This window comes from Ahaetulla prasina, chromosome 1 (assembly GCF_028640845.1).
Source record: "Ahaetulla prasina isolate Xishuangbanna chromosome 1, ASM2864084v1, whole genome shotgun sequence".
NCBI lineage: Eukaryota > Metazoa > Chordata > Lepidosauria > Squamata > Colubridae > Ahaetulla > Ahaetulla prasina.
The window spans coordinates 243,502,010-243,574,098 of record NC_080539.1 but is presented as its reverse complement, the minus strand read 5'-3'; the positions used below and the strand labels follow the sequence as shown (position 1 = coordinate 243,574,098).

Here is a 72,089-nt window from a genome sequence, read left to right as displayed (position 1 = left end):
TTAGTAAAACACTAAAAATAATAATCCTCCCTTTCCCCCAAAAAATAATGTTTAAGTGGTCTGTAGGACAAACAAATGTTTCAGCATCCTCAAAACTCTCACTAATGAGAAGGTCTGTTTGATCTCCAGCAGCCATTTATTCCATAAGTCCCCCCCCCCAAAAATTGTCAGCCCCAAACCATAATAATTTTATGCATAGAGTCCAGTGGGGTTGTAAATGGTCAGAATGTCAGCTCACTTCCATTCGCTTCCATCAGCTGGCAAAGCACTGGCTAAGAGATTGACAACCCAACCTTAGGGAAATTTCCTCAGAAGAACTTTCTGTCCATGAAGTCAGAACTTCCAGGGCTTCTGAAGTCCTATGCATTTTGGAGGGGAGGAAATAAAGCTCTCTGGTAAAAATCAGTCTTGTTTATGAGTGAAATATGAATGATTAAGCATGTGTAGCTTAAAACCCTGTGCTGCATAGGATTTTTAAGCTACACATCAGAAAATACATGTTTTGTCTTTTTTCAGGAATTCAAATAAATCTGGCTGCGGCACGGTTTTTGATCTGGTTGTGCCATGGACCCCTTCATATCCCTTCTAAGAAAAATGTATCAGGATGCATAAAGTTAATCACTATAGATTGTGTTATACAGAAAACAAATTAATGTAGTTATCAAAATATTTAGAAAGAACAAATGTGTAATATTATAATATATGTGCTTCTTTATTAATCCCTTAAATCAATTGCAAGGATTACCACCAAAATATATGCCTGAAAAAAACCCTCTACAAATGTTATTACTTGCTTATCTGTAAATGTTCTTATATTTATAGATCATGTAAGCCCAAACGTCTGAAAATATTTCCTTTTTATTGTCAAAATGTTTAAATAAAGCACATGCTTAAACTTCTCTTTGAGCAAAAGACATCAGGGAAAAGTTTCCAGGGAAAACCTAAGTCTTAATCAACGTAAGGGAATATAAACTGAAGGAAAATCACATATGTACTAATTCTAGAAACAAAGTCTCCAAAGCTTAAGAAAAGCCACACTGAGAAGAAGACTATAGTTCTGTTCTCACAAGAAAGTTCATCCAATCAGATCTCCTGACAAGAATTGCATCAACACAAAGGGACAGTTGTATAAGAAAATTTTTGAACACTTCAGCAGCTGTTTTGCAAGTGTGGCTTGGGTGCTAAATTTAAGAAGGGTGTTCTAGGCTACCAGGTGATTTTTAAAATTGAGTACTTTGCTTTTTTTATCTGTTATCTGAAAATTAGAGTTTTCATTTTCTTAGAGGATTGAGTAGTGTTGGAAGGAAAATCCATCTGATTCAGTTCCAAGCCAAGAGAAAGGCAGTGGAAACAACATGGAGGCTGGTTGGAAAGATGGTTTATTGAACAGAACCACAAAGACAGTTCTGGGTCAGCTGAACAAATGGTTAAATGAGAGGATGGATCTTTATAGGTTTCTGTGACTTTGAAGTTTGAGCTGTTCTGGCAGTGGTGCAATGAAGGGACTTGTGTTCTGAAAGGGTGCTGAGCTATTCCTATAATGGCTAATGGCTTTTGTCCTGTGTTGGATCTTCAGCGAGGGGCTGCTTTCTAATCCTACCATTTTGTCAAGGAGTTTCATAATATCCTGTCTTGAATGGATTTCTGCCTGCAGTATTTGCTTTGCTTATGAGAGAGCTATCTAGAGTAGAGCTATCTACTCTTCCTTTTTCTATAAGCTCTTTATCTCTTAAGTGCTGGCATTTTCTCTGGGCTATTAAGAAAGACTTGGGGGCTGCTTGCTGCCTCTAAAAACATGTTTCTCCATTTCTCCTTTAGGGAAGTATAATATTCTGCCTTTTTAATATTTCCCAAAATATTTCATTCTTCTAGGAGGGGAGGAGGCTTCCCACAGTAGAATTTGGACACCGCCATAATTGCTTAGTATTGGCATTGATGACAAGAGGCTTTTGTAGTTAAAAGTCTATCTACCCAACCTGGAGCCAGTAGAAAAGTAAAAGAAAATTCATGGATGTATAAAAAGAATGCCTATGCAACCACCCCCGAACAACAGCCACATGGGTGCCGTGCGGTGCAGCAGAATAATATGCTCATTAAATAGTGTTCTTCTCATATATTGCAGGCCTAGATAGGGAGAAAGATTGGTGGATCCCCCTACCTCATTTCCTTTGCTATCAAGATTCATCTCCAGCGAGAAAAGCTGCCAATTTCTCTCTTAATTTGGAACGGAGCAAGGTAGGTTCAGAGTGATGCTTAGAACAGGGTGTTCAGCTTGCTATCGTGTTGTATTGATAACTCTAAGAGGAGTGGAGGTGAAGTAGAACGGAACAACTCCTCTTTGCATCTATGATCTGTCAGTCTGTTTCTCATTTTTATTTATTTATTTATTTATTCGAATTTTTATACCGCCCTATCTCCCGAAGGACTCAGGGCGGTTCACAGCCAGATAAAAACATGCAAATAATACAGGTAAAAACAACAATTAAAAAACTTATTAATTAGGCCGAATTAAAATATCACTAAAATAAAATAATATAAAACCCCATTAAAAACTAGATTTAAAAACTAAAACCCTAGGCTAGCCCTGCGCAAATAAATAGATGTGTCTTAAGCTCGCAGCGGAAGGTTCGGAGGTCAGGAAGTCGACGAAGCCCTGGGGGAAGCTCGTTCCAGAGGGTGGGAGTCCCCACAGAGAAAGCCCTTCCTCTGGGTGTTGCCAGTCGGCACTGCCTGGCGGACGGCACCCTAAGGAGTCCCTCTCTGTGAGAGCATACGGGTCGGTGGGAGACGATCGGTGGCAGTAGGTGGTCCCGTAAATAACCCGGCCCTATGCCATGGAGCGCTTTAAAGATGGTAACCAAGACCTTGAAGCACACCCGAAAGGCCACAGGTAGCCAGTGCAGTCTGCGCAGGAGTGGTGTAACATGGGAGCCACGAGGGGCTCCCTCTATCACCCGCGCAGCTGCATTCTGAACCAACTGAAGCCTCCGGATGCCCTTCAAGGGGAGCCCCATGTAGAGAGCGTTGCAGTAATCCAAGCGAGATGTCACGAGAGCATGAGTGACCGTGCATAAGGCATCCTGGTCTAGAAAGGGGCGCAACTGGTGGACCAGGCGAACCTGGTAAAAAGCTCTCCTGGAGACGGCTGTCAAATGATCTTCAAAAGACAGCCGTCCATCCAGGAGAATGCCCAAGTTGCGCACCCTTTCTATCGGGGCCAATAACTCGCCCCCAACAGTCAGCCGCGGATGCGACTGACTGTACCGGGGTGCCGGCATCCACAGCCACTCCGTCTTGGAGGGATTGAGCTTCAGCCTGTTTCTCCCCATCCAGACCCGTACAGCTTCCAGACACCGGGACAGCACTTCGACGGCTGTGGGTCTCATGTGGGTGCAGAGGTGTTTAGATGTTGAGACTCTAGAAAGAGTGCAGAGGAGAGCAACCAGGATGATTAGGGGACTGGAGACTAAAACATATGAAGAACGGTTACAGGAACTGGGCATGGCTAGTCTAGTGAAGAGAAGGACCAGGGGAGACATGATAGCAGTGTTCCAATATTTGAGGGATTGCCACAGAGAGGAGGGGGTCAAGCTATTTTCCAAGGCACCCGAGAGCCAGATAAGCAATAATGGTTGGAAACCGATCAGAGAGAGATTCAACTTAGAAATGAGGAGACAGTGAGAACTTTCTGACAGTGAGAACTTTCAAGAAGAGATTGGACTGCCATTTGTCAGAAATGGTGTAGGTGTAGGGTCTCCTGCTTGGGCGGGGGGTTAGACTAGATCACCTGCAATGTCCCTTCCAACTGTTAATCTGTAAACAAATAGAGCACTAAGCACACACTGAAGTATAGCCCAGATGATATGTGATAGGGGCAAAGGGATTCCGGGATTGACCAGGAAATGATTCATGTGTCAGCTTCTTTCTCATTCAATGCTACAAGAGAATGATACCGCTGGCAGTGAGTGGCTGCTCATAACTCATGGCTGCCAGCCCTTGGATAGCCATGGAGAATATGCAGTGGTGATTGCCTGGCTTTTAATAATAGCAATCATCAACCTTGGGACCAAATCCGGAACCACTGCTCTGTCCACTGAAGGGTTTTGCACCAATACCCACAAGAACTGCAATTGCACAAGAGTTACTACTCAGGGCTATAGTTACAGTGCCTTATTTAGTTTATTAAAAAAAATTATGCTGCCCATCTCCCTTATAAAGTGACTCACTTGTGCATAAGTCTTGACAAATAAAGTTTAAGTTGATAATAAAGGTTAAAATAGTCAAAATGCAGTAATGTGAAAATCCTTCTTAAAACCAAGCTCAGACCAAAATGACCATTGAAGGGAAGGACACCATACATAGCCCATAGGGGTTGAGCGGTACCTGGTCCCTAATCATGTCCACAACCATACTGTCAATGAAGCAGTCCAAACTGTACCCACCGCAGACCAATGTCTTGAGAGAAGAGGATGAACTACAGTACTTAAAAACACAAACAAGTGAAGATGACTTCAGGTTGACTCAATTATGGGCTGAGGATGAAACTAAGACAATGTCACAAGGACATGGCGGAAAACAAAACCCAGTTATCATTGTTAGGAATGAGGCCTATCCCTAATAAAGGTAGTTTAATCTAAAACAAATCAGATGCTGGTTCTGGTAAAACTTAGAACTCTTCTGTTCTGCCCCACTGCTAGCGAAGCTTACACTTCATGCTTATCCTACTTTCTACTCAGCTATGCATGTGTTGTGCATGCAAGTTGTTTACTTGCAGTTCCTTTGTGAATACAAAGCGACTTCCTCAAAAGCTGATGTGCCTGAAAAGAGAGGAGACCCTGAAATTTTAATAATTATTTTCTGACAGGACATACTCCTCTCAGGTTCCAATACCGTCTGCCCTGAATAGCGACAGGATTTGTTTTAAAGCTTTTGGCGACTGAAGCATTCTGTACATGAGTAGTTGCCGAGAGCTGGAATCTGAGCAAGGAATAGTGGCTTGATTGATTGTGATTGATTATGTTGATGACTCTTAAGAGACCACATAGATTTTCTCCATGATTAACTGTCCCTAACCTGGTTCTTTGCCACTTGCAATGGGGCACCAATTGCCACTGTTAACTGAGTCCATCTACTTTGCTGCCAGTGATTTATTTACAGAAAATACATTACGAGATATGCAAAAATTATCCCCTAGTTAACTCACTGCTCACTCCAGGAGTTCAATTCTGAGTGGCTCAAGGTTGACTCAGCCTTCCATCCTTCCGAGGTCTGTAAAATGAGGACCCAGATTGTTGTGGGCAATATGCTGACTCTTAAATTGCTTAGAGAGGTCTGTACAGCACTGTGAAGCTGTATATAAGTCTAAGTGCTATTGCTATTGCTCCTAGTAGGAGGAAGGTAGGTACTCCATGTGTGCATATGTAAGAAGAAAGGCAGAAGAAAATGACCTCAAATTTATTTATTTATTTATTTATTTATTTTGTCACAACATCATATAAAAAGATTATATAGTATATACACATATAAACATATATAGGAAGAAGAAAAGAAAAACAATAGGACAGGAACGGTAGGCACGTTTGTGTGCTTATGCACGCCCCTTATGGTCCTCTTAGGAATGGGGTGAGGTCAATAGTAGAAAGTTTTTGGTTAAAGCTTTTAGGATTATGGGAAGAGACCACAGAGTCAGGTAAAGTATTCCAAGCACTGATGATTCTGTTGCAGAAGTCATATTTTCTGCAATCTAGATTAAAGCGGTTTACATTAAATTTAAATCTATTGGTTGCCCTTGTATTATTGCAATTAAATTAGCAAACTATTAAAGATCAGACAGAAAGGTGGGGGGGAAAAAGAGGAGACAGAATAAATTCTTAATCAGCACTTTACTGACCATCAGTCAGGACGCAAAAGTCAATGATGCTAGATTCAGACCTCCAACAAAAAGGATATACCACTCTTGAACTTATTGAAATAAATTATATGCATGTATTGGCAAGTTTAAGAAGAGTCACTGATGCAGCTTTGAATTTCCCAAACTGCTTTAGCACAGTCCATCAGTGGAACACAGACAGTGCAAAAGGTGGACTCGAGAAACACTGCCAGGAAGTCACCAATTGCCTGAAATCTTAACTGGAAGTCAAACTTCATGGAGATGTGCATATAATGCAAGGCCTTGTTCAGGGACATTTTCCTGTTTAGTGCCATCTAGTGGCAGAGAAGGAGTATAATTTATACTATAGGCAATTGAAGAGGTTGCCTGTTTCTGAAATCAGCACCGCTTGATTTAAGAGCAGGAATATAATGAATTCATACTTCGGAATATTGACACATGCTTTGCCAAAAATTGGTTAATGTTTACAGATATTTTTTTGTTTGGTCTCCACTGTACAGGAAGCCCTTGGAGAAAAGAGATGGAATGGATTCTGTAGGGGGTGGGGGCATTGAGGGATGAAGAGGCACTATTATATAGGTAATCCCCGACATAAGACCACAATTGAGCCCAAAATTTATACTGCTAAGTGAGACATTTGCTAAGTGACCCATTATACGACCTTTCTTGCCACAGTTATTAAGAGAATCATTGCAGTTTTTTTTTATTTGCATTTATACCCCGCCCTTCTCCGAAGACTCAGGGCGGCTTACACTATGTTAAGCAATAGTCTTCATCCTATTTGTATATTATATACAAAGTCAGCTTATTGCCCCCCCCAACAATCTGGGTCCTCATTTTACCTACCTTATAAAGGATGGAAGGCTGAGTCAACCTTGGGCTTGGTGGGACTTGAACCTGCAGTAATTGCAAGCAGCTGTGTTAATAACAGACTGTTTAGCAGTCTGCGCCACTCAAGGACCCCTTGAGTTGTTGAGTTAGGAGCATGGTTGATAAGTGAATCTGGCTTCCCCATTGACTTTGTTTGTCAGAAGGTCGCAAAAGCTGATCCCACTATCCCCGGGACATGGCAACGGTCATAAATATGAACCTGTTGCCAAGCATCCAAATTTTGATTATGTGACCATGGGGATGCTGCAATGGTCATAAGTGTGAAAAAGGGTCATATAAGTCACTTTTTTCAGTGCTGTTGTAACTTTGAATGATCACTAAATGAACTGTTGTAAGTTGAGGACTACCTGTAGATATTTTGGTGCCTGGGAAGCAACAGTCATATTCTGATCAGAAACTGTTTAAAGAGTTTTAACCAGGGGTGAAATCCAGCAGGTTCTGGAGAACCGGTAGCGGAAATTTTGAGTCATGGCAAATACCACCTCTGGCTGGCCCCAGAGTGGGGTGGGAATGGAGATTTTGCAATATCCTTCTCCCAGGAGTGGGGAGGGAATGGGGGTTTTGCAGTAACCTTCCCCTGGAGTGGGGTGGGATTGGAGATTTTGCAGTATCCTTCCCCTGCCACCCCCGCCACGCCCACCAAGCCACGCCCACAGAACCAATAGTAAAAAAATTTGGATTTCACCACTGGTTTTAACATTTACCATTTACCTAAAGCAAGAACAAGAAAGAGCAGAGATTAATCAAGTCTGTTGATAGAACAACTTCTAAAGAAGAAAAGCTGTTATCCTACATTCTATCCATAATTCCATATACATTTTATTTCACAGGCGTTCAATAAAACTGGCTTATATGCTGCGGTTGTTTTTGCTGAATGGCCACATGGGAGTAAAGAGTTAACAGTTGCCCTGTTTTTCCATCGTCATCTGAGATGACTTTCAGATCTTCGAATGTTCCTCTACTGACAACGCAATCATGCCATTTTATAAAGGATGATGATGATAAAAGCAATACATGGTGACTTGAATGTGAGTTTTGCTGAGGTTAACAATAATGGCATTTAAGCCCAACTGTATCCTGGGCTTTTCCAGACCGACAGCTCCAAGCAATACTTATCAAAGTTAGTGCACCACAATGACATCATTTCCTTTCTTAATTGATGTGTGTGTGTGTGTGTAAATAATAATAATAATAAAAAATAGCTAACATGGGAAATTAGAAGAGTTACATACAGTGAGTCTCTGAAACATTCCATGACAAGGGCAGGACAACTGGATGACAAAAGCCTCATTGAGAAGCTCTTTGTTAGGGAAAATATTTATTTTATTATTATAGAATTTCATGTTATAATTCATCTTAGGTGGGAATAGTTTAAACATTTGTATAACATATATTTTGCAGCTTAACGATGAATTCCTTCATCACAGCTAGGCTGGCAGTCAGGAAATATTTGGATCTCCATACTGAAGTTTTCTTTTTTAGTTCCACCTTTATTACTGTTATAAGTAACTGAAGCAATGAATATACCCAATAGTCCTTCCTCTTCCTGTTTTCCTCACAACAACCACAACCCTGTGAGGTGAGGTGGACTGACAGAGAGTAACTGGCCCAAAGTCACTCAGCCGATTTCTCTGACCAAGGGAGGCCTAGAATTCATAGTCTCCTGGTTTCTAAGCCACACCTGAATCACTACACCAAACTGACTCTCAGTTTACATGTCTGTTCCATTTCTTTCTTTCTTTCTTTCTTTCTTTCTTTCTTTCTTTCTTTCTTTCTTTCTTTCTTTCTTTCTTTCTTTCTTTCTTTCTTTCTTTCTTTCTTTCTTTCTTTCTTTCTTTCTTTTTTCTTTCTCTCTCTCTCTCTCTCCCTCCCTCCCTCCCTCCTTCCCTTTTTTTTTTATTAAATTTGAATGCCTACCATCTCCCTTATAAGGTGACTCTAGACCAGGGGTCTCCAACCTTGACAATTTTAAGACTTATGGACTTCAATTCCCAGAATTCCTGGCTGGCTGAGGAATTCTGGGAGTTGAAGTCCACAAGTCTTAAAGTTGCCAAAGTTGGAGACCCCTGCTCTAGGCCGCTTATAAGTTATAAAACATGTAGAAAAATAATTAAAATATTAAAACATTAAAACCATACAGATTAAAATATTATTTAAAAATGTACCAAAACTGAAAATAGGAGAGCTAAGAGACAGTTGGGATGGGGGTGAGGTCTTCTTACTCCATCAGCCACCTCCACTGGTGAGCCCCAACCACAAATATCCTTCTAGAAGGCCCAAAGGAAGGGGCCACTTCTCATTCCCAATGATTAGAGTATTTCACAGGGATGGGGCCACAGCAGAAAAGGCTCTTCTTCTTGAACCTGCTTGATGGAATATCTTGTATATCTTGATATTGCTCCCCCTTAGCTAGAGTTCAGTATCAATATTTTTTTTTTTTAATTTATATCCCGCCCTTCTCTGAAGACTCAGGGTGGCTTACACTATATCAAGCAATAGTCTTCATCCATTTGTATATTATATACAAAGTCAACTTATTGCCCCCAACAATCTGGGTCCTCATTTTACCTACCTTATAAAGGATGGAAGGCTGAGTCAACCTTGGGCCTGGTGGGACTTGAACCTGCAGTAATTGCAAGCAGCTATGTTAATAACAGACTGTCTTAACAGTCTGAGCCACCAGAGGCCCCTTGCTTGCACCTCTGATATGTGCCTGTCTACTTGCAAGTTTCACCATCTTGAGTTACTTATAAAGTAATAAAAACAGCTTTAAAAAATCTAATGAATCCATGAACCAGAGGTGGGTTTCAGCAGGTTCTGACCAGTTCTGGAGAACCGGTAGTAAAAATTCTGACTGGCTCCACCTCCATCTATTCTCTGCCTCCCAATTCACAGCTGATTGGGAGGAAATTGAGATTTTAGAGTTTCTTTCTTTGCTGTTAATAACAGACTGTCTTAGCAGTCTGAGCCACCAGAGCAGACATAGGGGCTATCATTTTTGGGTTGGGGTGATATTGTCCATCCTAGTTTTGAGCATATAGTAATGAAGTTTATGTATGTTTTGTACCTAATGCTTACCATAATTGTTTTTAATTATAAAACTCAGGGACATTAATTATAAAATGAAGAGTGTAATTCATAACAGCCGTCTAGAAAATGGTGCATTTCCAATAACATCTTAAACCTATGATAACTGGCTATTCCGGGAATGATAAAACTAAAATTAAAATAAGTTCCAAATACCAAGTCATGGGTATTTTTTTTTGAAACCATCTTTTAATCAAATGAAAACTATCTCTTCTGAGAAAACAGAGTATGCTTTGGAATGCCAAATGATGTATTTGTTGTTTGGCTTTGGGGTTTTTTTGTTTTGCAAAGAAGTTTGCTTTATCATCTCCTACTTGGAGGAGATTGATTTATAACAACCCTCTGCAGTCCAATATGATATGGACTGCAAATAGGATTATTTACAGCATTTTTTTTCATTTGTAACTGTTTTTCTGAAGCTCCTGAAGGTCACACATTAAACGGGCTGCCTGCATCTGTCCTCTTTTGGAAAGAGCAAGGGAGAAGGAGGGGGGAATGCATTGACTTTCCATGCTGCTGGTAAGGCAAGGAAACAATAAGGGAGGGGGTGTGGGAGGAGAACTGTTGGGTTTTCCTAAATGGGACAAATTGAATCGCCCTGGCATTTTACAGAGCGACAAATTGCTTCGCTTATTCAAGTGCCAGATTTGTTTGCTTCCTGATGAGTTTTGTGCCATCTCTTGAAAGCAAAAGATCAATTCAGAGGAGACAAAGACTGCAGTTTTTGAAAACACAATACAAAGAAAGAAGAGACGAATAGATGCATTTCCCAAGTATTGCATGCAGAGGGGAAGACGATGCATATATAGGCAATCCTCAATTTGCAACAGTTCATTTAGTGATCATTACCATGGCATTGAAAAAAGTGTCTTGTGACTGTTTTTTTGCACTTATGATCATTGCAGCATCCCTATGGTCATGTGATCAAAATTTGGATAGCAATAGCACTTAGACTTATATATCGCTTCACAGTGCTTTACAGCCTTCTCTAAGTGGTTTACAAGTCAGCATTTTGCCCCCAACAATCTGGGTCTTCATTTTACCAACCTTGGAAGAATGGAAGGCTGAGTCAATCTTGAGCCTGGTGAGAATTGAACTGACAAATTCCAGGCAGCTGGCAACCAGCAGAAGTAGCCTGCAGTACTGCATTCTAACCACTGCGCTGCCACCAGGTGCTTGGCAACTGACTCCTATTTATGACAGTTGAAATGTCCTGGAGTCACATTATCACCTTTTGCCACCTTCTGACAAGCAACGTTGACTGGGTTCCCAATAAGCAACTGAGTTGGAACAACATTTAAAAGCAATTTATTAGGGCACCCTGATAAAGTGGGATCTCCCTATGAAGAGGGAGAACCTCGAGACCCATCTTACATTTCTTTTTCTAGTTAAGACATCAAAGAAAATGCAAGAGGAAAGATGATTGGTTAGGACAAAAGTAACTTCCTCCTATCAGAGTCAATCAGTTAGATACAGTCAAGCATGTTATCTATTTGCAATCCATAATATCATGTTCATTAAAATGAGGTCTGATGTCAGAAGAGTTGTAAAATTTAAGAGAAAAGGTTGTTTGGAATTTATGAAGAGACAAACCATGCACTATTTAGCACTGACAAACTTTTTCTTATCAGGAGATAGTCTCCAGCCATCCCTGCTATAGTTTATCTTTTCAGCTTAGGAATGTTAGAAGCTGTCAATCAATCTGTAAGAACCATGGTGGCACAGTGGTTAGAAGGTAGTATTGCAAGCTAACTCACTGCTCACTGTCAGGAGTTCAATTCTGACCAGCTCAAGTTGACTCAGACTTCCATTCTTACGAAGTTTGTAAATTAGAGAAGGCTGTAAAGCGGTATATAAGTCTAAGTGCTATTGCTATACAGCAATAAGATAAAAAGTTTTCCTATATTCCAGTCTGTAATGTGCCTTAACTATTTTAAAAGAGAGAAAACAAGTCAAAATAAAATGCAAAGTAACTATCCTATTTAATAATAATAATAATATTTTTAATTTTAATTAATATTTTTAACAAGTTACAAAATCCATGTCATGTGCCCCTCACAGCAGAGTCTAAAAAAACTTATACATTTTATTTACATTTCATTTCAAACCTACAATTAATTGGATATTTTATTAGCTACATTCCTTACCTCTCCCCCTCCCTCCTTCCCTCCCAAAACTATTTCCCTTAATTTTTATTCAGGCTGAGACTTAAAGCTCCAAAATCATTCCGGTCACACCCATCATCAAAGATCTACATTAGAAGAATTGGGGAGAGGGAGTTAAATGCCTTAATGTCTTTGAGATTTGGAAAGATATTTGTGGATTTGTTAAGGGACCCAGTGTAGGATAAAGAAAGAGTTCTTGTAAGCAAGTAGAATAACTTTTGGCTACCGCTCAAAGGCAAATATGCTTCCAAGTGTGTAGAGATTATCTAGATGTGAGCCTCCAATAATCATTATGATTCAAGGAGTGCCTTCTTTTTTTTTCATTTCTTTTTAAAGTTGTGGATTACCGCTATTTAAGATAAAGCCACAACAACAACCTTTTCCCCCCCAAACATCCAACCTTCCTTCTCCTTTGTAGCTAATAAATGAACGTGAGCATTACAAGTCCCAAAGTAAGAAGAAAGTGCTTGTGCTAATTACTAAGTATCAAATGAGATCAACCAAAGGTCAGGAATCTAAAGTGTATTGGACTTTTGAAGGTGCTAGATACATTCTGACGAGTCACTAGAGGGAGAGAAAGAAAGCAAAAAAAAAGAGAAGCTTTTTTTGCCAAGAAAGGAAGAAGAACGACAAACAGTTCTTTTCTGCTCCAACTTTGGGTGGTAGAACCAGGAAGCCAAGCAGGGTTGTTTTGCAGAGGAACTATTGAGTCTGTCATCTGCACCTCTATAACTGTCTGGCTTGGTTCTGCAACCCAACAAGACAGACCAGACTTCAGAGGATAATTAGAACTGCAACAATAATTAGAACTGCAACAAAAAAACAATTGCTACCAACCTGCCTTCCACTGAGGACCTGTATACTGCACGAGTCAAAAAGAGGACTGTGAAAATATTTACAGACCCCTCACATCCTGGACAGCCTTATTAAAACACATAGGTACACAATACAAATCCCAAATTTACAATACATTTAAAATGAAATATTTAACCAGCCAATTTAAAACTAAAACGGTCAAAAGACCGATATAAAAACCCTAAAATATAAAATTATAAATAGATTAATACAATTTAAAATTCAATTAAAATTAAGTTAAACTAAAATATTAAATTAAAATAATATTTAGGCTAGTCCCACCCGATTGAATAGCAGAGTCTTCAGTTCCCGCTTGAAGGTACGGAGGTCGGGAAGTTGGCGTAGCCCTGGAGGTAACTCATTCCATAGGGTCGGTGCTGCCACAGAGAAGGCTCTCCCCCTGGGGGTCACCAGCCGGCACTGTTTGGCTGATGGCACCTGGAGCAGGCCCGCTCTGTGGGAGCGCACAGGTCGTTGGGAGGCTATCGGTGGCAGAAGGCGGTCTCATAAATAGCCTGGTCCTAAGCCATGGAGCGCTTTAAAGGTGAGCACTAACACCTTGAATTGCACCTGGAAGGCTACCGGCAGCCAGTGCAGGCTGCGCAGGATAGGTGTTATATGGGAGCAATGTGATGCTCCCACAATTACCCGCGCAGCCGCATTCTGGACTAGCTGGAGCCTCCCAGTGCTCTTCAAGGGGAGCCCCATGTAGAGAGCATTGCAATAGTCCAGGCGAGAGGTAACGAGGGCGTGAGTGACCGTGCATAAGGAGTCCCGGTCAAGAAGGGGGCGCAACTGGCGCATCAGGCGAACCTGATAGAATCTTCCCCTGGCGACGGCCGTCAAATGTTCTTCTAAAGACAGCCGATCGTCCAGGAGAACGCCCAATTTGCACACCCTTCCCCTGGGGGTCAGAACTTCACCCCCCCACAGTCAGCGAAGGCGTAAGCTGACTGTACCGGGACGCCGGAACCCACAGCCACTCTGTCTTGGTAGGGTTGAGTTGGAGCCTATTCCTCCCCATCCAGACCCGCACGGCCTCCATCACCTCGACAGCTTCGTTGGGGTGGTTCGGGGTGGAAATGGACAGCTGAGTATCATCAGCGTACAGATGATAATACACCCTGAAACCACGGATAACCTCACCCAGCGGCTTCATATAGATGTTGAACAGGAGAGGCGAGAGAACCGACCCCTGAGGCACCCCACAAGTGAGGCACCTCGAGGTCGATCTCTGCCCCGCTGCCAACACCATCTGCGAACGGTCAGAGAGATAGGACGAGAACCACCAATAAACGATGCCTCCCACTCCCAATCCCTCCAACCGCCTCCAACCATGGTCGATGTTCTATTCTATTCTATTCTATTCTATTCTATTCTATTCTATTCTATTCTATTCTATTCTATTCTATTCTATTCTATTCTATTCTGCCTGACATTCATTGACATCCAAAATGTTTAAAAGAGGAGATCAGACTGCAAGGGGAAGAGCAATTCCACCCTGGCACATATCTTTCCTAACCTGTCGCAAATCTGATTGTGTTGCTCTTCTTGTGGTTTTTAGCTTTTTAGATTAAGCAATAAATGAATTTGGAGGTGAGCAAGTCTTACAACAACAAATAGCCTATAGGTAGTCTTGTACAATAGTTTATATTGTGACCATTCAAAGTCACAATGGCATTGGAAAAAAGTGACTTATTTTTCAGACTTATGACAATTGCAGTATCCCCATAGCTGTGTGATCAAAATTCAGATGCGTGGCAATTGGCTCAAATGTGGCAAGAAATGTCATAAAATGGGGCAAAACTCACTTAACCACTGTCTCACTTAGCAAGATAAATTTTGGACTCAGTTGTAAGTCGAGGGCTACCTGTAGTTTGTGCTCCTATAACTCCTTTCCCACACACAGTTGCAATTGCCATCAGAGTTATAGCTGCACAAAAAATAACATCTATAGGTAAGCTTTGGATTACAATGGCAATTGAGACCGGAATTGACTTTTTAAAGCAATGTGGTCATAAAATGCGAGATCCATTTTTCATGGATCTAAATATGTGTGATCATGACCAGGGATCACGAAAAGGAAGGCTTTCCACACAGCAGCATGAACTATTTTTCTTGCATAGGACACTTTAAAGTTTATCATTAGTGCTTAAAGATTGTCTCTATAGCACAAGTCAAGAGAGATGTTTTATTTCAAGGAAGCTATAAATATGGAAGAGGAACCCTGGGGGTGATTGGTGGCTTAAACGCTTCCTTCCTTCCTTCCTTCCTTCCTTCCTTCCTTCCTTCCTTCCTTCCTTCCTTCCTTCCTTCCTTCCTTCCGTCTATTTCTGTTAGGATTTTATTGTCTTTTTACTTGTAAACCGCTCAGAGTCACTTAGATGGGTGGTGTATAAATCAATCAGTATGACTTGTTCAGTTACTAAGAGAGTTTACAAGCTTGTATCCCAAACATATTCCTTAAGGACCAGAGCTTACTTTATGTTAGACTTCTAAGATTTTTCATGGGGAAAAAGCCTGCAATAAAGGAACTCTTTAAAAGATGTATTAACATTTAAGAAAAATAAAGAGAAAGCCGGTCTGTTGCAACACAAAGAACTGAAGCCTAGTATCCTCTTTATGTACAAGTGAGTGTCTGGATCCTGTAAAAGCCCGGTGGGAATTTTCAACAAAGAAAAACAGAGGTGACTGAACCTCAGTGCTCTCTGTGGCAGTCTAGAACAGAGGTCTCCAACCTTGGCAACTTTAAGGCTTGTGGACTTCAACTCCCAGAATTCCTCAACTAGTCATGGTCACTCTGGGAGTTGAAGTCCACAAGTCTTAAAGTTGCCAAGGTTGGAAGCCCCTGGTCTAGAAAAGACTTGTCTAGAAAACAGCAAAAGCAGCAGAAGCAAAAATAAACTGTCCCAAAGGTGCTTTTTCAAGAGGCAGAATGGACCTTCTGGTTTTTCTTTGAAGATGTTTCGCTTCTCATACCGACTTCTTGTCTGAAGAAGCTTCTTGGATGAAAAGCAAAACGTCTTCAAAGAAAAACCAGAAAGTCCATTCTGCCTCTTGAAAAAGCACCTTTGGGACAACCACGACATGGAGGACTGAGAATCTCCATAGACATTCAAAGATAAACTGGTGGAGAAGATTCTAGTAGGCCATGATGGCAGGTGGGGTCGACCTCTTCAATGGGCCCTCCTGTAAATGGCTATGCTGACATGGAATGTCCCTTCTAGCCCATCCCTAGTGTGGAGTCTAAATGTATGAAAAGTCCCATCTGCTGTAAAAAGGACATCCACTCCTGCATAGCATTTCTTCCATGGTTAATATGGAGGACTTTCAAAACCACACATTTCTTGTTACAACTGTAACGGAGCCTGTCCATGTTACAGCAGACTTTATTACATTTTGGTGGCTGTATTTAAGCAAATAAGGCAATCATTAACCGAATGCTGCGATTGTGAAGTGAACCGATGGTTTGCCGTGGGCACGATTTTGCTGAAAACCGGAAGGAAGTGCCCATTTTTGGCCAAAACATTGTAAAGCACATTCACATGACTGCAGGACACTGCAAACATCCATAACCATGGAAAGAACCTGATGTCAAAGCCAGGTCTTAAGTACCCTCCAGATAGGCCTATCTTAACTTTGAATGGTTGCTAAACAACTAGTTGTAAATTAAGGAATACCTGTATCTCCATGCCTGCCATTGAAGGTTATTCACACTAAACAGAGGTGTTTGTGAGGGTATAAAGGTTGTTGCAAGGGCATTAAAAATAACAGAGCTATTTCCAACTCTTTGGCCAGCAGTGGCTGTAGGAGGTATCTATCTGCTTCTCTATACTGAAGCAGCACATTTGTGTATAAAAAGCTTCTCCAAACTTGGCAACTTTAAGACCTGTGGACTTCATTTCCCAGAATTCCGCAGCCAGCCATGTTGGGAGTCGAAGTCTACAAGTCTTAAAGTTGCCATGTTTGGTGTATAAATATCAGTGGTGAAATCCATTTACCTTCGCTACTGGTTCGGGAATGAGAGCACATGGGAGCGCGTGGGAACACATGGGAGCATGCTGGTGCTATGCATGCGCACACCTCTTCTGCGCATGTGCAGAGGGTAAAAAATGGGACATAATGACATCCCAGCTGGTGGACCGAGCCTCCTGCCGCTGGTGCTACCGGTTCAGTGAGCCGGATAGAACCGGGCGGATTTCACTGCTGATAAATAAGCCTTACAAACTGCTTACAGGCTACATTTGTTCCGCAATGGGTCATGTGATCAGGAGGGAGGGAGGCTCAGAAAGGAGTAGTCAGCAATATTTTCAATTTCTGCTAAGCAGCTACGGTAGTTTCACGGAACTATATGGGACCATTGGCGGGATTTTTCTCCAAGGAAGGATTTTTCTGTCTTTCCAAGTCCTGGCCAGATCTCGCCTACTTTTGAACATGTTTCTTTTATTTTTATTTCTTTTACTTATATTAGGAGATTTTGCTAGAGTCTCTCCACTCCGTCACCAAATTTGTCCCATTCTATTCAGTTTCTGCCAACTAACCAATGGACAGACAAGCGGCTGTACGGCCTCTGTGTTCCTTTGACTTCATAACATAACATAACAACAGAGTTGGAAGGGACCTTGGAGGCCTTCTAGTCCAACCCCCTGCCCAGGCAGGAAACCCTACACCATCTCAGTCAGATGGTTATCCAACATTTTCTTAAAAATTTCCAGTGTTGGAGCATTCACAACTTCTGAAGGCAAGTCGTTTGAGATGATTGATATAATAACGATAATTCTTTCTCTTGGATTGGAAAGAATAACAAGGCCATCTTACTTTAAAATTCAGAGCCTGGGTTTTCTCATAAGTAAATATTTGTGCAGGGCAGTTCTGAGGGTCAGCAGCCATTCCACAATTCTGGATGATTTAACAGAAAGAAAATCATTAATACATTTTATTTATTTATTATTTATTTATTTATTTATTAGATTTTTATACCGCCCTTCTCCCGAAGGACTCAGGGCGGTTCACAGCCATAATAAAAATAGAACAATATACAATTAAACAACAATTAAAAAACTTATTATATATGGGCTGAGATATAAAACAATATCCTATTAAAATTAAACTCTCTAAAAATATAAAATTATAAAATTTAAAAATCACGAAGCCAGTCCCGCACGGATGAATAAATACATTTAGGGTAGCTGGTCATTTCAGTAGTTTCTGCAACTGTATCTATTACACAGGCAAAGGGCAGATCTGATAAACAGTCATAGGGGGGAAAAATCAATGTGAAACTGTTATATGTAAACAAAATCAGCCTTTGACAATATTTGACCTCGTGGAGTTTCAAGCAAGCAAAGGCATTCAATGAGTTCCTATAGAAGCTCCCATTACACCTTGCTAATTCGCAACGCACAATTTTCCCTAGCTAATTGGCAATTTTTGCCTTCATAATTCATGACTTCACAATTCATAATTCATGGCTTCATGAATCCTCAGTGGTGCGTAGGGAATGTTAAGGAATATTTACATATTTTAATATGTGTTCGATGTTTTGTACACGAAGTGGACTGCCTTGGGAAACAGGCTAATTCTTCTCAATATTCCCTTTGGTTATACCTGTAAGGCTGCAATTCTGCGTCTAGCTGTAAGTCTGATTAAATTCATTAACACTGACTTCAGAAGAGATATTGATAGGATTGGACTTCATGTTTCCGAATATCTGATCATTCTCACAGAGGTTCTCATTTGTTCCCGAGTCTCAAACAACAGACACTATGGAATTTGAAATTAAACTGGGGGTTTTAGGCAAAGCATATCATTGTTCTAAGACGGGGTCCTTAAACTTGGCAGCTTTAAGACTTCTGGTCTTAAAGCTGGCTGGAGAATTCTGGGAGTCGAAGTCCACAAATCTTAAAGCTGCCAAGTTTGAAGACCTCTGTTCTAAGATGTTAAACAAGCATACTTTGATCCATATTTTTTGGGCAATCCTGTTGAGCGTTCATTCAAAACCAAAATGTATTCAGGTAATTCTCAACATATGACCACAACTGAGCCCAAAATTCTACTGCTAAGTAAGTTGTTAACTGAGTTTTACCGCATTTTATAAGTTAAGTGAATCACTGCAGTTGTTAAACAAGTAACACCGTTAAGTGAATCCCCATTGACTTTGTTTGTCAGAAGTTCACATAAGGTGATCATATCCGCTCAAGACACTGCAAGTGTCATCAATATGAGCCAGTTGCCAAGTATCCAAATTTTGATCATTTGACCAGGGGGATGCCACAACCGCTGTAAGGGTGAAAAATGGTTGTAAGTTGCTTTTTTCAGTGGCATTGTAATTTATTTATTTATTTATTTATTTATTTATTTAAATGAAAGGTTGTAAATCAGTTCTGAAAAACTTTGCCCCCAAAAATGTAGGGACTTATCCTGGCAGTCTCCAGGGATCAAACATGATTGAACAGAAGGGAAAGAACAGATGTATAAGTAACATTCCTGTGGAAGATTTCATGAATTATTACTGATTGCAAGCAGTTATTCTTTATTTTTAGGAATCCTAATACCAACAGTGATTAATTTACATTTTTCTGTACAATATTTGTATTGTAGGAATTATTTATGTTAAAATACCAAGAAAGGAAGAGGGGAAGGCAGGAGCCTCCACTCATACATTAAAAATGGTTTTCTTCTCTCACAATAACATTTGGCAGGATTTTCTTAAAAGCTTGTTTGTAGTCCAAGGGTCTCAGTTCATGCTATGTTTTCCAGGGTTTTCCTGCATGTTACCCGCTTTTCAGATCTTGTACCTGTCTTTAAAAAAGATATCTAAAATGTTGTGGCATTCTGCCATTCTTTAAACCCAATGCTTGGGATGATAGAAGAAAGATGCTGAAGTGCCTTCATGGGGCTGGCTTAGGCTATTTTGGTCTCTATTGAGGGCCACACAACATGGACTTTGTAGTATTGTTATACTTGCTGGATGGATTGATTAATAAATTCTAACATTCTTAAACAGCAAAGATAAAAGCTGCAGGTCAGGGTAGGATAGGACTGTGTTTGTTATAATAAGATGTTTAGAGTTAGTCTTCTGATAAGAAAGAAGATGCTTGTTGAGCCTCAGTGGCACAGTGGTTAGAGTGCAGTACTGCAGGCTACTTCTGCTGCCTGCCGGCTGCCTGCAATTTGGCAGTTCAAATCTCACCAAGCTCAAGGTTGACTCAGCCTTCCATCCTTCTGAGGTGGGTAAAATGAGGACCCAGATTGTTGGGGGCAATACGCTGACTCTGTAAACCTCTTAGAGAGGGCTGTAAAAGCACTGTGAAGCAGTATGTAAGTCTAAGTACTATTGCTATTTTTAGCACTAATTGGCACCTGGGTTGTCTCTCTGTGAACTTCAAACAATGTTATGACTTTTTCCTCATTAACATCTTAAATTTTACACCTCTGTTTTTGTCAGATCTCATTTAAACAGACATTTAAATGGACATGTGTGCTGTTTACATGTAATACGTTTAACTCCATGTAACTGATTTTCTATGCAAAGGAAGGGTTAGTTTTGTCCAGCCCAATCAACTTTGTTTTTGTATTTTCCTTTGATTTGTTAACTATAAAACAAAACATAAGCCGAGGAACTGGGTCCCTATTTGAATGAGAGGAAGCCTTTTTAATCAGAACATTTTGAATAAATAGTAATAAAATAATTTTTCTATCTTACTGCCTTATTGGAGTTTGGGCGTACAGGAGCCAGAGCCTAGGGCCATATTATGATAGTTTTAAACTATGATAGTTTTAAATTATTATTAAGCCACTGGACTTATAGGTCAGATACAACTGAAAGTAGTTTTTGCTTTGTACATATTATGAAATAGTATGTAGCCTAAACTGCAGGGGGAGGGTTTAAAGGTTCCTGTTGGAGATAATTGGCAATTATCAATATCCACTCTCCAGTGGTGAAATCCATTTTTTTTTACTACTGGTTCTGTGGGCGTGGCTTGATGGGCGTGGCAGGGGAAGGATACTGTAAAATCCCCATTCCATCCCCACTCCTGGGGGAAGGTTATTGCAAAATCTCCATTCCCACCCCACTCTGGGGCCAGCCAGAGGTCGTATTTGCCGGTTCTCCGAACTACTCAAAATTTCCACTGCAGGTTCTCCAGAACCCGTCAGAACCTGCTGGATTTTTTAAATTTAATTTAATTTTTTTATTTATAATCCAATTTCTATACCCCTGCCACTCTCACAGAGATTCGGAACTGCAATGCAAAGGAACAGTGAGCAAAAGCAGCACTGGATTTAAACTGCTATGGAGATCTGTTGGCAGATGGCAATCAACTACTTTAAGTGGCTTCATTCTAGCAGGCGCTAAGGATTCTTGTCTGGCTGTGTGGTGTCAAATGTCTGAGTAGCTTCTGCTGAGTTTGAGCCAGGGAGCCTGACAGCTTGATTACCTTCTTATCACTCCCACAAAAGGGTGGGGAGAGCCATCGCACACCTGCTAGGGAGTCAGAATAATAGCTAATAACTTTCAAGAGACTCTGTTGATCCTTGGCCAGTCAGTCAATGCTGCACTAACATCAGGTGGACACTCTGATGAGTCAGGTAGTCCAGAACATGGGCCAGTTAGACCAGATGATGGGTGGTGGGATTCAAGTAATTTAACAACCAGTTCTTTGCCCTAATGATTTCTTCTAACAACCAGTTTGTCAAACTGCTCAGAAAGTTAATAACCGGTTCTCCTGAAATGGTGCGAACTGGCTGAATCCCACCACTGGATAGGACCTTTCCTTGTCTGTCTTTGATAGGCTTTCCTCCACCAGGACATTGTTAAACCCCATTACAATAGTAACTGCTGCAGCAGAACAATTCAAAAGCAGTAAATAGTTCGTTTGTTCCTTCCTTCCTTCCTTCCTTCCTTCCTTCCTTCCTTCCTTCCTTCCTTCCTTCCTTCCTTCCTTCCTTCCTTCCTTCCTTCCTGCCCTCCCTCCCTCCCTCCCTCCCTTATTTCCTTTTTACATATAAACCTCATAACTGAAGAAATTATATGTTCTTGATCAGAGGTGGTATTCACCAAGTTCTGACCAGTTCTGGAGAACTGGTAGTGAAAATCTTGAGTAGTTCGGAGAACCAGTAAATACCACCTCTGACTGGCCCCACCCCATCTGTTCTCTGCCTCCCAAGTCCCAGCTGACTAGGAGGAAATGGGGATTTTGCAGTAACTTTCCCCTGCCACGCCCACCAAGCCATGCCCACAGAACTCCTAGTAAAATTTTTTGAATCCCACCACTGTTCTTGATCTGTAATGGGGTGACATCAGGAACAATGCAGATTTGGATAACTATGTTAACTGTAGGATATTTATTTATTTATTTATTTATTATTTAAATTTGTATACCGCCCTTCTCCCGGAGGACTCAGGGCGGTTCACAGCCAAGTAAAAATACAATACTATAAATACAAATTAAAATACAATTAAGAAACTTATTAAAATTGGCCAGAATTAAAATTTAGAGCTAAAACCCATTAAAACCCATTAAAACACTAACCCAGTCCAGCGCAGATGAATAAGTAAGTTTTAAGCTCGCGGCGAAAGGTTCGGAGGTCCGGAAGTTGACGAAGTCCTGGGGGGAGGTCGTTCCAGAGGGCGGGAGCCCCCACAGAGAAGGCCCTTCCCCTGGGTGTCGCCAGACGACACTGTCGCGCCGATGGCACCCTGAGGAGCCCCTCTCTGTGAGAGCGCACGGGTCGGTGAGAGGTATTCGGTAGCAGCAGGCGGTCCCGTAAGTATCGGCCCTATGCCATGGGCGCTTTAAAGACATTCACCAACACCTTGAGCGCACCGGAAGCCCACAGGTAGCCAGTGCAGCGGGCGCAGGAAAGGTGTCACCCGGGAGCCAGGAGGGGCTCCCTGAATCACCCGCGCAGCTGCATTCTGGACTAACTGTAGCCTCCGGATGCCCCTCAAGGGGAGCCCCATGTAGAGAGCATTGCAGTAGTCAGGCGAGGCGTCACGAGGCGTGGTGACTGTGCACAAGGCATCCCGGTCTAGAAAGGCGCAATTGGCGCACCAGGCGGACCTGGTGGAAAGCTCTCCTGGAGGCGGCCGTCAAATGGTCTTCAAAAGACAGCCGTTCATCCAGGAGAACGCCCAAATTGCGCACCCTCTCCGCCGGGGCCAATGACTCGCTCCCGACAGTCAGCCGCGGACTCAGCTGACTGTACCGGGATGCCGGCATCCACAGCCACTCCGTCTTGGAGGATTGAGCTTGAGCCTGTTCCTCCCCATCCAGACCCGTCGGCTTCCAAACACCGGGACAGCACTTGATGGCTTCATTGGGGTGGCCGGTGTGGAAAAGTACAGCTGGGTGTCATCAGCGTACAGCTGGTACCTCACACGAAGCCACTGATGATCTCACCCAGCGGCTTCATATAGATGTTGAACAGAAGGCGAGAGAATCGGCCCTGCGGCACCCCACAAGTGAGGCGCCGGGGTGACCTCTGCCCCCGTCAACACCGTCTGCGACCGGTCGGAGAGATAGGAGGAGAACCACCGATAAGCGGTGCCTCCCACTCCCAATCCCCAACCGCGCAGCAGGATACCATGGTCGATGGTATCGAAAGCCGCTGAGAGGTCTAATAGGACCAGGGCAGAGGAATAACCCCTATCCTGGCCCTCAGAGATCATCCACCAACGCGACCAAAGCCGTCTCAGTGCTGTAACCGGCCGGAAGCCGGACTGGAGCAGGTCCAGATAGACAGTTTCCTCCAGGTGCAGGGGAACTGATATGCCACCATACTCTCTACAACCTTCGCCGGCGGGTTGGAGACTGACGATAATTACCTAAAACAGCCGGGTCCAGGGAAGGCTTCTTGAGGAGGGGCCTCACCACCGCCTCTTTCAAGGCGGCCGGAAAGACTCCCTCCAACAAGGAAGCACTCGTAATCCCCTGGAGCCAGCCTCGTGTCACCTCCTGAGTGGCCAGCACCAGCCAGGAGGGGCACGGGTCCAGTAAACATGTGGTGGCATTCAATCTACCCAGCAACCTGTCCATGTCCTCGGGAGTCACAGGGTCAAACTCATCCCACACAACATCACCAAGACCGCCCTCAGACGTCCCATCCGAATCGCTGCAATCTTGGTCCAGACCATCCTTCAGCTGAACGATTTTATCGTATAGATAACCGTTAAACTCCTCAGCACGTCCCTGCAACGGGTCATCCCGCTCCCCCTAACTTTGAAGATCTTCTCCTACTTCTGCATCTCCAGCAGCATAAAACTTTTAATGTTGAATATACTGTTTTAGTTGTAGTGGGCAAGAATGCTTGGCTTAATTGGTCAGTTCAGAATGGGCTAGTTGGATGAAATATGAGAGAAATTTACCGCTAGGGCAGCGATTCTCAACCTGTGGGTTGCGACCACGTTGGGGGTCGAATGACGATTTGCCAGGGGTCGCCTAAGACCATCGGAAATATGGGAAGTATACTTATGAGTCGAAGAATCGCCCTCCAATGGTTGACTCCACAAGCCAGCTGCAGGCTCTTCAAATCGCTAGCCGAATTCGGCTTCAGGCGTGATGAATTAAAAAAGAGAGAAATCTTTGCTCTGATGTCTCCCTCTCAAGCCAGCTGCAATCACTCCCAATCGCTAGCCTAATCTGGCTTCAGGCGTGATAAACTTAATAGGGGAGGAGTCTCCGCTTTAATGCCTCCGTCCTCAAGGCAATCGCAAGCAGTTCAGATCGCTAGCCAATACGGCTTCAGGCACGATAAATTCAAAACAAAAATAATTTAATGGTTGTGGTCGCCACATCATGGGGAATTGTATTAAAGGGATCGCAGCCCTATAAAGGTTGAGAACCACTGCCCTAGGTCATCCTGGACACAACATTGGATCTTTCCCCGCATTCTCCTATAGTTCAGAGACCTTAGGAGTTAAACCATGGACTTGGCAGCCTTCAGAATTCTTCTCACTGTACTATTGTACAGTGTTATTATTGCACAGGCTTCTATTCTGCAGAATCTGGCCATTTTGCATGAGGGTGTCCTTCCAACACCCTACAGAACATCAGTAAAGGACCACAGTGGGAGGAGGGAGACATTTTACCTCATCTACTCAGCAGGCTCAAGTTCATGTTAGTGGTGGGTTTCAAATTTTTTTTACTACCGGTTCTGTGGGTGTGGCTTGGTGAGCATGGCATGGCTTGATAGGCATGGCTTGGTGGGCGTGGCAGGGAAAGGATACTGTAAAATCTCCATTCCCACCTCACTCCAGGGGAAAGGAACACTAGAATCTCAATTTCCTCCCAATCAGCTGTGAATTGGGAGGCAGAGAATAGATGGAGGTGGAGCCAGTCAGAATTTTTACTACCGGTTCTCCAGAACTGGTCAGAACCTGTTGAAACCCACCTCTGATTCATGGATTCATTAGATTTTTTAAACCTGTTTTTATTAACTTTATAAGTAACTCAAGATGGTGAAACTTGCAAGCAGGCAGGCACACATCAGAGGTGCAAGCAAGGGAAATATGGAATGAGCTGCTGAAACCTTTGAGATGAATTGTCATGTGATGAACTATCTCTCCGGAATAGAAGATACTGTACAAAAACAGTACTGTACTGTACTGCAAAAACAGGGCTGGAAAATTCTGAGGATGGAAACAAGCGAAGGACTCACAAAAGATCTTGGTCTATGGAAATCTCAGGGTAGCTAAATTAACTGGAATGTGTAAGTTGCTTGCATCTGAGAAATCATTTGCTTGTGAGCCACAAGCACATCGGAACATTGTCACTGCCACTGTTACAAGTTGCTGACGACCCTCCTAGACTATATGAATCTGGATGAGGGTCTAGAGCGCCACCTAGTGCTGAGATGGAACCATTTGTTAGAATATCTGATAAAAAAGAGTTTTCCATTTTTTATGTTGTTATTGTAGGGTTCTTTATAACCACACACACACATCTAGGGTACAGTATTTGAGCTGGTAAATTTATGACGCTAAATATTAAAGAACACATTTTGAGACAAAAACTACAGAGAATGCTCGTGTTGTCGGAAGTGTCCATTTCAATGATGGATTTCAGAATATGTCTCCAATATGTCTCTTGCTTGTTACCTAAATATTATTTGATTTTTTTATCCCACCTTTATTATTATTTATAAATATCTTAAGGTGGCAAGCATACATAATACTCTTTCTTCCTCCTATTTTCCCCACAACAACAATCCTGTGAGGTGGGTTTGCTGAGAGAGAGTGTCTGGCCCAGAGTCACCCAGCCATTTTTTTTGGTGCCTAAGATGGGATCTGAACTCATTGCCTCCTGGTTCCTAGCTCAGCAATTAATGTAATTAGCATTAATTGACAAGAAAAGATAATTTACGGTAATTATTTTGGTACCAGTATGCTTATTTTTTTTTTAAAAAAACCCACTATTTCTCAATGATGAGGGGATTGTTAATTACATGTTCAGATGACTGAACTGGGGAATTTATAGGGGTCAAAATGTTGAACTCCTATTTCCCAGAATTTCTTGCAATTGGCCAGGCTGGCTAATATTGGGAGAAATCACAGTTTGGCAAAATATGAAGACTGCTTCTGCTTTAAATTGTGCAGCCTTGAGGCGATGTAAAATTAAAACTGATCAGGTGTATGAGGTTTCTAATAGAATCCTACAGTGCTAGTCTTCAAGACAATAATTAGATCCTTGCAGCAACAAAATTGTAGAGGTAAGCTACGACTCACAACAGTTCATTTAGTGGCCATTCGAAGTTACAAGGCCAACTGAAAAAAAGTGACTTATGACCATTTTTCACACTTACGACCATTGCAGCATACTCATGATCATGTGATCAAAATTCAGATACTTTGGCAACTGACTCATTTTTATGACAGTTGCGGTGTCCTGGAGTCATGTGATCTCCTTTTGCAAACTTCTGACAAGCAAAGTCAATGGGGAAGCCAGATTCATTTAACAACTGTGTTACTAACTTAACAACTGCAGTGATTGACTTAACAACTGTTGCAAGAAAAGCCGTAAAGTGGGGCAAAATTCACTTAACCAATGTTTCACTTGGCAACGGACATTTTGGGCTCAATTGTGGTTGTAAGTTGGGGACTACCTGTATAAAGCAAAGGGTCTGGGGTTGTGTTACAGGTAGTCTTACAGGTAGATTTACAACCAAAATTTCCATTGCTAAGCACGACAGCTGTTAAGTAAGTTTCGCCCCATTTTACAACCTTGCCTGCCATAGTTGTTAAGTGAATCACTGCTGTTGTTAAGTTAGTAACATGGTTGTTAAGTGAATCTGGCTTCCCCATTAACTTTGCTTGTCAGAAGGTCACAAAAGGGAACCACATGATCCCGGGACACTGCACCTATCATAAATACATACCAGTGGCCAAGCATCCAAATTTTGATCAGGTGACTTTGAGGATGTTGCAATGGTTGTAAATGTGAAAAATGATCATAATGCCTTGCCCCTCTTCTATGGCTGAAAAGATGAGGTAAGAATATGAAGGTAAAATGAGATGGCCAATCCATGTAGAGCATTGTCCAGAGGACAATGCCAATACAAGATAAGCCCCTTCTCGGCACTGGCCTCTTTTCCTGTTCAGCTATATTTGGATTCCCAAAATCCCCAAAGCTTTAACCAAAAACTGTCTACTATTGACTTCACCCCATTCCTAAGAGGTCTGTAAGGGGCGTGCATAAGAGCACCAGAATGCCTACCGTTCCTGTCCTATTGTTTCCTTTCGTTATATCCAATTAATATAGTTATTGCATTGTTGTTGTTAGTTGCGAAGTTGTGTCCAACCCATCGCGACCCTATGGACAACGTTCCTCCAGGCCTTCCTGTCCTGTACCATCCTCTGGAGTCCATTTAAACTCATGCCTACTGTTTCAGTGACTCCATCCAGCCACTTCGTTCTCTGTTGTTCCCTTCTTCTTTTGCCCTCAATCTTTCCCAGCATTAGGCTCTTCTCCAGTGAGTCCTTCTTTCTCATTAGGTGGCCAAAGTATTTCAGTTTCATCTTCAGGATTTGGCCTTCTAAAGAGCAGTCGGGGTTGATCTCCTCTAGAACTGACTTGTTTGTTCGCCTTGCAGTCCAAGGGACTCGCAGGAGTCTTCTCCAGCACCAGAGTTCAAAGGTCTCAATTCTTTGGCGCTCAGCCTTTCTTATGGTCCAACCTTCACAGCCACACATTGCAACTGGGAAAACCATAGCCTTGACTATACGCACTTTTGTTGGCAGGGTGATGCCTCTGCTTTTTAATACGCTGTCTAGATTTGCCATAGCTTTCCTCCCCAGGAGCAAGCGTCTTTTAATTTCTTGGCTGCAGTCCCCATCTGCGGTGATCTTGGAGCCCAGGAAAATAAAATCTGTCACTACCTCCATTTCTTTATTACATACTTATGCTTATATATATGCTTATATATTATATAGTTATTTCATGCTTATGCTTATATATATACTGTGTGACAAAATAAATAAATAATAAATAAATATATAAAGCACAGTGGTATTTCTCTCTTTCATTCCGTCTGTGTTTGTGTGCATTCAGCTTATGCTGAATTTTATGAGCCAATAATAAACTCTAGACAACATTTACAACATTTCAAACCAATATGTCTTCAAGTCAACATTTGCCAAGACTGGCTAAAATGACATATTTTAGAAGAACTAATAAAATGCTACATAAAACAATTCTTTGAAAATACATCACTCTTGCTCCTTTAATACAACCCATTCTTCTTCTTTCTTCATTTCTGGGTGAGCAGATCTCAGAAACTGATGTATGCCAATTTGGATATCCCTGCCTGTCATCGCCCAAGGCTTTTATTAAGGAAATGCCAAGGGGGGAAAAAAGAAACAAATAGCAGTAAACCTTCTAGAATTCTAAGTCTAAGATCTCATCAAAGTCATTCATGGTTTTGTGCCTTCTTATACGAACACATAATTCACCCAGAAGATAACCTCTTTCACAGATATTTCCTGAAAACATAGAACTCTGTATTTTAAGACATACATTCCTGATCTCCTGCAACAGATCTGCTCTTCTACAACAAAAAATAGATTTAGATATGTAATGTGGGAATTTCTCTTGTTGCATGTTATCAGAATGCCATCACAAAATGGAAGAGAGGGGTGGTTCTTCTTGTGGGGGGCATCAGGGTGGATCCTAGCACTGAGACTGCAGCAGTGGTGGGTTGCTCCCGGTTCTGTCTGGTTCTATAGAACTGGTAGTAAAAGTAGCGGGAGGCTCTGCCCACCCACCCAGACATCATAATTGATGATCTGTGCATGCGCAGAAGTGCGTGCGTGCACTCCCGTTGCGAACCAGTAGTAAAGGTAAGTAGAACCCACCCCTGGACTGCAGGATTGCTCCAGATGGGAATGGGACAACTTGCCATGGCCAATTTCCCGCAGGACAGCTTGCCACGGGATAATTTAATCATTCAATTTAATCATTTAAAATACATAAAAACATTATTTTAATTTCTGTCATTCACATTTCAGTCTGTCCCTCCCTTTGCATCCTTTCTCTAATGATTCTATGCCATCATTTCAATATTAGGGTAACTCCTGTCCTGCAGCTAGTAGTTCCATGGCGAGTTGGCTGTAGTGAGTTGTCCTGTGGCAAATGGACTGTGCAAGTTGGCTGTGGCGAGTTGGCCCTGGTGGGTTGGTGAAGAGCAATTGGTGGCGCAATGGTTAGAATTCGGTACTGCAGGCTAACTCACTGCTCACTCCAGGAATTCAATCCTGAGTGGCTCATGACTCAGCCTTCCATCCTTCTGAGGTCAGTAAAAGGAGGACCCAGATTGTTGGGGGCAATTGCTGACTCAATAAACCACTTAGAGAGGGCTGTAAAACACTATGAAGTGGTATATAAGTCTAAGTGCTATTGTTAATGTCTTAGACTCTGCTCCCGACACCCAAAGGAAGCCTTGAAGGAAGACAAAGGCTCACAATAGGAGAGCAGTGCATTTGAGTTCTCTGGAGCAATGCACAAGTTTGGAATCAGGATACAACATGATGTCACCCTGATGTGGAATTTCAAGAAAAGGCACCCCTGGAAGAGGGCGAAAGTAAGATACAGGATAAAGAAACATGGTCATTCTTTTTTTTTTAAAGTTTTACTTCAGGTGACAAAGGCTGTGAATGTTTCCTGGAATCCCAGCTGCTTTATAAAACAATGATGTGGAGTTTGGTTGTTTTATCTACAGAAGTACCTAGCAAAGCCATTGTACTTTATTGAAGATGAAATCTAACTTGTCAAATATTCATTGTGTTGTGTGGTATGTATCTTCTGCATGTGCTTCTTAGCAGGAAGTCCAAATGCATCAATAGATCCTTCATCCAGGTGAATAGAGATACAATTTATGGGATTTTTACATAAAAACATTCCTCAGTGTATCTATGAGCCTAGATATATCAAATAAATCTTTAAAATTGGCCTTGATCAAAGAAGAACCTAAAAATACATTGATGCAACAGAAGACAGTGAGCATTAAGTAAGTGATCAGTAAGATACACACCACATGACAAGGCTGAGATGCTTATTTCAATATTATTTTACAGGTTGTGCTCCAAAACTGCCTTAAGCACACTCAACCCCAGCATCTTCACTATGGCTGCAGTTGTTTTCACCCCATTCACGTTTATTGCACAAATAAATGGAGAGTTCACTTCCTGAACAGTTCACGTCATCCAGCCAGATTTGTCCAGATCCTGATGAGCCAAAATACATAAGCAGAGATATAATGACTTAATATATAAATTGTTTCCAAGGTGAGAAAACAAATTCTGTTGACATCATTGTGCTGCGAGACCTGATTATACAAATATGAGAGATTGTTGAGGGAACCATATTCCCTTTTGCTGTTTTCTCAGGTGTCTAAAATTCCTCTCTAGAACAGAGGTCTCCAACCTTGGCAACTTTAAGCCTGGCGGACTTCAACTCCCAGAATTCCCAGCCAGCAAAGCTGGCTGGGGAATTCTGAGAATTGAAGTCCTCCAGGCTTAAAGTTGTCAAGGTTGGAGACCCCTGCTCTAGAACAAAGGGCCAGAGCAAAGATGCTCCCTTGCCATGTTTCAGAAAGAAAGAAAGAAAGAAAGAAAGAAAGAAAGAAAGAAAGAAAGAAAGACAAAATCTCTTGCTTTCTGATTTGATGGAAGTTGTGAAGTAGATTACCTGCAGCTGCAGTGAAGGTATTAACAGCTCGATTGAACCCCAGCATTCGGCAAACCACGTTGCCATCATTCACATCCCAAAGATCATCACAGATGGTGCCCCATTGCCCCTTGTGAAGAATCTCCACACGGCCACGGTTGTCTTGTCCTATGAGTCTCAGGAAAGCACCGAATCCTGTGGTTGTTCGCGTATGCAATTTCAAAAGACAATGGCAAAAGCATTAAGGGTTTGATTACACCAAGTATCCATCCTTTCTATTCCAGCAATACATTTGTAATTTTCCACATCTAAAGGAGGGTTCAGTATAAACTTTTTAGAAGGAAATGGAGGACTTTTAATGCAGCATTCTCAGCAAATACTGCAACTGATGCTCCATAAATTTATTTTGGTGTTTGTAAATTTTGATTTTGTTTCTTAATATTGGTTTCTCTACTAAACCAGATGTCCCAGGTGACCACCTAGTTCATCTGAATGGATTAGCCACTCCTGGCAAAGAATAATGTAACACGAACAATTAGTTAGGTCCTGAAGACAACCCCTGGATTAAAATGTAGGAATACAAAGGATAATAAGCAAAAATATCTTTTCTAACAAAAGGACTGCACCATATTACTTACCTATAACTCCTGATACAAAGGAAACTATCTCCATTTTGCCTACTTCTGGAACAGGCATAGCTATATGTGTGTGTTCTTTTATTGTGCTTTTGCTATGGTTTTGCTCTGATGCTAGATAAAGAAACCCAGCTCATATGGAGCTTCACATGTTCAAAAAAGTTTTACAAATTGTTTGTTGGGAATAATTTACCTGAGATGCCCCTTTCACCTTTAGAACCTTGTGGGCCTGGTGATCCTGTTTTAAGAGAATTAAAAAAACAAGTGTTAATGAAACATTCAGATAACTTGTTTTTTGTTTAAAAAAATCATAAATGAAAACGGTACACAATGGAGTTATAAATGAATAAAACAAATACAACATGCACCAGAAAGATATTATCTGTCCTACTTGTGTGCCACAATTTCCAAGGCACAACTATCGCAAGAGTTCTCATAGACCCATTGTTCCCAAACACTTTGGTCTTAGGACCATTTTAAAAAATATATTTAATTTTTTTTAAAAAAATGATGGAGGATCCTGAAAAGTTTGGTTTGTGTGGGTTATGCCTATCAATATTTATTAGAAATTGAAACAGAGAAATTTTAAAGTATTTATTTGACTTCATGGACCCCTTGAAAATGTGTGGTCCTAGAATGGATTTTTGCTTGCAATTCCTTTCTTTGTTACTACCATAATAGGCTAATTTTCCCTCACGTATGAAACAACAAAATTGGAGAAGCAGCACTATAGAATATTTATAGTGGCTTTCTATTAAAGATCAACCAAACAAGGCATATTGGTAATCTAGTAACTTCATTAAAAAAGAATTTATGGAGAGTGGGTTGAGAGTGATCACAAGTGCCCTTTGGCTATACTTGCCTATAATAATTTAAACATGATAAATCCATATTCTGCCAAAACGAAACATAAAGTTCACATGCATTTGATTATATATATGTGCAAAATATTGATATTGGTTTTGGAATTTACCTTTATCTCCCTTACTACCTTTTTGACCTTGATCACCTTTTTGTCCTCGTGGGCCTGAGATAAGAAAAAAGAACTACAGATTAGAAAGTCTCTGGAAGCTAATGTTTCCACATGCTATTTGCAACTCTTTTAGCTGTCAGGTGAGTCATGGTTGACTAAATATGTCTCTATGAACAGCAGAGACTAGGACTGCCATGAAGAATTGGCAAGTAGACCAGTTCTTTGGAAACTCTCTGGAGAAGAGAAGAACAGGAGATTGTCCACAAGTTCTGAATGGCAGCTCCTTGCAAGGTGATTGTAATGCCCCTGTTGGACTGAGCGCCCTGAAACAAGAGGATAACTTCTTGCTGTCAGTTGTAGCAGTGCCTTTAAAAAGAATGTTAAACTAGCTATGCTCACATTGTAATCACATTTGGAGATGATCTACCTAACTATGCCATGGATATTAGAGACTTTCAAAATGGCAAGTTTAATTTGACACCTGGTGAGTTTTACTTTCTTTCTTTGATACAAGGACTTTTTAAAAAGACTTTCGAATTTAAAAATGCTATACAATTGGCATTCAGGAAAAAAGAATTTTTATGTATGAAAAATTATTAATTGAACTGGAGACCAGAGGAATATAAACTTCAATAATAATTTTTTCTTAAAAAGCCCATGGTATTTGCTTACCTGGAACTTGACTTGCTGCTCCGGTCTCCCCTTGATCACCTTTTGGGCCGCGAAGTCCTGGTGAACCCACATTTCCAGCAGTGCCTGTTAAGCGAATCAAAGGGTGTGATTGATAGCAGACCAAATGTGAAGGAATAACTTAGTTGCATATTGTGTACAAAGAAAGGTGTGCTAAGAACCTTCCTTTTAATTTGGTAAGAAAAGGTTACTTAGTAATAGAACAGCAGTCCTGATCATGTTCTGTCAAAATATTTTGAACTAGACTCCTAGACTTCACAACCACTGTGTCTAAAAACCAGGCCAACGTTAGTCATGTAAACTGAGGCTTCTGGAAATTGTAGATCAGAAGGTACATATACTATAGGTAGCCCTTGATTTATGAGTGTAATTGAACCTGTTGGTCATCAAACAAGTCATCAAGTGACCGTGCCCAATTTTACAACAGTTTTGTGATTAAGCAAACACCACCGTCATTAAATGAGTACCACAATCATTAAATGAATGTGACAGTTGTTAAGTGAACCCATTCTACCTGGACACCATAAGTAAATGCTAGTTTCTGGTAATAAATCCCAGTCACATGACTTCAGGACACTGGAAATGGTCATAAATGCAGGCCATGTGCCAAGCGTCCCACATGACCAAAAGGGGGCAGTCATCAGAACCTTGAAACCTAGACTGTAAGTAGCTCTGGTAGGTCCATTGTAACTTCAAACAGTTGCTAAGTGAGCGACCGTAAGTCAAGGACTACCTGTAGGTTATGCCAGACTACAGTAGACGATTTTGCTCTGTAGATTTGCCCCTTTGGTTCCACATTATAGATTTGCAGGCAAAATCTGCTCTTAGTGTCAACCTCCTGCTGTAAGCAGCTTTGTATCAAAAGGAAATGCAGAGAATGGCCACCGTATCCTGCCTCATCTTTTGCTGATTCACATCACCATGAATAGTTTCTTGCTGATGTCAGTAAGAACAATTTTTGCCTGTAAATCTATAACATGGAATGGTGTTTAGAAGGGATAAGGCCACCGAGACTCAAAATTCATTTTTACCATTTGGGAGAAACCCAGTCCATTGACTAATGTGGAGGAAGGTCAAAATCCCATCATAAATTGATAATTCCTCATGAGGTAGAAAGAGCTGATCAATGAAAGAGGAGAAAAAGGGGAAGAAAGTCTGCAAATACACTTTTAAAGTATACAATCTGATGCCAAATAAGTGAGCAGCAGTCACTTCCTCTTTTAGGAACAACAATGTAATTACATCTAGCATAGCTGGCTGGAGAATTCTGGGAATTGAAGTCCTCAAGTCTTAAAGCTGCCAAGTTTGAATACCTCTGGTATAGGTTATAAGAAGGGCATTTCAATTGCATTTACACAACATAATTTACCTTTATCTCCTTGTAGTCCAGGAGAACCATGCAAACCTGGCAGACCTGAAAGAGAAAATAATATTTCCTTGTCTATATGTCTGAATGTGTTTTTATAAGTGAAAGGACATGGCATGACATATGAAATGATATGTTATATAGAAAATATAGACCAATCAGCATTGGTCGCACTCCTGGATGATTTCTGGTGGGAGAAGGATGGAGGTGATGGAGGTGATGAGAATAGGAGAATACACCTTTTGAAACTTCTACATGAAGGAGCGGTTGCAGGAATATATTTAGGGATAAGTAAAACTACCAACTGGATTATAGTTCTAGAATGTCAAATGTAGCACTAATGCCTTGAGTGGAAGACTAATGAAAAACATTAAATCATCATGGGTCTTGGTGGGAGAAAAACAATTTCAAAAATCCATTATTGAAAAGTCATAAGGCAGAAACTAAAGGCAGCAAATGATATTTGAATAAATTATCCCAATGATAATATATATTCAATTCGTACATCTTAAAAGAAAAATAGTGCCCACTTACGGGAGATTTAAGGGAGATTTCCCCAACCCAGGTGTGCTATGTTTCTTTAGATTTCTGAAGAAATCTACAACTCTGGAGGACACCATGGTTGAGTTAAGGAGTAGAGACAGGTAAAGTTGAACACTGTGTAAGTGGTATTCCATCTATCCAACAGAGCCAGTATGGTGTAGTGGTTAAGGCATCTGGGCTAGAAAGCAGAAGGCAACGAGTTCTACTTCTATGTAGGCACATAGCCAGCTGGATGACGTTGGGCCAATCACTCTCAACTCTAGGAAATAGGAAAGGGCAAACCACTCCCCAAAAACCTTGTCTCTGTCTTCTTACAGAGACAAGAAGAATTAAAACTACAGGGACTTGTCCAAGCAGCCACCAGGAGTCAATACTGACTTGATGACACTAAATAATTATAATTTATTCCATCCTTCCAACTACCTATTCAGCATCAGGATTAGAGGGACTGTGTGGGGCTGCAGCGAGAGATAGTAGAATTTACCCAGTGCCCATCACCTGACAAAATTAAGTCTCTGAAGATAATCATTTGGATGTCATCATTCTGAAGCAGGATAAAAACATTTGGTCAACTCTGGAGGTCAATCTGCTTGGAATTCTCCAGTTTATTCACTTAGGATTCATATATATCCAAGTGGAACCAAAGCTAATAAGTGTAAAGGCCTCAAAGGGTGAGAATAGTGTTGATTAAGAAAGTTACTAAATCCAGTCATGGGCACAGAGCATGATGTCATATGTCTCAGGAGACCATCACAAAATAACAAAAAACAATGCAACGGACAGTAGGCTATTAATGTGATGACCTCATGGTACAACTGACATTATTAGGGCTTCCACTTGATATTGACGGAACCCAAAATAAACTTGCATCTCTGAGCTTTCTAATGTCATAGTGATGGAAATGAGAAGAAATTATTCCCCCCCCCTTATAAATAGTAGACTGAAGGCACAGCCTAAGAGCATCAGTCTTCTATCAGGAACAATCAAAGTAGGGACATTAATTTCAGAAGAACAAAGAGTCTATTACCTGCTATCTCTACTATTTCCCCTAGTGGTCAATAGGACAACACTTTGGATATATTAATAGCATTCTGAGGAATGAATTCATGGAGCAGAACAAGATTGTTTAGACCACTTCCTTCACAATGAGAATATCTGACTAGCTTTTTTTCCTTAGCCTTTCAGAGGCATGGCATAGAACTGATTCACATGATACCCTAAGCCAGGGCTCTCCAAACTTGGCAAGACTTAGGGACTTCAATTCCCAAAATTCCGCAGCCAGCATGACTAGATAAGGAATTCTGGGAGTTGAAGTCCATAAGTGTTATATTTGCAAAGTTTGAAGACCCCAGCCCTATGCCATGACATGGTTAAATCTAATGTGATGTAGGAACCCAGATTATAGACAAAATAGGTTAAACATAGCCTATACATGGCTTGTAGTAGTTTTACAGATCTCACCTATAGTCCTAAGTTGTTCACCTAGATGTGGTATCTATTACTCTACAGCAAAATTTCCCCTCAAGACTCAAGACACAAAGACAAGAGGAATGAATGACCTCAAACTGTCAGAAGAGCACTGCTGTTCCCAGTTCTATTCCATTCCTTATGGAAGATGTGAATTTTGGTTTTTTCTCCACTCCATGTGTTATAGGCCTCTGCTCTGTCGGCTACCATGTTCCCCCCCCCAAAAAAAAATTAAGAAAGGAAACAGGAAGGACCAACTAGTCAGTGTAAAGATTGTTAAGATGCCAGTAAGAAAGGGATCTGCTAAAATATGGCTGACTATGGTTTGTTTGTTGTCCGAGTAGTTGCTGGTTGAATGATACCGTAATACTAACCCATATCATGTTCCCACTATTTACTTCTGAAAATAGTAAATGTCACATAAATAATGAAAGTATAGTGAGTACTTGACTATCCTCCGTGATCTAAACATGACATTCAATATAGCACTTGGTTGCTTTCACTTACCATCCAGGCCTTGATTTCCTTTTTCTCCCTTCTCTCCTGGAAGACCAGTTAATCCTCTTGGGCCTATGATTCCACTTTTACCAGCTTCTCCTTTTGATCCTGGTAAGCCTGTTTAGCAAGTTAAACACACTAAGCGTAAAGGCAGAAGTTTTCTCATGTGTATAGTCCCTGATTTGTTTTCGGTTGCAGCATGATCATAACAAAACTAATTTGCTTAATATCTGCTTCACTGAAGACAATCACACTTTAATCAATTAGCTCTTTCTATTAATGATGAAGTTGTATATTTTGTTTCTGGGTCAACAGGCGCTTGAGATCATTTGTGAATGATGAATTAAGACAGATTTTTCTCAATCTGGAGTTTCTACATGATTTAGAAGGTAGCCTTCATAACTCACAACCAGAATGACAAACTAGCTAGAGAATTATGAGAAACAAAGGCCATCTACCCATCTAGAAGGCTCTCCAATTAACAAAGGTTGTGCTAATTTGGGTCACAGAAGTGTTTTACAATTACAGCATATCTAATTTGCAATTTCAATTACAATTGTAATAATTGAAATTAGAATTAAATACACAGAAGTATTTAACAATTACAACACATCTAACTTGCAACTTCTCTTTAAAAAAAAAAAAGTACCCACAGTCACAGCTGTGAACTGATGGAGTTGAGTTTTGAGTTGAGTTTGGTTGGATTTGAATAAATGATTGAACACAGTGTGGAATAGGAAATAAAGTGCTTGTTAAATGGAGAGACATATAAGTAAATTACATAAAATACCTAAAATGGGTTGGGGAGAGTTTTAATGTAGTTTGGAAAACCTATTAGGAAAAAAAATCATAGGCAAACTTAATTTTATGATTTTTTTAAAAAAAGTCATTAGATTTCAGAAGCAGGAACCATAATTTGATCAAATTGGTTGGATTTTATGATTTACCTTAATAATAATTATTATAATTGGAGTACTTCTTATATATGATAACTTTTCAAGTTCATAGTACCCAATTTAATTTACATGGTAGATTTTTTTTTCTACAATGTTTCTTGGAATTATGTTAATGTAGTACGCTACCCATATTGTAATAAGAAAACTAAATAAGCTACTTTTCCTTTTAAAAATGAACCTAAAAGAAATTAGGCATTAGTGATTTCAGTTGCAAAGAAATGATAGATGATAGCAAAGAAAACACAAGAAACTCTGCCATCTAGTGATAGCCTAGATCTACAACCCAAATTTGGTAGCCTTAAGCTTGACAGTCCTGAGGGCAAACTCAGGTAACAAAAGCAATATCATACGTTTCTGGTGGGAATCCATGCTACACTGATGAATTCATTCTGTTTCATCCCCTGACTGTAATTTACACAGCCCGCAACCCCGCAAAATATCTGATACAGCCCAGAGACTCTGGACAATAGACAAGAATATTTGTAACTCAGAGTTGAACTGTGAGGTCCTTGGTGCTCTATGATTTTGATTGTTTTCTTACAAATGTTTCATATCCCAACTAGGTAACATCATCAGTGGCAAGCAGCTGGGTAATGAAACACCTGCAATAGCTCTTAGACTTATATATCACTTCACAATGCTTTACAGCCCTCTCTAAGTGGTTTTACATGTCAACCTATTGCCCCAACAATCCGGGTCCTCATTTTACTGACCTCGGGAGGGTGGAAGGCTGAGTCAACCTTGTGCCAATGAGACTCGAACTGCCCAACTGCTGGTAGCCAGCAGTGAGCAGAAGTAGCCTGCAGTCCTGCATTCTAACCACTGCGCCATCATGGCTCTAAACCAAGTTCTAGAGCACCAAGAACCCCACAGAATCAGGCTAGTTTATCATTCACCTCTTTCTCTTCTCATAGCACCAGCAGAATTGCATTCCGTTAAGAATAAGTAGGAAGAAAATATTTCTCACTTCAAAACGATAGTAATTCGTCTTACCGGGAAATCCCATCTCCCCCATTTCTCCTTTCAGTCCTGGTTCTCCTTTCAGTCCAGCAGGCCCAAGATCCCCTTTTGATCCCTTTTCACCATTTATTCCAGATAAACCTGATATAAAAGAGATGCGTGCATTTGATCATTATTTTTAATTGAGCCACGGTACTCAGTGTCCAGTACTGAATTCAAGAGATTTAATCTTACTGCGATTCAAGTGACAATTGTAGGCTGCAGTAGTCTTACAATAAACTTTGACTTGCTTTGGTGTGTTGTCACAGTGCCTGGCTTTCCACAAAATGATAAGTCATAAGTCATAGCTTAACAAACCATGATGGCTCTGTTCACACCAAAAGCAAGCCTATTGCTTAGCATGATATATGTGAGTAGAAGGGCCAGGTTTATACAAGGTTTAAGGCGTAGAACTGATGGCTAGTTTGCAGCCCAGGATGTCATTTGAATTAAGCCCTACTAGCTAATTTATGGTCCAGGGTGCTGAACAAATGAGGGAACTGGTTTAATTCAATATGATATGATTAAGTAAACCTGGGTTACAATAGAGGAGACAAATGTTGGTGTGCAGGGTCAATTTAGCATTTTTCATGAAGATGGAAAGCTGCAGTAGATAGGGCAATGATGCAAACAGATCATGTTATACACCCTAGCAGGCCTGTATTTATTAATCCAGTTTTATATTTTTTGCATATTTTTCTTGCCTAAAATGATAAGAAATGATGACTCAATGAATTCTAAATATAATTGAGGGAATTCCAGGGGTCCTTAAGGAGGAATTAGGGCTATTCACATTGCACATCCCTCAATTAGCATGTTTGGCACAAATCTAATGCATAGTAATTTGAGGAATTATGGCATCTTGGCACATAATTTCATGAGAAACTTCACATTATTTTTAGCAATCTTTCTGTCATCACCTCATTCTCCAAATTTTAATGGTATATCTTTGCGGTGATGGTTATGCAACTATGAATTAGCATCAGTTGTCTATTCCTTTGAAATATGTGTTACACATTGGCTATACTGAAAGAAAGATAGAGATAATTGTTCAGCATTTGTAGCTTCTACAAAATCATATATCTCTATCTACGGTAACTGTCTGTCTGTCTGTCTTTCTGTCTATCTATCTATCTATCTATCTATCTATCTATCTATCTATCTATCTATCTATCTATCTATCTATCATCACTATCTACTGTATCTCTCTCTCTCTCTGTCTCTCATCATCTATCAAATGATCTATAGCTATCTCTTTGTCATCTACTGTATATATAAAATATGTCATCAAACAACAGTCCTTGGGAAGGACTTGATAGATGGATAAAAATACTACACCCTCTCTAAACATCTCACTGTCTGCACAATCACCCATAGTAATGATGTGGCTAAATTGTCTTAATTTCATTTCAGTAAAATGGCCTTGCTGGTTTTATTTCAGTCTTAACATTGGAAAATGCAGTTGCTCAAGCTATATGCATTTAGATCAACCTTTCCAAACCTTGATATGGTCTATAAACAGAATTATTAAGATATTAAGATATTAAGGTTTCAAGGCTGAAAAGACCAAGTTAGACATTTGGAGGATGGGAGTCATAACTTTGGAAGATAAAAGGAGTTCCAAGTTTGGATGCATGCTTATCTCTGACTAGAAATAGATCTGGGAACCAAGAGCAGTCCATGACATTTCATTCTATGAACTGGGGTAGAATATGGTACCTTTGAATTGTACCCAAGACTTACCCAATGTTTTCCCCATGTCTCCCAAGTAAGAAGATCTTGAAAGGCCCTATCCTAATTCCTTCTGTACAAATACACTGATAATATAATATATAATTAATCATATGTTCCTTTTTCACAAGACTGAAAACTAGACTCTTCAGTCACCATCATCTGATCCCTGTCTTGCTTTGGAACTTCTCTGAACTTCAGTCCACAACTGAAACATGCGAGACTGGACTTCCCTGGTATGACCAGTGAAGTTGTCAAGTGCAAAACAAGTGATATTTAATTAAGGATCTCCCAGGAGAATCACTTTAAGAAAAAAATATTTAAAGGGGCAAATCCAGCCACCAGCATGAAATAGACTACCTGGTAAACCTTGCTCTCCTTTTGTCCCTTTTGGTCCCATGGCTCCTATAAGCAAAATATAGAGAAAAGAAAAATAAATATGAAACAAGAATTGGCAATGAAATTAAACTTTACTTGAATTTCAGCATCTGATTACTTTATTACCTGTATCACCTTTTTCTCCTGGGGAACCAGCATATCCTTGTATTCCTGGAACTCCTAAAATATATATAGGATACGTTAAAATGCAATCTTATTCTCTGTATATACTAGGGATTAAGTATCACCGAGCTCGATTTACAGTTTAGCAGAAATGTATATACCGTATTTTTCGGAGTATAAGACACACCATTTTTCCTCCTAAATGGGGGTGAAAATGAATGTAGCCCCCCACCCACTGGCCCCCACCCTTTGGCCTCTGCCTCCCAGCAATTAACCTCCCTGCAGCAAGCAACAAGAAGAAACAGCCCATTTCAGTTTCAGCAAAGCCTAATTAGCACAAGTTGATTGTCCCTTGGATCAGCCTCCCGACTCTCAGCTATTTCAGGCTGCAGGGATTGCCATTGCCTACTGCTGCGCAGGTCTCTGCTGCTTGCTGCAAGGAGGTAAATTGCTGGGAGCAAAGCTGGCTGAGGAATTCTGGGACTTGAAGTCCACAAGTCTTAAAATTGCCAAGTTTGGACACCCCTGGCATAGAGAGCTTGCTGTAATGTACAGTACCCCATATCCTGGCATGCAGGAATCTATATAAGGCAATAACTGATTCTAATGAAAATGAATCTCTTCCCACCACTTCAGAAGACTAATACAATGTTTATTCCCCCCCCCCAATGCCTGCTTGGTAGTCTAATATTCTTCTTGAGTCTCTCTTGAGACATCTTTCTGCAAGAAGTAGCAAAGATGCTTGAGTACTTGAGGTGGGGTCATGGCCTGAACACCAAGGTCTAGAGTGATGTCCAACAGGGTGAAGCACAGGAACAGCCAAAAGAAATTAAATGGTTCATATGGACTGGACAACACCCCTCTTGTCTTCACAGCATAGAGGCTCAGGTTGCAGCTGAGGAATTACCAGGTTCTCCTTTGAGTCCAGGAAGTCCGATCCCTGGGGGGGGGGGGAAAGGAGGGACTCACTCAGTTTAAAAAATCCAAAAGTCAGTAATATCACCACCTCACCCTCAGCCCTCTGCTCAAAGATGGGGATTGTGGTTTTATTTGCTTACCATTTGTTCCCGGGTTTCCTTCAATTCCTGTTAAACCAATGTCTCCTTTTTCACCTTTATCTCCTGAAAGATATCACAGTTGTGGGTTTATAGCAGATTTTATATGATATCCTTGCCAAAAAATGATTCAAATTTAGCCCTTGAATCTGCCATTTTCATAAAAAAATTACATATTGGCTGCCTATTTTAGTGTCCATTTCAATTCACATTGACTGCACTTCAGCAATGAAACAGGTATTCATTATTTTAGTAGCTTCTTTTCCAAAAACACCACGCTACTGACCAGAGCATATAAAACTTTTGCTAGGCCAATTCTTGATTACTGCTCGCCTGTCTGGAACCCATACCACATATCCGATATCAATACAGTTGAGTGTGTCCAAAGGTATTTTACAAGAAGAGTTCTTCACTCCTCCGAAACCAATAAAATACCTTATTCCACCAGACTTGATATCCTGGGTCTAGAAAACTTGAAACTTCGTCGCCTTCGACAGGACCTGGGTTTAGCTTATAGAATCATCCGTTGTAATGTCCTTCCTGCCAATGACTACTTCAGTTTCAACTACAATAACACAAGAGCTACCAACAGATTTAAACTTAATGTCAACCGCACCAGTTTAGATTGCAGAAAACACGATTTCTGTAACAGAATTATCTATGCTTGGAATGCATTACCTGACTTTGTGGTCTCTTCTCATAACCCCAAAAGTTTTATTAAAAATCTATCCACTGTTGACCTCACCACATTTCTAAGAGGACTCTAAGGGGCGTGCACAAGAGCATAAATGTGCCTACTGTTCCTGTCCTATTGTTTCTTCCCTATATATATATATATATATATATATATATATATATATATATATATATATATATATATGTATATGTATATATGTATATATATGTATATAAGTATATATATATATACTTATACTACCTTGTTTCTCCCCATATATATGTTTATATATTATATAATCTTTTGTGTTTTGCTCATTATCCTTGTGTATATTGTTATGACAAAATTAAATAAATAAATAAAAATTTTTTTTAAAGAGGCACAGAGGTTAGAATGCAGTATTGCAGGCGAATTCTGCCCACTGCCAGGAATATGATCCTGATCAACTCAACGTTGACTTCTATCCTTCTGAGGTTGGTAAAATGAGGACCCAGATTGTTGTGGGCAATATGCTGACTCTGTAAACCGCTTAGAGGGGGCTGTCAAGCACCGTGAAGCGGTATATAAGTCTAAGTACTATTGCCATTAATGAATTTATAAAGGTTGGATTTGACGTTCTAACCACATTTGCAATTTGCAATGACAATTCAAGGTGCAGCTCAGGCTATCATTAATTCAGCTCAGGAAGCCATTTTGTTAGGTTTAAGACACATGACTGTTCCTGACTTCATATCCTACTTAGGAAGATGGCCAAGTAAGAGGGACATGAAATATATAAGCATGTAGCTTATTAATGGATCAGAGTTGTTACATTTGAACTGGATCAATGCTCTAAATTCAAAATTGAGTATTTGAAAATATGACCTTTATTACCTTGGTCACCTTTTCTTCCTGGAAGTCCTCTTTCTCCTTTGGGACCTGATTATGAAAAAAAGAAGATTCTTATGCTGGTCTTTGAAGTTGATATTCTCTCTCTCTCTCTGTTTCTCTCTCCCTATCTCTCTCTTTCTCTCCCTCCCTCCCTCCCTCCCCCCTCTCTCTCACACACACACAAATCAGCAGCAGAAACCAGTCTAAAGGGCCACTAAATTTATATGTTACAATAACTGGCCTATGAATTTATTAGTAAAAGTATTTTCATCGTGCTTCTGGGAGCAATGTGTGATCGTAGCTGTTTCTTCCTTTTAACTGCTAGTGGGGGTTTGAACTGATTGGGTGGGAGCTTGGCTGTGCTCTGATTGGATGGGGTTTTTTCTGTGCTCTGATTGGCTGGAGGTGTGTCCTGTGTTGGTGGGGGCTTGGTTGTGCTTAGTCTAGTCTGTGCTGCAGGGGGATTTGAGCTGGTGAGCTGCATAGTTGTTGTTTGGCTTTGTGGTCGTGCTACATCTTCATAGTGGGTGTCAGTCTGCTGCATGAATGGATTGGAGGGGTTTGAAATGGCTAATGTTGCAGCTGCGGTCTGGCTTCTGGTCCTTGGTCGTGCTTCATGATCAGTGTGGGTTTGGGTCTGCTTTCTGGGTGGATGTGCGGTGGTGACATCCTGTGTGGACCTCGTGAGTGTGGGTCTGGTGTCATTCCTCGTGTTAGGGACTCGTTTGTCAATAAGGGCGGGTTTCCAAATGGCTGGTAGGCGGGAGGTGTCATCTCGTTTGTTCATGCTGTGTGGGCGTTTTCTATCTCAATGGCTTCTCTGATTATTCTGTTGTTAAAGTGTTCAGTTTTGGCGATAGTTCTGGTCTTTTAAAGTCAATATCATGTCCTGTGACTTTAAAGTGTTGGACCAGGGAAGAAGTTGGTTCCTCTTTTTTGAATGAGTTCTTGTGTTCTTCAATGCGTGCACTTATTCTTCTGTTGGTTTGTCCAATGTATGTGGTGGGGCAGGCGGTGCATGGGATTTCATATACTCCTTGATTTTCTAACTCAATTTTGTCTTTGGGGTTTCTTAGGATGGTGGATATTTTTCTGTTTGTGCAGAATGCTGTCTTGATGTTGTGTTTGTGGAGGAGCTTGCTGATTCTGTCTGTGGTGCCTTTTATATATGGGAGGAGGGCTGTGCCGTTTTCTTGTTCTCTGTCTTGGATTTTAGTGGGGGGTATACTATATATTGAGTATATATATATCCACTATATATTGAGTATTTGAAAATATGACCTTTATTACCTTGGTCACCTTTTCTTCCTGGAAGTCCTCTTTCTCCTTTGGGACCTGATTATGAAAAAAAGAAGATTCTTATGCTGGTCTTCAAAGTTGATATTCTCTCTCTCTCTCTGTTTCTCTCTCCCTATCTCTCTCTTTCTCTCCCTCCCTCCCTCCCTCCCCCCTCTCTCTCACACATACACAAATCAGCAGCAGAAACCAGTCTAAAGGGCCACTAAATTTATATGTTACAATAACTGGCCTATGAATTTATTAGTAAAAGTATTTTTATCGCTGGAGGTGAATTATGGGAAAAATTCAGAAAATGTGTTTTTAAATGAAGGGAATATGTAGCTGTTGCCCCAATCTTCCTCCATGTATTCATCTGGCAAGAGATCTGAAATGCCTACATGTACAGAAATCTTGGACTTTGTATACATAATCATGGGATCTATCTACTCAAGTGTCCAGCTATCCAACCCAGGCTATTTGCATCAGGGATAGGTGAATCTGTCAGTTCTGATTACTTTCTCCGTCTAATTTTTCTCCTTTTATTCCTTATATTTGTTCCAGCTGATTTCTGCATCTAACTGCTTTTATCTTCTTTAATCCACATGAAAATTCATGTACATTTTCTTGCACATTTCTCCCAGAATATGTATTTCGCTTAACAGGTATTTTTGGAAACTTCCATAATATGATTTCTTTAATTTTCTTAGTTGCCTTTTTCTTTTAACATTATTTCCATTAACCTATCCATTTTCAAATACATTTTTAAAAACTTGCACGTATATTCCAGCCTTGATAATTGGATAATGGGATTAGTTCTCCAGTTCCTTTTACAAATAATGCACAAATACAGATTATTGCTAATTTCTGTGGATCCATCCACCAATGGTGTTCAACAGGCACAATCTCAGACATTTTTGTTGAATCCAGTAAGACAAAAATGAACCATTTGGTAACCATGCTTCAAATGAATGCTGTAGAAGTTTAGAGCAGCTGATCTTGCCTACTTTGTGTGCTAGAACTCAGATATGTATGACATTTGCTTGTTTATAGAATATCATTTAATTTTAGTCACATTCAGATATTTTACAGGAATTATGTTGGACCCAGTAAAGGAAAATATTTATAGCTCAGTGAGGGGTCCTTGGTGTTCTCTAATGTTGCCTTAGTTTATTTAGTTGGAATAATGTAATGTCTGCATGAAAACAAGCAAGCTCAGAGTGCACCAAGTATCCCTCAATTAAGTTGGAGCAATAAATGAAAGAATAGAAGAACAGAAGATCATACTAGAGTTACCCACCAGGAGGTCCTACAATTCCTTGAGTCATGCTGCTTTTAATTTGGTCTGAAAAAGATATTGATATCTGTTAGGAATAGCCCAAGTCTGTAAATAAAATCAATCCGTTTTCACACGCTTATTAAACAAGCTGCACAGCTACTCCAGATGTAAACCCTGTTTTAACATTTCTCTAGTTACATTATGTGTACCTGCATTGTTACCCTTTTCAACATTCCCATGGTGTTTATGACCTCCTTTTCCTCATTTTGTTTTCACGGATTACAGTAGGGTATGAACATTTAGATCATTTGTTTGAATTCCACTCAGTATCATTTCCATGCAAAATGATAAACTATTCCTTTCAAATTTCCTTGTTTCAGTTTCGTTCCAAACCATCCCATCATTTTATTGACCAAGACATTTCCAAGGTGTACAGAAGGGCTTTCTTGGGTATTTATAATCAGATCAAGAGATTTCCACCCAATTACTGCAGACTCTAATAGGTTCAACACCTCTCCATCAAGCTACAACTCTACATGAAGAAGAAAAAAATGTACTAATGAAATACAGACAAGTAGGAATATAATCAGTGTAAAAAGTATTTTCTGGTCTTTGCTAAAGTGATTGAAAGGGCTGATACCCAATCCTGAACGGTAGCACTGGGTGGGCTAGTGCATGTTAATGTGATTATTCTGGTGACCTTGTAGAGCTGTGGGTGGCAGCAATAGCAATAGACATGCTTCAAACAGTTATTTAAATCCAACCCAGATCGTAATCCAACACAGTGCCCCAGTTCAATAATACATCTGTCAGCCCTATATCTGTCAATCTGGTAGACCAGACAGGAAACATGACCAGATGATCCAATTTTACTTTATTGTAAAGCTACACAATCTGAAGGTAGAATTGTTTCCTTTACAGCCTGAGAAACTAAAACTATGGCTGATCCTTTCTGAGTCTCTTGCCTCACCCACTATCCAGCTGCAGGCTATGCTGTCTCTTATGCCTAGACAACATCTCTTTGCTCCATCTCCCAAGGTCATTCCCACATATTATTACAACATTATAACACCTACACTAAAATGATGAAAGTAGCAAATTGGATCCTTCCTTCCTTCCTTCCTTCCTTCCTTCCTTCCTTCCTTCCTTCCTTCCTTCCTTCCTCCCTCCCTCCCTCCCTCCCTCCCTCCCTCCCTCCCTCCCATCCACCCCCATATAGGTTATATCATAATATACACAGAGGCAGAGACAACATGATTGCTTTTATGTACATACTCTGGTTATCTTCAGCATAAATTGGGAGTGTTGAAAATGTCTTGATCAGAAACCTTTGAGATTAAGATAATTGTACATTTGCTTCAGAGAAAAAAAGTCTATACAGAATTTGATTCTAATGACTTCATGAATCAAATTTAAGTTTTTATATTTAAGCTCTTGTCCATGAACTCTTGCAAGGGAGCAAAAGGAAGACCAAGAGCAGAAATGTCCCCTGAATTATAAATGTGACATTTGAACAAAGAAATCCATTCCATTTTGTATACAGCATTCAAAACAGTGGTGGGTTGCTCCCGGTTCACCCTAGTTCCAGTGAACCGGTAATGGTGGTGGCACAAAGCTCCGCCCATGTGCAGAAGCACCACATGCTCGCAAAGTGAGTGCGTGTACCCGCGCACTACCAATAGTGAACCGGTAGCTCCAGGATTTGAAACCCACTACTGATTCAAAATACTTACTATGCACAGTAGGAAGATGGACAAAACAAAATAAAACTGCATTCAGATTACACGAAGCTAGGATATACCTGTAATGTTCGCCATTTCCCATTGTAAATGTTGATTGCTCAATTTGATTACATGAAATTCTTGTTTTAAATTGTGGATCCATTTTTCTCGACCGCTCTGAGGATTGATTCCAAAAATGATCTCATTCTCCATGGAGGCATTGGCAAGATGATCCACTGATTTTGCTGTTCTGCCGTCTTCCATGCTATTTATAATTTTGTGCATCGTAAAGACTAAGAAAAATTGAACAGAAAGTAATGAAATAGACAAACTTTATTCACCATTACCCAACTGTGCTAATTTTCTAAATTAATTTTCATTTTTCTACATAGCCCTGGGAGAATGTAAAATTAGGTGAAGAATTTTCCTGTTTTAACCAAATCCTATTATCTTGTCAGGGAGCCTTATTCTCATACCTTGAATGTTCTCTTGAAGTTGTAGAAATAATCACAATTTGTGAAAACTCTCACCAGGATTTGTCCTTCCATGTCATACCTGGCCAAATCACAGATCTATTGCTATTGTTAATCTCTCTCTATATATAAAATCCAAATACCACTCACTCATCACAAAAACTCCAGAACGGTAAAGCCTACAAACTTGAAATTTGGCACGTATATTCCTCTTGGTTTTTAGGTGCTTGCTAAGAAAGGATTTTTTTGAAATGACCATCAGATCATTAGTATTTCATATACAGTATTATATTCACACACTCTGTTGCTAAGGAGTTAGACATTTTATTCCCCCTCCCCACCTGCAAGGAACTCTATTCTGATGGTAGCTGGGATGGCGGTTGAGACCCCCAGACTTATGGTTATGGGGGATTTCAACCTGCCGTTGGCGGGTGAATCATCGACAACAGCTCGGGAGTTCATGGCTTCCATGACGGCCTTGGACCTGACTCAGATAGTTAATGGTCCCACCCATATTGGGGGTAACACTCTGGACCTGATTTTTGTCTCGGGACAGTGGCTTAATGATCTGGAGTTAGGGGATCTAAGTTTTAAACCCCTGTCATGGTCAGATCATTTACTCCTTCAACTGGACTTTCGAACCGCTGCACCACACAGCTCCGCAGGGAGCCGGAGCCGGAGCCAGTTCGATGGTTCCGTCCCAGGCGCCTGATGGACCCAGAGAGGTTTCTGATGGAGCTTGGGCCGTTTCCCAGGGAATTAGCCCACGGCTCAGCCGAAGAACTGGTGACCGCCTGGGAAGAGGCGGCGGCTTGGGCTTTGGACCGCATCGTGCCTTTGTGGCCTCTGACCCGGCACCGAACTCGACCAGCTCCTTGGTATAAGGAGGAGCTGAGAGAGATGAAGCGCCGGAAAAGACGCCTAGAGAGTGTTTGGAGGTCCAGCCGCTCCGAATCCGACCGAACACTAGTAAGGTCTTATATTCAGACCTACCTAGTGGCGATAAGAACGGCAAAACATAACTATTTTTTCCGCTCTTATTGCATCGGCAGATAATCGCCCAGCAACCCTGTTTAGGGTGACCCACTCCCTGCTTATGCAGGGGGCTCGGGAGGACTCCTTGCAGGGGCGTGCTGAGGATTTTGTACAGTATCTGTCTGATAAAATCGCTCGGATCTGGGACAGACTGGACACTGATTGGATAGATTCAGGCGGGATGATGGGGACGGGTCTTGTGGATATTACCTGGGCTGAGTTTGATCCTGTGACTCCTGACGACATGGACAGGTTGTTGTGTAGGCTGAATCCCACCACATGTTTATTGGACCCGTGTCCCTCCTGGTTGGTACTGGCCACACGGGAGGTTACACTAGGCTGGCTCCTGGGAGTTACCAACGCTTCTTTGTTGGGGGGCATTTTCCCCACCACCTTGAAAGAGGCGGTGGTGAGGCCCCTCCTCAAGAAGCCTTCCCTGGACCCAGCTGTATTGGCGAACTATCGTCCAGTCTCCAACCTTCGCTTTTTGGTAAAGGTTGTTGAGAGTGTGGTGGCATATCAGCTTCCCCAATACCTGGAGGAAACTGTCTATCTAGACCTGTTCCAGTCCGGCTTCAGACCTGGATACAGCATGGAGACAGCTTTGGTCGTGTTGGTGGATGACCTCTGGAGGGCTCGGGACAGGGGATGTTCCTCTGTCCTGGTCCTTTTAGATCTCTCCGTGGCTTTTGATACCATCAACCATGGTATCCTGCTGCGGCGATTGGAGGGATTGGGGGGGCACCGTTTATCGGTGGTTCTCCTCCTATCTCTCGGGCCATTCGCAGACGGTGTTGGCAGGGGGGCAGAGATCGACCTCGAGGTGCCTCACTTGTGGGGTGCCACAGGGGTCGGTTCTCTCGCCTCTCCTGTTCAACATCTACATGAAGCCGCTGGGTGAGGTTATCTGTGGTTTCGGGGTGGAATACCATCTGTACGCTGATGATACTCAGCTGTACATTTCCACCCCGAACCACCCCAACGAAGCCGTCAAGGTGATGGCCCGGTGTCTTGAAGCCGTGCGGGTCTGGATGGGGAGGAACAGGTTCCAGCTCAACCCATCCAAGACAGAGTGGCTGTGGGTTCCGGTGTCCCAGTACAGTCAGCTTATGCCATCGCTGACTGTTGGGGGTGAAGTACTGGCCCCCAGGGAAAGGGTGCGCAACTTGGGCGTTCTCCTGGATGATTGGCTGTCCTTAGAGGAACATCTGATGTCCGTCGCCAGGGGAGCATTTTATCAGGTTCACCTGATTCGCCAGTTGCACCCCTTCCTAGATCGGGACGCCTTACACACGGTCACTCACGCCCCTGTTACTTCCCGCCTGGACTATTGCAATGCTCTCTACATGGGGCTCCCCTTGAAGAGCACCGGGAGGCTCCAGCTAGTCCAGAAGCGGCTGCGCGGGTGATAGAGGAAGCACCTCGTTGCTCCCACATAACACCTATCCTGCACGGCCTGCACTGGCTGCCGGTAGCCTTCCAGGTGCAATTCAAGGTGCTGGTTATCACCTTTAAAATGCTCCATGGCTTAGGACCGGGTTACTTACGAGACCGCCTTCTGCCACCGATAGCCTCCCAATGACCTGTGCGCTCCCACAGGGTGGGCCTTCTGAGGGTGCCATCGACCAAACAATGTCAGTTGGCGGCCCCCAGGGGGAGAGCCTTCTCTATGGCGACACCGGCCCTTTGGAATGAACTGCCTCCAGGGTTGCGCCAACTCCCCAACCTCCGGACCTTCAAATGTGAACTTAAGACTTTATTATTTTATCGTGCGGAACTGGCCTAAGCGTAATTTTAAATTGAAATTTTTAAATGGGTTTTACGTCGGTCTATGACCGTTTTAGTTTGATTTGGCCTATTAAATATTTGGTTTTAATTCTGTTTTTAAATTTTTTGTTTGTATTTTGTGTTTTTAAATATGGCTGTAAACCGCCCTGAGTCCTTCGGGAGAAGGGCGGTATAGAAATTAAATTATAAATAAATAAATAAATAAATAAATAAATAAATAAATAACTGCCAGTTGTCTTATGTTAACATGCTTTGATGCTACGGAGTTACACATTCTACATTAAGTTTCAGGCTTTAAGTGTCAATTTATCATGCCCGATCACATAGTTTTGTAGTGAAACATGGGCGTCCAGCTAGTGTTATATAAAACACACCAAATCAATTATTGTAGTAGGATCCTACTGACTCTTTCACATTTCTATGACATGAATGATACAGAATTCAGATTCGATTAGCCCCTTGTCTTTTCAATATTCATGTTTTATTATTTTACTTTAATTAATAGGTAATTATTTGCTACTTCAAAGTTAGTGTTTGGAGGAAATATATTGCTTTATGCAATACAATTTAATCTGGTGTTGAAAAGTGGGAACAGTGGTATTGCCGAAGCAAGAAAACATTATCTATGGACATTGTCTTTGGACATGATATGTTTATTTCCAAAGGGACAGGGGCAGTGGTGGGATTCAAATAATTTAACAACTGGTTCTCTGCCCTAATGATTTCTTCCAACAAACAGTTCACCAAATGGCTCAGAAAGTAACAACCAGTTCTCCCGAAGTGGTGTGAACTGGCTGAATCCCACCACTGGACAGGGGCTGACCAGATTGTTGTTCCCTAATGTTTCTTCTGGTTAGACAGTGTCTTTAGCACAGTGGACATGAGTTTGAGCAGACCTCAGAGAGACAGTGGAAAACAGGGGTGCTTGGCATGCTGCAGTCCATGGGATCGCAAAGAGTCAGACACAACTTTGCAACTGAACAACAAATTTCTTCAAAGAAATTGAGTAGAAGTGGAAGATTTCTCAATTTGGTGATCACTACAACATTAGAGGATAACCTTTACCTATGATTGAATTAGCTCCACCAGCAGAACTTCCATGCCCGTCTTTAAATGCAATTTAAATGCACTAAAACCTCACTTAATATTCCAGCACATGTTCTTTATATCAGGAAGAGGTAGGATAAAATTTAAAAAGTGGCAATCACAAGAACATGACCAACAATTTGTTTTTCCACCAGCATTTCCAGCTCATATTGGAGGCACGTTTGTTATCAGCTATATACTGTCATCGGATAAATTCATATAGTACCATCACTGATGGTGGAATGGCCACAAGATTGTGGCTTCTGCTACCTGCTGCATCCAGTATAAACATTCCTGGCTTCAGCTGTGAACCATTAAGTACTAAGAAAACAAGTGATGCAGATGTGGAATGGAGATCATCATTATTAGCCAGAAAGCTAAGAACATTTGCAAGACCCCCAAAGCCAATTTCCTGCCTTTAACCTTTGCAGTCTCACAAGGACCTTTAACCTTGACCTACAAATCCCTGTATTTACTGTCTTACTCTGTCTTGGTGTGCATTCATCATCCATTTTTCTAGTATGATGTTCCCATCTCCTTTCTCCCTGACTTTTTTCTAGGCTTTAATGTCCCACTTCCTTTTCCTTCTCTCTCTCTCTCTCTCTTTTTAAAATGTAGGCTAAAAGAAAAATAGAGAAAAACTATATGGTTGCCAGGAGTAGAAAACAACTTGATGGCACATAATCAATCGATCAATCAATCAATCAACGAACAAACCAATCATAAGAAAAGTGATGGTACCACATTTTCTGTCCAGGTGTGTCCCACTTGTTGGTCATAATTCACAGCTGCTAAAGCAGGGGTGAATGTAAAATTTCTTACTACCGGTTCTGTGGGCGTGGCTTGGTGGGGATGGGGAATGTGACTGGGTGGGTGTGGCCAACTTTTTTTTTAACTTTTAAAAGCATTTTTTCAGCCGAAGAGGTTGTAGAAAAAATGCTTTTAAAGGGTTCTGACGATCCCAGCTGAGCCGCGTGATCATCAGAGGCTTTTTTTTACTTTTAAAAGCATTTTTTTTGGCTGAAGAAAAAATGCTTTTAAAAGTAAAAAAACCACCCTCTGATGACCGTGTGGCTCAATTGGGGCAGAGGGGCCAGGGATTTTTGCTACCAGTTCTCCGAACCACCCGCCGCCATGGCTACCGGATTGGGCAATCCGGTCCAAACCGGGAGCATTTCACCCTGTGCTAAAGGTTCAGGGATACTTGAACTCAAGTGGCACTTTTAGCTTCTTCTGTCCCCAGGATACTTCTGCAATTTAATCTCGACTACAGAATGGTTCCCTATTGTGTTGCTGCTGTTTTTACATTCAATATTATCTGACAAGATAAAAAGCATCGTAAAGAGCTACCTGAACTGTGATGAGAAAACCCAGGATGACTAATCAATCTCACGTGTGGCTGAAAACAAAAGCATCTGGAAAACTAAAGTTGAGAAACTAAAGGTCTGAAGGTTATTTAGTGAATACTGAGAATCATTTTTGGCACTGTTTTTTATTTTTCAGGTACCAGTTAAAAATGGTCTCACTTTTTTGGAACTTTTTAGGATGGGTGGGTTCTCTTTACCTTTTTAACTCTGTATTCTTTTTAGATCATTAATGATAGGGGGGGAAAAACCCTTCATGATCTGAAATACAGCAATCAGTTAAAGAGGACACCACAAAGCATCTGGATGCCTGGGGGACATAATTTGATGCTCCTCACCACCAGTTGTGACTTTCACACAATATACAGTACATTGAACTGATATTTCAATGCTGCTGAGGGTATCTATCCAGGTTAATGGATAGATACCCTCAGTTAGTTAGCAGATTAACTAAGTATTTCACTCAGCTAGATTTACCAATATCAGTAGTGTGAGAACAGGCAGTTTTTAAACTTTTGATTTAAAAAAAACTAAATTACATTTAATACAGGTTACCTTTATAAGACAGCAATCCCATGCCTCCTGTGAGAACAACCAAATATATTACGAGTACAGACCAAACACAGCATCGGCAACTCTTTTTCTTGTTGTTTGGTTCTAAAATTTGGGGAAAAACAAAATATACAGAGTAATGTAAGTCCATCATTTGGCTCTACACGTGACTGAAACTACTATTACTGGTCAAATAAGGATAGTTTCAGATCATACACATACACAAAGTTGTATAAAGGATCCTATTGAATAGCAGGATTCAAACAGTTTATCCTTTACTGATATGTTTAACAGAGAGTTAATTGCTTAATTTCTAGACAAAAGGTGGTGTAAGTGTAAACTATGCAAGCTTATTTGGAAATATATTTGATCATTCAAATTTCTAAAGATATCTGCTAAGAATTACAATCAACAAATGACAGTCTCCGAAGAAGTCATGCCTTAGTACTAATTTTCACTATCTTTTAATGTAAAAGTTTTGTAAAAGTCAGTGTCATACAAGTCAATCAATACAAAAATAAAACCAACTAAGCAGTATAATTTTGCTTCTTAAGGTATTTCGATGACAACAGCCAGCTGAATAAATGTTGAAAAATCTTACAAACTTGACATAGGTGCACGCTGAATAATTCTGAGGAAATCCATTCTTGCACCAATATCCATTTGAAAAGTCCTGCTGACACAGTCTTACTTTGAAGGGACAACAATCCCCATCAATAAAGGTGTGTAACTCTTCCTTTTTCCTTGTCACTACAAACAGTTGTAATGAAACCTTGCCTGTGTGAAAAATAGCACTTAGTGTGTCATAGCACATTGGGAAAGGTAACTTTAAATTCATCCTTGATTAATATATAATGAGACTTCTGCTGATTTCTCTAAAAATATCTTTTAGCAAACAAGATAACTCAAAAGCACATTTCATTTATCTCTTTTCTTAGTGAAATGTACAGAACTGAAAAGATAACCATGCTCTCAGTTTGGACTCAGTTCCAGTGATATCATCTATGAAGTTTTCTTGTCAACATGGTGTCCAAAGTACATATGTATGTCAAAAAAAAAAAGTCAGGTTGATGGTTGCAACTATGCAGCTGAAGCCCCACTGCTATGCACATGCATGTTGTCTCCAGGCACATACCAAAGGATGGCGCTTCAATTATGCAAAAGCAATCCCCATTTTGACTTTTTTGCCTCTTCCCAGATGTCCCTGCATGGCAATGTGCAAAAGTGGTTTGCCATTGCTTTCTTCCAGGATATATTTTTAACACTTATTCTACCCATTAGCTCTGGACATCTCAATCTCAATCATAACCAGGACCTATCCTGCTTGGTTTCTGATTTCTGGTTCCTCAGCTAAATTCTGGAGAAAAAGTATTCATCAAACATCCATGCTATGAAGGAGTAGCCTTCCTTAGAAACCACTTATGCATATCCCAAAGATGCTTTTCCAAACGGCTACTGGACTTCCTTGGGGTTTTTTTTGTCTTTGAAGAGATTGTGCTTCTCATCCAAGAAGCTTCTTCAATTCTGATTCTTTGATGAGAAGCAAAATGTTTTCAAGGAAAAAAAACCCAAGAAAGTCCAGTTCCCTTTTGGAAAAGCACCCTGGGGACAATCATGACCTGGATGATTGAGAATCCCTATAGACACATATGCATATATACAGGTATTTGCATAGACATAAACCAATGTATTCCCATCACATATATGTCACGACCAAAACTACAATCCAAAATTAGTCACCCTTCCATATTTTTACGTCACTGCCATAAAATAATGCTGTTTAATGCAATAACAAATGAATTCCATTTATAAAAGACAAATTCTCGTTAATCAATCACTAATAAGTTGTCTTAGATATTTTGATCTAAGCATACATGATCATCAAATAGTAAAAATACTTTACCACTAATTTCAAATGGTGTGATTCCAGAAAAGATCATCTTATCTGACAACGAGAGTGTTTTGTTGTCTTTGAATTCATCATCAATGAAGCTATTTAAGTTGCTCATGATCAAAGTTTTACTGTAAACTGTACAGTATCAGGATCTCCTGGAAATACATTTTATTTCAAGAACGCTTGCCATTGGCTGGATTTTATTTTTACTAGACTTGCAAAAAAGAAAAGGAAAAAAAAATCCCTAGCACAATGCCTTTTGTACTTCCTCCAAAAAAGTCTAAGCATGGGTTGGTGAATATACCGCTTTAATATTTAAGATAAAGAGATAGAGCTAAAAACTAAAATCCTTATTCTGAAATGTGACTCTTGTCATTTGCACAATGATTTCTCTCGAACTCTCTTTGACTCATTGTGCTTATGTAAAGGCACATCTATACATTTTACTGATAGAAGTGATTGCAGCAACTAATAGACTGTAACTGTCATTGTGAAATGAGAAAGCGGTGGAAAGAAAAATGCTGAAGCAGTGGGAGATTGGGGTGGAGGGCTTGCACAAGAAGAAAAGGTATTAATAGCTGTAAAACTTCCCCCTGGTTCCATGAGCACCTAAGAGCATCCCTTGAGAGAGACGAGGGACAGAACAAAATAAAGGAAATGAAAAAAATAGGTAAACCACCAATACGAATGATGATAATCCAAACAACATAATGAGGAAAATTACTGTAATAAAATGTTGAGAAAAGTGATAAGGAAAGACTAAGAATAGGAACGTGGCAGTGAGTTTGCATCATGACTAATATAGGCCTGTGGTTAGGAGAGAATATACTTACTGTTGGCTAACAAAAATTAGCCAATATTAATAATAATAATAATAATAATAATAATATTTTAATTTGTATACCGCCCTTCTCCCGAAGGACTCAGGGCGGTGAACAGGCAGATAAAATATAAATACACACAATAATTTAAAAACAACCCTTAAAAAACTAATTGAAATGCCCAAAACGTTAAAAAACATACTCCCCTGTAAAATAACACAATTTTAAAAACCCATCCAATAAAAATAAAAATCAGGCTAGTCCAGCCATATGAAATAAATAGGATTTAAGATCGTGAAAGGTCCTAAGGTCAGGTAATTGTCGAAGTCCGAGGGAAGTTCGTTCCACAGGGTGGAGCTCCCACAGAAGGCCCTCCCTGGGGCCGCCAGTCGACACTGTTTGGCTGGCGGCACCCTGAGAGTCCCTCTCTGTGGGGCGTGCGGACGATGGGAGATAGAAGCCGGCAGTAGGCGGTCCCGTAGATAGCCCGGTCCTAAGCCATGGAGCGCTTTAAAGGTGGTAACCAATACCTTGAAGCGCACCCGGAAAACAACAGGTAGCCAGTGCAGTCTGCGCAGGATAGGTGTTATGTGGGAGCTCCGAGACGCTCCCTCAATAACCCGCGCAGCCGCGTTCTGAACTAGCTGAAGTCTCCGGGTGCTCTTCAAGGGGAGCCCCATGTAGAGAGCATTGCAGTAGTCCAGGCGAGAGGTAACAAGGGCATGAGTGACTGTGCATAAGGCATCCCGGTCCAGGAAGGGGCGCAACTGGCGGATCAGGCGAACCTGATAAAATATTGAATACGCAGAGGCTATATGAATTTCCCCACCTCCCACCACGTCACTAATAATGTTGAAGTTTCTTTGGCTGATGGTTTCGTTTCTATGAGAGCATGCCAGGAATCCCAATTTTGTAATGAGGCTGAAAATTCTTTCGAAGTTCAATTTGTGTTTTGTCACAGATTCAACATTAGAACATCAGGAAGGTATTTCACCTTTTCAGCCTCCTCTGCTTAGCACAGGTGTGTCAAACTTGTGGCGTCACGTTGTCATCACGTGATGCATCATGACTTTTTCCCCCTTTGTCAAACCAGGGGGTGGGCGTGGTCAGCTCATGATGCATCCTGTCTGCAGACTGCGAGTCTGAAACCCCTGGCTTAGCACAACTAACTAATTAACTAAATTACTTATCAAACATATGATATGCCCCCGTTAGTCTAGGTAGATCAGGGATCCCTAAACTCTGGTGCACAGTCCGGTACCAGTCTGTGGCCTGTTAGGAACCGGGCTGCACAAGTGGTGGGTGAATATGGAAAGCTCCATCTGTGCATGTCGTAGATTGGATTATAAAGGTAAAGGTAAAGGTTCCCCTCGCACGTGTGTGTTAGTCGTTCCTGACTCTAGGGGGCGGTTCTCATCTCTGTTTCAAAGCTGAAGAACCAGCGCTGTCCGAAGACATCTCCATGGTCATGTGGCCGGCATGACTAAACGCCAAAGGTACACGAAACGCTGTTCCTTCCCACCAAAGGTGGTCCCTATTTTTCTACTTGCATTTTTTTACGTGGTTTCGAACTGCTATGTTGGCAGAAGCTGGGACAAGTAACAGGAGTTCACACTGTTATGTGGCAGTAGGGATTGGAACTGCTGAACTGCCGACCTTTCGATCGACAAGCTCAGCGTCTTAGCCACTGAGCCACCAAATATTAGATTAGATTACGCAATGCAAAACCATTCCCTTCTCGCCACCACCCACTGCTGCCAGTTCGCAAATCCAGAAAGGTTGGGGACCGCTGAGCTAGATAATATAAAACTTAATTTACTGTAAATAGGCTATGGTTTCTACAGAAAAAAGGCTCCCAATAGCACTCATATAGAAGACACATTTACACAAACAGTATTTTTCCAAGTAATTGTCCAGAAGGCTGCGGTTTTGTTCATTTCTGAAAGTGTTGAATTGATCTAGCTCCAGGCCAGTCCAGTAACATCCTCAGCTCTGAATAGCTGTACCATCTCACATGCCTCATCCTCTCCAGCAGCTGGTAATTAGCCTATACAAATCATTCATCCTGAGCTCCTGGTCTCCTTAACCAGTAAACAGCTTCCTTTTTGCTCCTTCAAATTGGTCTAAAAATGACCCATAAAAATGGGGTAAAATTGGCTGCCCTAGTTTCCCCAGCTCTCCTGCTCACACAATTGTGTTCGAATCTTATGTCTTTCGGTGGGCACATTGATTAAAAGTTGGATAAAACAAACACTCCTTTGTCAGAAAGGGTTTTACCAGAAGGCAACTGGACTTCCTTGTTGTTGTTGTTTTTCCATTGAAAACATTTCACTTCTCATCCTAGACGTTTCTTCAGAATTGAACTGAAGAAGCTCCTTGGATGAGAAGCAAAATGTTTTCAAGGAAAAAAACAACAATGAAGTCCAGTTGCCTTTTGGAACAGCACCTTTGGGGAAACCATGATGCAGAAGATTGGAAATCGCCGTAGACAAACTCTCTTCTTTTCTTTTCTTTCCTAACCTGTCCAATGATTCTTATCTCTCCTTCCTTTTGTTAAATCTCTTTTTACCTTCTTAGGTAGGTGTGTTGCCACAAAGCTATGGAGTTTCATCAACTGCTACTTTTTTCTTCTGAACCATTCATTTTTCTTCTTCCGTTCATGTTTGGAATGAAGGAATCATCCATTTCTTGATTTCTGCTTGTTTAGTCATCAGAGCAATAATGGTACAACAAAGGGAAAGGAGAACTCAAAAGAGAAAATTTGGGAACGGAGGATGAAAACTTTAACAGTAACAGACTGTTACTTTTGGAAGGGACCTTGGAGGTCATCTAGTCATCTAGTCCAACCCCCTGCTCACGCAGGAGACCTGTACTAGGGATTCGAACCACCGAACTACCAACCTTTCTGATCGACAAGCTCAGTGTCTTAACCACTGAGCCACCTAGCCAGGCAGACTAACATCTGGGAAAGTAGAGGGAAGTTGCAGGGAGTGGTGAGAAAGGAATAATCCTTGAAAGTAAAAGGCAAATCCTTGAAGGCAAGAAGGAAAGGAATTACCAATTGGGGATTGTAGGGCCATACCCTGGACTGAGTACTTATTCCTTACTGAAAGAGAAACTTGCAAACCTCTAAGGAAAGTTCTTTGTCATTCAGTTTTCCTTTTATTCGGAGCTCGATTTGAGCTCTGAAAAGATCGGCAGAATGACACTGTTGATTAGCTGTCATACTTGTCATCCTAATTCCTAGCCTTCTCTTTCTTCTCTGGCTGACAGGAATTATAGTATTGTGTAAATTGGGACAATATCACTTTCAGCATTAGCAATCTGGGATTTTTTTTCTAGTTTTTGCAGAAACAGCTACCTCTCATGTTTTATCGGTCAGGAAAAGAGTAGCTTTGGCTGAGGTCATTGCACAATCTAATAGTTACTGGGGCCAAAAGTCATGAGGGTCAACATGGGCAAATACTTTGGAGTTGTTCTTCACCCCATGCAGAAATTTGGGCACTTGATTTGATGCCAAACGTGGTACTGATTAGACTTCGGGGATTGGGAATCACCTGGTTTATGTCTCTATTTGATTGTCAAACTCACTGGGTTGTCTATGTCTATGGGGAGAGAGATATGTTATCCGTCAGTTCAGGACTTGGTCCTTGGTCCTGTACTGTTCCACATTTTCACAAAAGACTTACTTGTATTTTTCGGAGTATAAAATGCACCTTTCCCCCCCAAAAAAAGAGGGTGAAAATCTGGGTGCGTCTTATACTCCGAATGTAACCCTGCCCAGCTTCTGAAACAGAGGTTTTAGAGGCTGAAAAAAGCATCAGAAACTAAGCTTCAGAAAAGAAGCTCCCAAAAGCCCCAAACTTCAGAAAACTTCAAGCTTCAGAAAAAAAGCCCCAAACAGAGTTTCAGAGGCTTTTTTTCTGAAGCTGTTTCGGAGGCTTTCAGAGGTAGAAAAAAGTTTTTTTCTGAAATGGAGTTTCAGAAGTTTCAGAGGCTGAAAAAAAAAAGCAAAAAGAAAAAGCAAGGCACAGAGTCACAACCAAGGAACCTGTTGCTAAAATTCACCTCTGGGAACAGCTGATTGGGGGTATTCCGGGAGGCCAATCCACCTACCAATCAACTTTTTTCATATTTTCCTCCCCAAAAACTAAGGCACATCTTATATTCCGGTACATCTTATATTCTGAAAAATACGGTAGATGAGGGTGTAGAAGGGATGCTCATCCAATTTGTTGATGACACAAAACTAGCTAACAGAAGATAGAATCAAGATTTGAAAGGATCTATTAGGGATGTCAAACTGGCGGTCCACGGGCCAGATGAGTCACATGCAGGCCATGTCCACCCCAAGGGGGAAAACATCACGAAACATCACGTGATGGCAATATGATGCAGCGAGTTTGACACCCGTGATCTAGATAGACTTGAACCCTAACCCTTCTGAATAGCTCTTATTTGATAACTGTATGGTTGAAGACTGTTGTGTGTACAGCAGAGATACACAACCTGAGTCTCCAAAACTTCATGCAATCCTCCAAAGTCTTGGATGTCCCCTATATCAGGGGTCTCCAACCTTGGTCCCTTTAAGACTTGTGGACTTCAACTCCCAGAGTTCCTCAGCCAGCTTTGCTGGCTGAGGGACTCTGGGAGTTGAAGTCCACAAGTCTTAAAGGGACCAAGGTTGGAGATCCCTGCCCTATATACCACTCAACCTGCCCCCAGAATGTTGCCAACTGCATTTTTAACATGATAGGAGAAGAAATTAATAATTACACAAGTAGCATTAGTAACAATTATAGTTAATTAATTTAATTCTAATTATATTCCCCATGCAACTAAATCAAATTGGTTTTTTTACCAGGTCTTACCCTGGTTTCTGAGCACATGCTACCATTCAAGGGCCAAGTAAAACCCGTAATCTCTCTGTCTTGAAACCATGAAGCCCATTGATATAGAATAAAACAGATTTAGCTAAAACAATTCTTAATTGCATGTTTGTGTGTGTGTGTGTTGTTGCTGGCTAGCACATGTGGGCCAAATATCAGAAAAGGCCCTTATACTTAACAGTGATTCATCCTTCTCTGCACTGTGGTGTGTCTGAATTGTGTCTGAGGTAGATAGTTCATGGACACGATTCAGAAAAGTGTTACTTCAGTTCCGTAGTGTAGACACCAACAAGGGAGGGCTACATATTAATGATGATGAGTTAACTTACATTGCTAAGTATCTGGCAGGTAGCAGACACCCACTAAGGCAAAAGTGAGAAATTATTATCCCATTGGGGTTAGAGCAGAAAGTTTATTATCTTACAACACATGAGGGTATAGAGGAAGAGCTAGTGTGTCTAAGCAGCCTCTCTTCTGGGGTTAATTGAAAAATGTAGGTCAGTCACAAGACAACATGCTGAAGGAGTCTGAGCTGGCACTGTCAGGTAGAGAGAGAGAGAGAGACAGAGAGAGACAGAGAGAGAGAGAGAGAGAGGGGGAGGGAGGGAGGAAGGGAGGGAGAGAGAGAGAGGGAGGGAGGGAGAGAGAGAGGGAGGGAGGGAGGGAGAGAGAGAGAGGGAGAGCACTCAGAAAAATTCCACAACATTACAGACCTACTGTATAGCTTCAGTGAAAAAGGCAAATTCAACATTAGAGATTATTATGAAAGGAATAAAAAAATAAAACTACCCAAATAGATTACTTTTATACTACCTATCAAATTGATTAAATTCTGTGTACAGTCTATTGTAGTGGCCCACATCCTTTTGGGCACCTTTGGGGGTTTTTTTTCTGTGGACCGGAGGGGATGTGGTTTCATGAGCTGCCTGTATCCCACCGATGGGGCTTTGCTTGTTTGTGCAGCCTAGTTTCTGGCATGTCATAGCCCGATGCCAGTTCATGGAAAGGAGGTTGGGGACCCCTCTATGGTATAGCGTTTTTTTAAAAAAAGTATAATATAGCAAGAAAAGTGTAACTGAGATTATCAAGGAGGTGTTGTGACCCAGGCCCAAGTAGATTGTAGGAAACTCAGTCCATGAAAAAAACAAACAAACTTTATTCGAACAGCCGAGAATTACTTCATTCCCAGTGTCATTCAACTAAAATTAAAACAAATTCCTCCCAACACAAATTCCTCAGTCCTATTGCAAACTTTGGTCCAATTAGGCAAACTGCCAAAGGCCTTTCTTGGCAAACATTCAGAAGTCACAAAAATAAATGCAAGATGTAGACAAAGAAGAAGACAAAGCTACCAACGTTGTTTTCCGGCAAATGCCGTTGCTGGTCTGTTTTAAGCCTTATGGGAGGGGCCAATCATCTCTTCACCCTACTCGTGAGTTGTCCTTTTTGCTTGAGCTGCTCTTGCCTTCTGGCAACTATTCTCATGCGTGCATTAGGAACAGGCTTCTCCTTTTCCTCTGCCTCACTACTATCAATCTCTGGAGGCTCTGGAGTTCGCACTTCACTCCCCGATGGCCCTGGCCTCCCCTCAGCATCATCGCTGTCCAACTCCGTTGCCAGCTCCACAGGCTGCTGGCGGACCACAACAGGAATTCTTCTGCTAAGAGAGACAACCAGGCATAATAACTGGCGCAGGGGTGGGCTGCTATGGGTTCGCCTGGGTTTGGGAGAACCGTAGCTAATGTTATGGCCAGTTCGGAGAGCCTCCAAATCCCACCCTGTCTGGCCCACCTCACCCCTCCCACGAGTCTCCACGCGGCCCGTTTTGGATGCGAGGTAAGTGCAGGGCCTACGTGGAGGCTCAGGAAGGGGGTGATGTTCTATAAAGAATAGTATTGAATTACTATATTGTTATGTATGACTCTCACTTCTGAAATCTGTTACTCCAAGAGTGATTTTTTTAAAAAACAAGTGTTACACTTGCTGTATTCCTAGAGAAAATAGCTTGAGGGATTGTTTGCTGTTCAGGAAATGAGTAAAAAAGATCACACTGTTTTCAAAAGCTCCTCTATCATGTGTGTTCCAATTTGGTTTTGAAAGACAGGGCTGAGCAGGAATGTTGTGCGCATCTAGTGTGAACTTATTCACAGGTATACATGAGCTTTTCCTTCTTCTAGGTTTATGAGACTGAAATACAAATATGAGATGCTGATTAATGAAATTAAACAATGACCATCTAGTACAATTGATCTGAGCTTAAATATGTAATTACTAACAAGTAGATTTATCATCTGAAATGCACTTCACTTCTCATTATATTTTAATTAGGCCCATTAAATTTTTATTTTCTATCAAATTTGGTGTATTGTGCACAAATCAAAATAGAAAGGAGAGAGGGAAGGAGGGAGGGAGAGAGAGAGAGAGAGAGAGAGAGCACCTTTATGTGAATTGATCTACTGTATGTATTTGAGGGCATGTGTGGTAAAGTTGCAATGCCTACACACATACACACACCACCAATGATATTGACTGAACATCTTCATTGTTGGTCATGCTGCTTGGGTCTACTAGGAGTTATATAATCTGGAGGGTTAGGGTTAAGATTAGACATGAGAAATTCAATTAAAAAAATCCCCTTGTCATGCTGGAGGAAAAATGAGAGCAAAGCTTTGTAAACTACATAAGGTCGGATTAATGCCACAAGTGATGGTGGAAAGAATGAGTAACTTCTATCAGTCATGAATTTATTGCTTAGAGCACTGTTCGGGTAACTGCTCTGATTCAACTTTATTATAATTTTAAAGTTAGAATGAGGGGAAATCACATGGGGAAGGAAATGAGCATAATACTTCCTCATGTAATTTTGCAACAGAAAGTATTTGTTGTGTGGCACGTGATCCATTTTTGTTACTGGTTCAGCACGAGTGATATCAAGGACACCTGAATTCTGTACATCATCAACCAAGTCATCTTTCACTTGCATTTTTGTGAGCTGTTTGGGTACAGGTATTCATGAGGTGATCTGCTACTCATAAAAGCTTATGCCCTAAGAAACTTAGTTAGTGGTGAAGGTGCTATCAGATTTCATGTATTTGTTATCATAAACCAACACAGCTCGTTTCCATTTTTACTATATTTCAATCATGTACATGTATCCATACCTAGCAATTCTATTGGCAGTCACCTTGTTTATTTCATGCCTTGTGACAATACACAATTCTGATTGTTTTGCCATCATGCTTGGATGAGCTTTGAGTATTTTGTGTACGTTTTATTAAATATAACCTCTTCATCCTAAACAAAAACAGCAAACAATTCAAGATTGAAAGCATATTCATTAAGTTACACTTAGATTCCCCTCCCCACCACTAAATCCCAACTGTTTACATTGTTTGGTTTTCACAGGAAGATGTTGTACAAGATGTTGTAATTCCCCTACTTTCATTTTCCAAACAAACTTGCTTTTCTTGCAAAGACTCAGCATTTTGTACCAAGTAAAATCTGGGCAAGAATGTTTTGCAGAAGTGACAAACAGAAAAGAGCTTCTTCACATTTATCTTCTAAGTGTTCTGTGGTCAGTTTGTTCATCTGAGTAACTTCTCCTCCCAGGAGGTTCATGACCATGAGAGTCTCCATTATCCATTGATGGAAAGATGTTGTTGTAGTCCTCCAGCAGCCCATGGAGCTAGCAGTGGAGTCAGACAGTGAGGAGGCTGGGGAGGACCATGGGCCAGTCCTGGACTTTGGGGAAGGCCCAGGTGAGGGCTCTGCGTTGGAGGCAGAGATGGGGCCAAGGCCATTTGGGAGTGATGCGCGGACTCCAGAGCCTCCAGAGGCGGATAGCAGAGAGGCAGAGGAACAGGAGGCGCCTGTTCCTAGTGCATTCATGCGAAGAGCTGCCAGAAGGCAAGAGCAGTTAAAGCAAAAAGGGCAACTCGGGAGTAAGGCCAGGAGATGATTGCCCCCTCCCATAAGGCTTAAAAGAGCAGCAACGGCTCTTGGGTTCTTTGTAGGAAAGCAACGTTGCTATAATTGTTTATTGTCTCCTGTTTCTGAACTTTGTGGGGCTTTGCCAAGAAAAGCCTTTGGCAGGGTGCCAAAGAGGACAAAGGTTTGTGATAAGGCTGAAGGACTTTTTCTGAAGGACTTGTTTTGGAATTAATTTGGACTAAGCAGAGAATGAAGTAATTCTCAGCTGTTCTAATAAAATACGGTTGTTTAGGACTGATTGTGTCTGGTAATAACTACTTGGGCCTAGGTCACAAGAGATGGGGTGAACACCCTGGACTCTTCCACATTCTAGATCATTAACCAAATTGAGTTGTTCATCTGGTATGAAAGGGGCAGGGCAAGACTCATTTGCACAAGTTCCTGTGGAACAACTTTGCTTCCACTGTCAAGTTGTTTTTTGGTCTTCACAGAAGTGTATTATATCAAAGTCATTATGGAAGGTCCCAGGGATCACAGGAAGGCTATGGATTGTACTTGTGCTTTCTGATGTGGGGGATTCTTATCTATGAGGAACTCTTTGGCAAAGTTTTTCCTCCTCAACAAAAGAAAACAGAAGTAGATATCGTTAGATGTAAAAGAAATAGTTGCATTTTTTTGACTTACTTCAAAAAGATAAAGGCATCAAGAAAACTGATAACAACAAATAGAATAGCATTAGACTGAGGGAAATAGAACTGGTCAGATTTAATAGTAGCTAAGAATTAGTTTTTGAGATTAGTCATGGAGTAAGGAAAAGTCTTTGCAGTTTGCCTTGGATTATACCATTCTGAAGCTGGACCATCTCAGCTTTCAGAGGCTCTGGATGAAACTTATGAAACTCTAGAAACCTGGAACTTTTTAAAGGACCTGGTAGGCACTCAATATGATGAACATGGCCTATTTTCCATAAACAGTTTTAGGGTTCTGTAATTAAGAAGCAAAATTAAAGTTACATGCAGCAACCTTAGTTAAAAGCCACAACGATATCACAATAATGATATGTGCATCAAGGTATTATCCTGTATGATTATGTCATGATATAATGAAGTCTGATGCAAGTGCATCAGTAGTTTCATTTAGGTGATGTTATGGACTTCAACTCCCAGAATTCCTCAGCCAACAAAGCTGGCTGAGGAATTTTGGGAGTTGCAGTCCACAAGTCTTAAAGTTGCCAAGGTTGGAGATCCCTGGGAGAGAGATAGATAGATAGATAGATAGATAGATAGATAGATAGATAGATAGATAGATAGATAGATAGACAGACAGACAGACAGACAGACAGACAGACAGACAGACAGACAGATATCACAGAATAACAGAGTTGGAAGGGACTTTGGAGGTCTTCTAGTCCAATCCAATCCAGTCCAATTCCTCAAGCAGGAAACCCCATACCATTGGGAACAAACGACTATCCAATCTCTTCTCAAAAACCTCTAGTTGGAGCACCCACAACATCTGAAGGCAAGCTGTTCCACTGAGTAATTGGGTACTAAATTAAGCCAATCAACATTTGGTATCCAGCCTCTTAGCTGGGTACTAATTAGTGGGTACTAATTAGTACCCAACTGAGAGGTTGGATGCCAAATGTTGATGATGATAGTAAGCCATCATTATCATCATCATTCCTAATAATAATTTTTATATGGAAATGTCTCCTTTCTGGCACAAATAACAATTACATTTACCTTAAAGATATAACAATTACGTTTGCATCAAGATTGTCCCTGAAGCCAGATGGTTCTGTTAACCATCCAGTCCAAAAGCTGGTAGTGTTTCTCAACCATATCCTTCCTCAGCTAAGAGGCCAGCAATGATGCTACTCCTATCCTGTAATTTTAATACAGGATGAATTGAGTAAAGCAGCTGGTGACTTTCCCAGCCTTCATTTCCACTACCCCTCAGTATCTCTTAACAGTGGAAACTGAAACACCAGCAGTCTCTTCAATATGAGGTCGGATGGGGCTGGGTGAGTGGAGGTGGGTACTTTGAATAGTATCAGCCAGGTGCCAGGTTACCAGAGCAACAAGTTGTATGTATGAAGGTGGGATCTGTCAGTGAGATATTTATGGTCTTAGCCATCTTCTGAACTTACAAAATTCTTTTTGACACTGAAATGTGGAAGGATGGAGCACAGCTCCAACTACTCATCTTAGCACCAGTATATTCCCTTGTCATTAGAGCAAAGACATTCTGATTTTCTTTCTCATGGCCTTCCTGTAATTCACCAAAGAGGCCGATCTTTTTACTGATAATAGGAAAGCTTCATGATTATCTCCAGAACTTTTATCAATCTGAGAATCTACTCTTATGTTCATGCTAGACTTGGGAAGCACTTGGAAAGGTGTGGATGCGGCATCAGGTAGACAGATGCCCTCAGTACAAATCAGTTGTCCAGTTTTGCCTCGGCCAAAGGTCAATGTCTGGCTGCTGGAGGGAGGGAAAGTAATCTAAACTGACTAATAGTGTTTGAGTTGGATTTTCTGCACATTGCAGAAAGTTTGACTGGATAATTTTTGCATTCCGTTCCAACTCTATAATGATTTGATTCAAAAAGATTAGCAGATCCTAGATGCTATTTATATAATTTCCATGACAGAAACTGTATCGGGAGAAGAGGGATCTTTCTTTCTCTTCTTCTCTCTCTCTCTCCCCCTCTTCCTTCCTTCCTTCCTTCTTTCTTTCTTTCTTTCTTTCTTTCTTTCTTTCTTTCTTTCTTTCTTTCTTTCTTTCTTTTCCTTCCTTCCTTCCTTCCTTCCTTCCTTCCTTCCTTCCTTCCTTCCTTTCTCTTTCTTTTTTCTTTCTTGCTTTCTCTTTTTCTTTCTTTCTCTTTCTTTTTTCTCTCTTTCTTTCTTCTTTCTTTCTTTCTTTCTCTCTCTTTCTCTCTCTTTCTTTTTTCTTTCTTTCTTTCTTTCTTTCTTTTTTCTTTCTTTCTTTCTTTCTTTCTTTTCCTTCCTCCCTCCCTCTTTCTTTCTTTCTTTCTTTCTTTCTTTCTTTCTTTCTTTCTTTCTTTCTTTCTTTCTTTCTTTCTTTCTCCTCTCCCTTCTCTTCCCTTCCTTTCCATTCTTTAAAAAAACAAGAATAATTAAAGATGCTTAAGGTACTTTGGCTATGGGTTGGAAATGAGATGAAACCAACATCATGAGGATATGATTATGATCGTTTATATCATGATCAGAGGGACTTGAGGATGGGTCCAAAAGAAAAGTCAACAACAGAACTATGACCAATAGTTAAAACCAAGTTGTTTCACCAACCTGACACAAACCACAAACATTTGTCTTCTCTGCCCAGGATTGCCAACGATCAAAATCTTATTTGCAATCAAACTTCTATTAGGTCTGGCATGTGGCTAATAAGTTATGTTTGATTTAGCAGGACACATATTTTTCAGCCCTTTGAAAGCAGTTCTTTAACTCTTCTGGACTTCCCTTTAATAAGTAGCTAAATCATCAAGAGAGTGGAGAGAATCACTCTCGTGGGACAAGTTGCTTCATAGGATGGGTGTGACCATTGCAAAGACTCTTTCTCATTTGCTTCCCATATGAAGATTCATGGTCGTTAAGGTCAGAAACGTACCTTTTTCCTCTGTGTTAGAAAGGAAGAATTGCTGGAGCAGCATTTTTAGAGGAGGCACACTTCAATTTTTGAGCACATGTAGCTGCTAAATGACTGAGGCAGAAGAGGAAGTTTGCAGATTTATAAAAGGATTGGCGTGGTGAGAAGGTCCATTTTCTGAAACTGATTAAGGTTTTTTTATTTCCTTTCAACCACTCAGAAAATTCTTTCTCACTTTAGTTTCCTTTTTGTTTTTTTCCCAGGCAGAGGTTACACAATATATATGTCCAGCTAAGTCAAACTCCCTGCTCCCAAACAAAGCAATTACCTTTTTGTAAGAATGATATGAAGCTTGGAGGTTTGTAAAGGATTATAATAATGGAAGTGGCACGTATGTATGTATGTATGTATGTATGTATGTATGTATGTAGGAAGGAAGGAAGGAAGGAAGGAAGGAAATTTACTTGGCAATAAAGGAATAATTTTGGCTGGTTGTTTCTGCTGCTCACATAGACAATGCAGAGTAAAAGGAATTATCTAAAAATATCTAGGAATTCCCTTTCTCTGGTTATGTTACTTTTCAATTGCCCTTTGGTCAAAGGAAAAGTGAAATGTGATTATAATTCACTTTTTTTTTTTTGCTCTTTACTGAAATGGCCAAAAGAAGTTTTTCCAGAAAATAAAATTCCAGGAAGTGATTACCATTTTTATTAATTTGCCACCCACTGAGATAGTTTATTTATCCTGGATAGCAATAAATAGAATCCTGCCTTTGGTTTCTGATGCTGTGACAGGTCAGTATATAAACCCATTGAGTACAAGTAATTCTCGACTTACAACAGTTCATTTAGTGACCGTACAGAGTTACAACGGCATTGAAAAAAGAGAGACTTATGACCGTTTTTCACACTTATGACCTTTGCAGCATCCCTGTGGTCACGTGATCAGAATTCCGATGCTTGGCGACTGGTTCAATATTTATGACGGTTGCAGTATCCCAAGGTCATGTGATCGTCTTTTGCGACCTTCTGACAAAGTCAATGGGGAAGCCAGATTCACTTAGCAACCATGTTGCTAACTTAATAGTTACAATGATTCACTTAACAACTGTGGCAAGAAAGGTCAAAAAATGGGGCAAAACTCTCTTAACCGATGTCTCACTTAAGCAACATAAATTTTAGGCTCCATTGTGGTCGTAAGTCGAGGACTACCTGCACCTGGAGGGAAGGGAGAACATTGTGAAGATGTTTAAAGAACCCATGTGAAATTTGTCTTTGCAATAGTTGCCTATTTGCCCTGTTTGGCCCATACTTCGTGCTTCCATGTTTTGCTGGGTTGGGGAAGGAAACAACCCAAACACATACAACAGCTCAGGTGTCTAGCAAAAGGCATGCTCCTCCATCTTGTGACACAACTGGGAACTGCATGTAACCTGCTGCAAAATATGCATTTCAAAGACCTCAAGCAGTCTTATTTCTGAAAATCAGATGCTACTTCTTCTCTGGTTTTGTTTGCTTTCTGGAAGGAAAAACAAACAAACAAACAAACAAATCAGGTTCTTATTCCTGGTAGATTTACACTGGCGGAGGTAAGAGATCCCAGGCCAAGGGATTTATTGTCTGTTGTCAAGGCTCCTGCTCTCGCAGCCAAAGTCTATTAATGTTTATAACATCAGCAACAGACTCAGGCAAAAGAATCAGAGACAAGTAAACAACGCCCCCGCCCCCAAATGAACTCGGTTGCTGAATGTGGAGTTGTTGTTTTTTTTTAATTCTCCACCAAATTTGTTGAAAGTTGAGAGAAATGGTTTCCCTCAATTCATCCAAGGAGAAGAAATCCTGGGATAATTTCTCAAGGGCAACGGATAGTATTGCTACTTCTGAAAAAAGAAGGATCTCCTCCTGTCAACTTCCTTTAGGATTACAAAGCAATGTGAGGGAGATTACAATAAAACGAAAGACAACTAGGTATTTGCACACCCCCTGTGGCTAAATGTGGTAAATACAGGTTGTCCTTTGACTGATATTGAGTCCAACATTTCCATTGCTAAGCAAGATGGTTGTTAAGTGAGTTTCGCTTCATTTAATGACCTTTCTTACCTGAGTTGTTAAGTGAATCATTGCAGTTGTTAAGTAAATCATTTGAACATTGAGAGAATCCGGCTTCCCCGTTGACTTTGCTTGTTGAAAGCTGACTGGGAAGGTTACAAATTGTGATCACGTGACCCCCAGGATACTGTAGCTGTCATAAACACACCGCAGTTGTCAAGCACCCAAATTTTTGATCACATGGCCATTGGGGATGCTGCAACAGGCGTAAGTGTGAAAAACGGTCATAAGCTTTTTCAGGGCCATTGTA

At 40.9% G+C, this 72,089-nt stretch overlaps 1 protein-coding gene across 1 annotated transcript; it reads right to left on the bottom strand.

The window, feature by feature from the left end:
- Window positions 1–28,508: 28,508 nt before the first annotated feature.
- On the bottom strand, window positions 28,509–56,643 carry MARCO (macrophage receptor with collagenous structure). The gene is made up of 17 exons (XM_058194508.1): window positions 56,486–56,643; window positions 54,586–54,687; window positions 48,365–48,577; window positions 46,585–46,629; window positions 45,300–45,344; window positions 42,467–42,529; window positions 42,316–42,348; window positions 41,412–41,465; window positions 41,268–41,312; window positions 39,171–39,278; window positions 37,231–37,338; window positions 34,717–34,761; window positions 33,330–33,413; window positions 32,658–32,711; window positions 31,878–31,922; window positions 31,071–31,244; window positions 28,509–30,607 (listed from the first exon to the last, which is right to left on the bottom strand). The coding sequence occupies exons 1-17, from the start codon at window positions 56,589–56,591 to the stop codon at window positions 30,477–30,479; spliced, it is 1,455 nt and encodes a 484-aa protein (XP_058050491.1). The 5' UTR covers window positions 56,592–56,643; the 3' UTR covers window positions 28,509–30,476.
- Window positions 56,644–72,089: the final 15,446 nt, after the last annotated feature.

Bases quoted from the DNA above. Each gene is read 5' to 3' on its own strand.
- MARCO (XM_058194508.1), bottom strand. From the start codon at position 56,591: ATGAGCAACTTAAATAGCTTCATTGATGATGAATTCAAAGACAACAAA. The intron at 45,345-46,584 runs GTGGGTAACTCT...TTTCATAATCAG, and splicing joins AGGAATTGTAGGACCTCCTG to GTCCCAAAGGAGAAAGAGGA. The intron at 39,279-41,267 runs GTAGTCTATTTC...CTTTTATATCAG, and splicing joins AGGAGAGCAAGGTTTACCAG to GTTTATCTGGAATAAATGGT.